The 72,089-nt window shown below is 43.8% G+C and overlaps 2 protein-coding genes across 3 annotated transcripts; one reads left to right on the top strand and one right to left on the bottom strand.

Moving 5' to 3' along the window:
* Positions 1-5,073: 5,073 nt before the first annotated feature.
* Positions 5,074-6,402, bottom strand: LOC311062906 (outer mitochondrial transmembrane helix translocase-like; the record flags this gene model as incomplete). Its single annotated transcript, XM_084082125.1, has 3 exons — positions 5,074-5,177; positions 5,409-5,646; positions 5,737-6,402. The coding sequence occupies 3 exons, from the start codon at positions 6,400-6,402 to the stop codon at positions 5,074-5,076; spliced, it is 1,008 nt and encodes a 335-aa protein (XP_083938251.1).
* Positions 6,403-10,254: 3,852 nt separating this feature from the next.
* LOC311063798 (tyrosine-protein phosphatase non-receptor type 14-like) lies at positions 10,255-59,062 on the top strand. 2 transcript variants are annotated; one of them, XM_084083399.1, is made up of 20 exons: positions 10,255-10,678; positions 24,725-25,167; positions 29,300-29,475; positions 38,117-38,214; positions 39,240-39,307; positions 40,400-40,470; positions 40,723-40,810; positions 41,362-41,450; positions 41,911-41,998; positions 42,318-42,400; positions 42,965-43,025; positions 43,902-43,980; positions 44,988-45,457; positions 45,885-47,174; positions 49,082-49,219; positions 50,231-50,449; positions 52,126-52,254; positions 52,787-53,021; positions 54,283-54,446; positions 56,833-59,062. In XM_084083399.1, exons 2-20 carry the CDS (start codon positions 24,994-24,996, stop codon positions 56,959-56,961), a joined length of 3,849 nt encoding a protein of 1,282 aa, XP_083939525.1. In that variant the 5' UTR covers positions 10,255-10,678; positions 24,725-24,993; the 3' UTR covers positions 56,962-59,062. The 2 variants fall into 2 exon arrangements, with proteins under 2 accessions (XP_083939525.1, XP_083939526.1); XM_084083400.1 differs by lacking the exon at positions 10,255-10,678 and adding an exon at positions 13,850-13,925.
* The last annotated feature ends 13,027 nt before the right edge of the window (positions 59,063-72,089 follow it).

Consider the following 72,089-nt stretch of genomic DNA (forward strand, 5'->3'; position numbering starts at 1 on the left):
AACTACCTTCTCAAATTGCTGAAAAAGGAGCAGTCCTCCAAACGAGGGGAAGAGGCCAGTGTGAAAAGGATCAAGGTCCTCCTCAAGGACAAGCAAGGGAACCACATCTCTTCCCCTCTTCTGTCGGACAACCCCTCTGAGGAGGCCAAAGTGAAAAAAAGGAAACCTCTGTTGAGAAAGGAGAGCATGGTCCTCATGGACGAGCACCACATCACTTCCCCTCATCTGTTGGACAGTCCCTCTGTGGAGGCGCAAGTGGAAAAAAAGCGTCGGGTGAAAAAGGAAAGCATTGTCCTCAAGGAAGAGCAGGAGAACTACATCACAGATGAGGGTCTGACGGACAAACCCTCTGAGGAGGGCAAAGTGAAAGACTACGAAATGGACAAGTCGTCCACCAAGATGATGCAGAAGAAAAATGATAATAAAAAGGAGAACAATGAAAAACTGAGAACGCCTAAAAAGGAGAAGAAAGAGGGAAGCGGCAAAGAGAAAAAAGCCCCCAAGCCTAAAAAAGGAAGGGTTAAAGGAGGCAAAGGGAAAAAGACCTCAGGCATGGTACGCATCACCGCCGCCGGCTCTGAGGTGGTTCCCATAGAGGAAGACGATGAACTAGACCAGGAGACCTTCAACATTTGTAAGGAGCACATGAGGCCTGTAAAGAAGGCCCTCACGCAGCTTGATAAGCCTGATGAGGAACTGTCTGACAAGAAGCAGATTCAGCACACGCGCACCTGCATGCTAAAGATAGGAGACCAAATTACGGAGTGCCTTAAAGCTTACAACGACCCAGAACATGTCAAAACATGGAGGCGGAACCTCTGGATTTTTGTGTCCAAGTTTACAGAGTTTGATGCAAGGAAGCTTCACAAGGTTTACAACAAGGTGCAGCAGAAGCGCTCACAAGAGGCAGAGAAGGTACAGAAGGAACAGAAGAAGGGCCCTAAGAGGGTAAGGCCTTTCAGACCAGAACCCTCTAGTTCCAGTCGGGACTCCAAAGGCAGCACACAGCTGTCGACCTCCCAGTCAATGGCTCACCCCTCTCAGGCTGGCTCCCATGGTCAACACAGAAAACAGTACAACCCCACCAACAAGTGGCATTTTGGGAGCGATGATGGGGGAGACCGACGGAGGGACCACAAGCACAACTACCGAAGTAACAGCAACCATACGTCGCAAGATCGTCATCATCCCTACGACCCGCATCGCTATGAGGATCACTATAGGGACCGTCGTTCCCATGGAGACTCTTACCACCGCAACAATACTTCTGCTCGATCGCGTGGATACTCTCACCGAAACTCAAGCCGTTCCCGCAACGATAGTCCTCCACCTCGATCCCATGGATACACTCACCGCAGCTCAAGCAGTCACCGCAAGGATAGTCCTCCTCCTCGATCCCATGGATACACTCACCGCAGCTCAAGCAGTCACCGCAAGGATAGTCCTCTTCCTCGATCCCATGGATACATCTCTCACCGCAGTGCAAGCAGTCAACGCAAGGATAGTCCTCCTCGATCCCATGTATACACTCACCGCAGCTCAGGCAGTAACCGCAAGGATAGTCCTCCTCGATACCATGGATACACTCACCGCAGCTCTAGCAGTTACCGCAAGGATAGTCCTCGATCCCATGAATACTCTTACCACAGCTCAAGCAGTTATCGCAACAATAGTTCCCCTCGAAAGAGGCCGTATGATCAGTATGGCAATGACCGGAACCACATGAGGCACCGACCTTATGACGAGAGGCATCCAGATGCCAAGAGAAGACGCTCTGATGAGTCCCGTCTGTCCAACAGAGACCGGCCTCCTGCTCATGACTTTAGGAGGATGCCCGAACACAGGCTGCCAGAGCACGTCACACCAGAGCATGTCACACCAGAGCACGCCACACCAGAGCACAGCAAGAAGTTATACAATGATATGAAGGGCAAGGAGGATATTGATACAGTGATGAACCCAGTGGGATCTGCACCCAATCTAAACTCAATGGAATCTACAGTATACTGTACATGAACTACAAAAGGAATCCTGTGCACTGCTGCACAGGGAACCGCAAAGGGATCCACACAGAAAAGACACATAAAACAAAGCATAAACAAAGATATTGTTTTTCTTCTCTTTTTTTTTATTTATATGTATTCTCTTAACGTTTTTCCACTTGAACAAGACCTGTCCCTGTGCCCTGCGCTGGCAGGTACTGTGACAATTGTTTCAGCTTTCTTATAACCTTTCTAATCAAGTTCAGACAGTGGAAGGATTTCCCCATAATCTTTTGCCAGGAAACCACCGTTGTCTGCACTGGATAGCCGCTGAATAATAAGCAGCTCTTACAGCAGAATAGTACAGAAGAGAGGACCTTACCGTTTAGTTAGCCTGCAGGCCTCTGAAGCATAGAAGGTGTCTTGGGAGGTTCTCATGACCTTGTGTTGTAAGTCCTTCAAAATAATGAACTTAGCTCTCTTTCTTGTTCTGCATCAGGCAGGTCTGTTTACTTTAATATTTATTGATGATGTCTTCTTGTTCTGCAGCAGGCAGGATGATTGTTTAGAGTGTATACATCTGTACTTTTAATACAAATTAATTTGAGTGAAGGATGTCTTATTGTTATGTTCTTCTTCTGCAGCCTACCTACTGTACTTCTATGGCCTGTATCTGTAACCTTAATGGCTGTGCCATCTCTGGTGCCTGAATTTCCCCAAGGGATCAATAATAATATCTATCTATCTAACCATCCTCCAGTGTTAAAATCTGACTGATTTAGAACTTTACTGAATCATAAATATTGTATTTTTCATCTGATTGCTTCAACACCTTACGGATGCACTGTAACCTGGAAGTTAGTTAGACCTTAACTGATGGGCTGTATGTGTGAACGCAAATGTCTGACGCAATAGGACCTGACATGCAAAACAGACTTGACACACACGCACACGCACATGAACACACACATGCACACACACATCTACGCACGCAGACACACACACACACACACACACACACACACACACACACACACACACACACACACACACACACACACACACACACACACACACACACACACACCAACCATATGCGTCCTCTGTGATAGCACAGAGGAAGGAGGATAGGAAGCCTCATGGACTACAACAGCAACAAATTGGGAGTTGACTTCCTTGTACAGTATGTTGCCCAGTATGCATTTTTATGTTACTTTTATTCAGGTAAAACATTGCATTCTGTATAAGATATTGAGTGCAGCTTATTGGTACATGCATACACCTGCATCAGGGCAGGGTCATCACCATGCTGTCTTGCGGTGGACATTTTGGTCAAAATTCTATTTTTGCCACAGACATACAAAATGAGTGGACAGCAATATTACCAGAAACACATAAAGAGCTAGCCCAATGACCTTATAACAGGTCTTAGTCTTGCCCATTGTCAGAGAAAACTGGATGATCTATCTATTGTTTCTTTTAATTACTTGACTCATATTTGATTAGCCCCGCCTAGTTTGATAGTTTGACCTGAGATTTGTGAGCCGAGCATGTTGCTGTGGACATGTCACATGGCGATAAGACCCTCATTGCAGTCTTTATCGTGCAGAGCTGCAACGCCTCTCGGGTTGGATCTAGTCTCGCGTGGCCAGACTGTTGCCACCCACAATTTTCAAATGTTTCCGGTCATACAGTCTGGGACTCGGAAGCTCTGATCATAATTAGAATATAAACCGGATATGAAGCCTCCTCCCCACTTCCGTTTCGTCTTTACAGTCGCGCAAATGTATCCTACAAATCATCTAAGTATATTTAGCTTTCTGCTTAGCAGAAATAGAAATAAAAATATAGCTGCAAGCAGCAATAATACAGGGCCAGTGAATGCAGAAAGAAAAAAGAAAGAAGCAATGATAAGTGATATGCACAATAAGCCATAGAAACATAGAAGTCTGAACGTGAGAGAAAGAAAACCATACAATTAACATGAGCATTTGAAACCCTCACCAACCCTAACCTCAGTAAAACTATGCCTACCCCTAACCTCAAGAAATACTATGCGTAAGCCTACGAATGCCAAATCATGATCACCTCAACACATCATCGGGGACAGGGCTCGAACCAGTGACCTCCGGACTCATAGGCTGCCTATACAGCCTACTAAACAGAGCTGTGTCACAGTGCAACTTTACAATGAAATACTGAAAAACTAGAAACGGATAATGTAAAAGAATGAATCTCACATTATTAGTAAGACCTTGCTACCTCTGTTCATCCCTTTAGTGGACCAGTGGCTAATGTAAACATGTTTTATTAACTCTAATGTGCATTAGATTTGATAGATTTCTGAGGCATTAATGATTTCATCAGTTCATGATGACAGTAAATAGTTGATTTAATTGTAGCAGATTGATCAATCACCTTTTTGTAGTTAGGCTACTGAAAAGAAACAGCACAACGTAATGCTCCTAATAAAACAGTAATTCTTCATTTACAAAAAGTGGACAGTAGTTCACTGTTTTAGAAAACGTATTTCTGTAGATATGTAAGTCTAGTCCGCTGTACCAGACATAGCCTAAAGAAGTGTGTGTGTGTGTGTGTGTGTGTGTGTGTGTGTGTGTGTGTGCGTGCGTGCGTGCGTGCGTGCGTGCGTGCGTGCGTGCGTGCGTGCGTGCGTGCGTGCGTGCGTGCGTGTGTGTGTGTGCGCCTGTGTGCCTGTCTGTCTGTCTGTCTGAACTAAACCCGCAAGTCGTTGTACTAATCATCAACACCAAATTTCTTGTAGCCTATACACCACCAGTAAGCCAATGAAGTACCTTGCAGTAACATTTTCGTGTTTTATATTTTTGGAAAATAATATTTAACATTAATTTTACAATAAAAATGGATGTCAATGGGGCTCTGATTGGGCTTGAAACCTTGCCGACATTTGGAGTCATATGTCAGTCATACGTAGATGACTTATACTTCACAGGCTGGTCACATGAAGTCCGAGATGTAAATGGGAGCCACAGCATTCTCATGTAGATCTCGAGATCCACATGATCCAATTTGTATTATTATTCTATGTTTTAATGAGATAAGATATCTTATCTCAGGTACGTGTACATATGTAGATGACTTGTTTGTTTTCTTTGATCTTCTTGATCTCTCTTGCCCCTTGGCCCCCCGCCTCCCTCTTCTTCCCTTTCTTGTTTTCTAGGGAAATAACAAAACGATAGAACTTGCACAAAAACGACTTTAACCCACTTTTTTTACTTCTGTAAACCTGTGATGTGACAATAAAGCTGATTCTGAATCTGAATGCTGTGGCTCTGTAATGAGGCTAAACTGTCTATTATAAAAGAGGGGTCTGTCTGTGAGAGTCAGTAATCTAATCTCACAAACCAACGCCACATTTTATTTCTGTTTTATTCTTCCTCATTTTACTGATGGCCTTCTGCAGGTCTGACTGTTGGATGGGACGGATAGAATCCTCTGAAGCATTTTCATTTAGGGGTTGTACAAAGTCTTGGAGACACAGCAGTGCGGCGTCGCGACATATCTCTTTGAGGTCACTTCCTGAAAATCCCTCTGTTTCCTTGGAAACATCACAGAGGTCCACAGACAAATCCACCCTTTCATTGTTCAAGATCACCTTCAGGATCTGTTCTCTCTGTTTCAGACTAGGCTGTTCTATGTGAAACCTAGTGGGCATTCTCCTCAGGATGGCTGAGTCTATATCTTGAGGACGATTAGTAGCTCCCATTATAATCACCTGATGGTTGTGGTCAGTATCCAGTCCATCCCACAGACTCATGAACTGAGCTTTGATCATTGCTGTGCACTCGTGATCTGACATGGAACGATTCCTCAAGAACGAATCTATCTCGTCTATGAAGATAATCGAGGGTTGTAGTTTAAAAGCCAATGTGAACACAGCAGCAGCCAGCTTCTCTGATTCGCCGTACCACTTGTCTGTCAACGTAGACGGCTGCAGGTTGATGAAGCGAAACCCTGCTTCCTTGGCTGTCGCTTTGGCGATGAGCGTCTTACCACAGCCAGGTGGGCCGTACAGCAACACACCTTTAGGTGGTTTTAACAACTTGGATCCTTCAAACAGGTGTTTCTTCTGAACAGGAAGGATGACTGTGCCTTTCAGCTCCGTTATGACCTCATCAAGACCAGCGATGTCATGCCACGTTGTCTGCATACTGAGAGGGTCCACCAGATGAGCTGCAATGATCGTCTCATAGTCTGACAGTTTAACTTTCTCAACCCCAATCTGACACATCAGCTTCTCTGCCTGTTTCCGAGCATCCCCTTTCTTCTTCCTGATGGGATCGATGGCGTCTTCTATCCATTTTAAGGTGAGATAGGTGAAGGCTCCAAATATGGTAAGAATGACGAGATGGCCCATGGCCTCACGTCCCAGATGTGCCATGTTGTCTCTGCCGGAAATCTCACCTCGAGTTTAACACCACCTCTATCTCCTACCACACAATGACTCGTCACGTCCGTGTTGTGTTAGTAAAGTCAGTTATGCACACAATCTGAAAAATTCAACTGGTTCAACTGGGAACTGGCCCACTACACTGGTGTCCGGTAAGAACGTAAGCAGTGATGTCTGACCCCACGCTCCAGGAATCGCTATTACACAATACCCACGTATTGTGTGTCCAGAGGATGACTAGGTGTCCGTGATACCCGATCCTACACAATGCCCAGGTTAAAGGCGTGTGAAGGCTTAGGGGTTCCCCTTGTTAACGATTAAGACTTTGGGATCCTCTAGTAAGTGATAACAACCCAGGAATGCTTACTCAGTTCTTGGCTGACACTGCCCTTCACACTGTGTGTGGATCTACTTATATGCTGACCTGCTCACGTCATTACTATGATGTCCGACGAACTACCTCAAACAACGTGATTGGCCGGAAAACCTTGAATATCCATATCTGTCTGGCCCTGGGACTGTGGAGGATGCACCTCTGCGGAGGACGCACAAAATCAAATGTGTGTTTGAGGTAGGCATCGTCTTCCCTGATTGGCCAACCCGACCCGTCGGCTTCATGGATTGGTGGAGCTTTGCATCACGTTTGTGTCGCTTACAGTTTTAACTTTAGCTGATTTGGCTGCATGCCAAAAGGCAATTCTGATCTTGTAGTCCATCATGAGCCATCCAGACCTCTCAGGTCGTCTGGGAGAGGTCAGAAGTCAGAAGTAATGAACGAAGCAGCAGTCCATTTTATGCACCACATACTGTATATGGAACAAACTCCCAGAAAACTGCACGTCTGCTACAACTCTCAATTATATTAAAAAATCAAAGCTAAATACGTTTAGTTCTGTTTGCAGCTGCCATTTACTGAGGTTTTTTTTAATTATCATAATGTATTAATAATGTCCTATTTGGACTGTAATTGTATTCTCTTTTTTCTGTTTTCATCCTATATTAAAATTGCCTAAAGGGTGGGTCGACAGTGGACGATGGACATCACAAAAGTAACATGCAGACCTGCGAGGCGCACTGTTACTCCAATCCGCACCAAACTTGGCACAAATACTGTTCAGGGGTCACCCATGACAATAGTAACACCAAGTGCCCCAGGGGCCACATTAGAGGCCCTAGGGGCCCCTGGGTGCCATGGGCTCCAATCTGCACCAAACTGGGCTCGAACACTGTTCAGAGGTCATGTGCGGCCCCCAGGGGCCATGTTAGGGCACACAGGCACACTATTGCTTCAATCTGCACTTGACACAAGCACTGTTCAGGCGTCTGCTATGACAATTGTCACAAACAAGCACGCGCACACACACGCGCGCACGCATGCACGCGCACACGCACACACAAAACATTGCAAACATGGGGCACTACAGCAGTGTTACAGCAGTGTCTAACATTTCAAATGGCCATAACTCGTGACCATTGCTCTGATTAGAGCAATATAGGAATGGATTTTAAGGCCACCACGAGGCCTGAAAATCTAGTACCGGTTTATTCAAATGTCCATTATAGTGCATGTGTTTCTTTTGAACTCTCTTAATGTGTTGTGTCTTAATGTTTAATGTATAGCACTTTTAATTGCCTTGTTTAAATGTGTTACACAAATAAATGTGCCTTGCTTTGCTTTACCTAATGTCTTTATAATGTCAGTAGTCGAGGAAGGAACCATGCAGATTGGGCTATGGCCACAAGAGGCTGCAATTTGGTCATAAATCCAAATTAGCTTGCTGGTTATTTTCCTGATTCATCCTGCAGACTGGACCAGTATGCGCTATTCTTTTAAGTGTACTCATCCCACGAGACCACCATAGATGAAAAGGTCAATATGGACAACACAGTCTTTGTTCCAAACCTCTAAAAAGATATTGTAAAATAAATGATGGATAAATAGCCTACAATGCAAGCCTCAAGCCTTGAGGTTCGTTTGATTGATATAACAATCTTAATTGTGGTATTCACACTGACCTGCTGCTATTACAACTAACATAATAAATATGACATACATGTTCAGCTTTTTTTCAGCCAGTGTGATGAATAGCTTTAGGATATATAATAAAATTGCCAATAGGTAGATATTTATTATATATTTTTTTCTTTTGCTATTTATTGCAATAATGCCGAACAGCCTAAACCCAAGAATGTTACTCCTGCATAATTATGTGATATAATAAAGATCTTGAATCTTATGCATATTTAAATCTTAAAGCATATTTAGTAAATGTTATGGGGAGGCTAAACCAAGCCTGTAGCTAGTTGTGTAAAGTAACTAAGTACATTTACTCAAGTACTATACTTAACAATTTTGAGGTATTTTTTACTTTACTGGAGTATTTCAAATGTTCTATACTTTTACTTCTACTCCACTACATCTCAAAGGCAAATATTGTACTTTAACTCCACATTATTTGAAAGGTTGTAGATTTAGATTATTATTACAAAAAATACATTAACCGCTCCGGCCTTATACATTTCAGCCATTTGAAAATCGCAGATCTACAAGCTCACAATGCGTTGCGATCTGACTCATTGTGAGCTTGTAGATCTACTATTTGCAATACATTTTATACATTTGAAAACTTGTGAAACGGGACATTCTGGATAATTAGTACTCTCACTTTTGTACTTCATAAGTACATTCTGATACCAATACTTTGTACTTTTACTCAAGTTTTTTTTTTAATTATTATTTCTAGATTGCAGTAGGCCTACTTTTACTTAAGTAAAGAATGTGAGTACTTTTTCCACCACTGCTGCCCTGTAGCTAATTCATCCATGGCCAAAAGGCAAATAGGACATAAATATCTGAGGGGACCTCCTTCTTTGTTCGCCGTTTAGTCACCTCTCTCTCTCTCCTCGTCTAAAAGCATTAAACGAGGAGCCGCCACTTCTCCCGTTAGCCCTGAATTCCTAGCAGTGTTGCCATGTCGGCTTATTATAAGCGACTTTGGGCTTCTTTTTGTGTGAAGTTGATTGTAAAAAAATGTTAGTTGCGGGTTGCAGTTTTTTGGCTTCTTTCTAAAGTGTACTTGCTTATTAAGGCTTGCCTCCATTTATTTTGTGTATTATTTAAACCAGTGGTTCTCAAATATTTTCATGAAAAGGTTTTGTGCCCTGGTCGAGCATTTGTGTTGTTAGAATGTTTCCAAAAACATACTCCAAATTCCCACATTTTATTGCAAGAGTTTGTGACGCGTTGTGAGCTTGTATATCGGCTATTTTCAAATAGCCGATGCATATAGGTTTAAAGTGCCCATGTGGTCTATTAGTTGCTTCTTTTGGGCTTGTTTTCATAGCCCTGGTTGTTTATTTCTCTCACAAAATATGGCAACACTGATTCCTAGCATTCCTCCATTCTGATGTCAGGAGAGAGAGAGAGAAGGGACACAGACGGTAACCGGAAGACTCGCCCCAAAACACGCTTGCCCCCATTTTTATTTTGCGGACCAGCGGTTCTTGTATTTCTTTTTACTGAGGATAAGGTTATGGTTAGGCCTTTTTTTTTTTTTTTTTTTTTACTGAGGTTGAGTTTAGGAATAAGGGTAGGCTTTGGCACCATTTTACCGATGTTACGTTTAGAAATAAGGTTAGGGTTTAGGCATAGTTTACTGAGGTTACGTTTAGGAATAAGGTTAGGTTTTAGGCATAGTTTACTGAGGTTACATTTAGGAATACCAGGTGGCGACCGTTCCGAAGTTGCCGGATTTGCCCCCGGGCGACTGTGTTTTGGGGCGAGCGTTTTGGTATTCACACACAGACATCTGGACCCTAGAGCCTCACTCTGCTGTACCAGAGTGGTCGACAGACACGACCAGGGGGTCGCACAGCAACATATACACACAGAGGGTCCCAAAGAATGAGCAACACGTCGTTTAAAAAAAAAAAAAAAAACTCGATCAAGTTCGGAATATTTTGCTGACTGTTTAAGGTTGTCTGTGTACGCCGATGATTTCTCCCAACAGAAAACTTAAAAAGTGGGAAAAGAAGCAGTTCTCTTTGTCAATGCTACTTTTTTTCTTAAATTCTTGATTGTCTATTTTTCGCCTAAATGACTGAAGATTGTTTTTTGACGCATGATGGAAGCGCGAAGTAAAACAGTTTGAAGGATTATCGCCGCTTTAAGGATTTTTTTGAAGTTCACCTCCGTCGAACTCTTCGTCGAAGACAGGATTTTAAAAGCGAACACCATCATAAATCGTCATGTAGCGCAGAATCAAGGGTGGGTGTGCTTTTTGTTGTTGTTTTTTCCCCCCCAGTCGATCTAAAGTCGTTTTGTGCTTTGTTTGAGCAAATATTTGGCTGTGTGTAAATAGTTTACAGCCTGATCCCCCAAAAACGTTGTTGTCGAGTGTCTGACTGCGCTGCAGTGATTGAGTCTCAGTGAGCAGCAACAGGCCATATGCTGCTTGTCCACGTAGGGCACCTTCTGCTCAGCCAGACGCCAACATTAGGGCTCTGCGGCTGGGTTGATGCGTGTTGTAGTCATAGCTAGAGACAGACAACCAAAGGAATACCCTGTTATTGTATAGTTTAGATCAGGGGTCTTCGTCGTTTTTCAGGCCAAGCCAAGGAGCCCTTAGCTGAGAGAGAGAGATGAAGCAGGGACCCCCACTACATATTGTATAACATCATGTTTTTCATAGCTTTCATAGATGGCTTTCATAGACTTGTTTTACAGCACTATCCATCGGTGTTGGATTCACGTTGATGTGTGTTTTTCAGACAGTTAACCACTTAAACCCTCAATACTTAGAAATGGTACTTGATCTGCTCTTTTTCCCCCGGCTACACCAAACCTCTTTGCCGAAGATAGCCGATCTACAAGCTCACAACACCTCGCAGCGTGAGGCGTTGTGGGCTTGTAGATCTGCTATTTTTGGCTAAAGTTCTCCTCAGAATAGGGATGCTAGGGTTCAAGTGGTTAATCTAAAAACAAGAAGTTCCTATCATACAAAGATTTGACGGACCCCCTCTAGTAACTCTGAGGACCGCCTAGTGGTCCCGGACCCCCTGTTGAAGATCCCTGGCCTAGATTAAAGGCCTACTACACTGTAAAATAAATCAATCCCATAATAAATGTCTACACGGGATTCTAACCCGAGGTCTCCCGCATATGAGACCAAATTTCTTCTTCTTGTTCTTCTTACAGAATGATGCAAATTACATTTTAGTCATTCAAATACGTTCAGGATTGTAGCTTTAACTGTGGATATATGTATATTAAGTGCTGGCCCAGACATGTAGCTGTCCAAAATGGACCCATAGAGGTCGATTTGGTTACATCTGTTATACACGCTCAATTTATACATTAATACTGAGGATTTTAGGCCTACTTTTAACATACATTAATATGTTCGCTGACTAGTCTTGTGTCAAACTTCATACTCCCTTGGTTCAGTTTTGGTGGCCTGTGTGTGTAGGGGTTTCTTAATCTAGGTACAGTTGCACATGAATGTAATTATGCTGAAAATACACATGCATAGCGTTTAAGTGAACACGCACAAGTTTCATTTAACTTGTTAAATGTGCTGGAAATGCAATGTGTTGCAAGTTGAACTCGAGGAGGACTTGGTTAGGTAGGCCAGTGGTTCTGAAAGTGGGGTCCAGGGTGCTTTGAGGGGGTTCTAAATTGACCTTTACAAGTCTGTAACTCTTGACAGTATACAAATGGAACCAAATGGACCTGTTAGGGTCCATTTTATACACTGTCAGAGTTAAGGGGTGTCCTTGAAATGTAGACGTTTGAGAACTACTAGCTCACATTACAGTAAGTAGGTGATGTTTTGCTGGCCTACAGTTGTCCACTCAGTCACCTCTGCTGTGTCTGCCACCTCAATGATGACATTAGCACATTGCTGCTGCTCTGTTTGGTCTGCTCACACACACTGTACACGATTGCATTCGTGACCGTGTGAGTGTGTGTAAATATATGTTTGGACATGCACCTATAGGATTAACACCATCATTGTAAACGGGGAGAGGATACGGTAAAGGCAAATATAGCATTGCTGCAGGAGGCGTGGGCCTTGTACACACACACACACACACACACACACACACACACACACACACACACACACACACACACACACACACACACACACACACACACACACACACACACACACACACACACACACACACACACACACACACATCTGGCTGTCTTTATAAGCTCAGAGGCATGCTGTGTAAATTATAGTGCCAGAGCAAGTGGCTGGGGAGCATACAGCAGCTTTAAAACACTGTTAAAGAAGTTGAAGGAGACGAAAAGTAAAAGCCTAATTTATGCTTCGACACAATGGTGTCGCTCGCCGGAAATGAGGGATTTTCAGCGAGCAACATGCAACAAAGCATAAATTAGGTGAAAAGAGTGGGCCTCTATGAGAAAGTCAGCAACTTGGCCGTAGTTTGCTCCCCATCACTGTAGCCTAGTTGTTCTCAGTTTCATTCCAAGGACCCCCATAACAAATGGAAACAAATGGACCTGTAAGGGACCATTTGGTTCCATTTGTATACTCATAGTTACAGACCCATAAGGGTCCATTTAGAACCCCCTCAAAGAACCCAGAGGGGTCCCTGGACCCCTCTTTGAGAACCACTGCCGTATATGGACGGTCATGTTTATCCCCATTTTATACTTTGTTGTATGATGGTGTCCCGCTGCAAAAATGGCAGCTCTACAAGCTCACAACGAGAATGGGTATTTTAGCTATTTTTGAAATGTTTTGAAACATACGATACGATGACATGCCCAGGTTGAAAGCAGAGAGGAGAGGGAATGTTATTTGGTTGTAGGATATATATTATTGTAGGAACGTTATTTGAAAAGAAAAATATGTTTTTATGTTGCTTCAATAGCCTTATCTACTTGTCTGGTGGTGGCATATCAGATTCAGCAGCATACTGAGGTTGTTTGTGACCGCTGCATATGCCCGCATATCATGAGGCAAAATGTGAAAAATTGAAACATGTAAAGTGGGAAGAGAGGCGGCAATTTTATTGTAGTCCGCTGTTGCTTGATTATAATGTTCTAACTTTTGATTACAACTTTAAGAGGAAAAGTATGGCATACCTTTCTGTAATTTTGGGCAATTGCTCCTGCCATATGACAAGGGAAGAAGAAAGAAAAATAAGCAAGTGTGTTTGTTTATTGTATACAATGAGGCTGAGACATTCATAACCCCCTTCAAAGTATATGTCTGACTCTTATGACATTCCATATAACTTCCCCAACACAAACAGGAGTGATTTGGAAGCTTAGTAACATTACCTGTAAGCAATAACGCAATCATGTGGTATTGTTGTAAAAGAATGTGTATGCAGATCATGGCTGTTTTGAGATCTTTACATTTTGTGAGCAGTGCTCTTTGTCAGTCTAGCAGACAACAACAGAGGAGAGTGAGCATGTCCCAACCTGCCCCGCTCTCCCACACTCTACCCCAGGCTCCTACCAGGTGCTATAGGTGAGCTGTCGATCAATCCTCAGCCCGCCCTCGCAGCAGGTCAGCCCCCTCCATTTGCTCACCCCAACAACAACACACAGGCACACTGCTATGCTCACGTGTGGCTACCCCCCCCCCCCCCCCTACACACACACACACACACACACACACACACACACACACACACACACAGGTGAACGGGTGATGTTTGCTGAAAATGTGGTTTTGAAGAAGGCTATACTGAGCAAAGCAATACGACAGAATGGTAGTGTGCCATATATTCCCTTCAATAACGTGGGTGGGTTATGAATGCATCACCGTAACATTGTATTCATGTTCGTGGAAGAACATCACATGGATAACAGACACTCTACACCCAAGCGAGTTGCCTCAGAAGCCACTTACTTTCTCTCTGCCGTGATTAAAATGTGTGAATTTACAGTATGTCTACACTTCACAGAAAAAAAATAATCTGGGGAGGGGAGGGAGATGCAGCCTGCCCTAAATGACAGCCAAACCAAATGCGTTGCTCCCGTGATTGTTCCATAAAAGCCAGTGCTTATTGAAGTCACTGTGTTACTGCCTGAGGGTTCAGCATTAGAAAGCAGAGTCAGTGGCTTTTGGTGGCTGAGGGTAAGTAGTATTATTGCGTGCGTGTGTGTGTGTGTGTGTGTGTGTGTGTGTGTGTGTGTGTGTGCACACGCACACGCGCGTGTGTGTGTTTGTGTGATGTGGTTCCGGGAGGGGGATGGGGGGCGGGGGTATGGAAAATGTGAAGCACAGCACACAGTGGGTTTTTTCTCTTGCTGTAACAGAACTGGTGGCCGTGGGCTGCCTGTCCCAGGGGCTCTGCTGTTGTTGAGGTGGAGCGACTCCACTATCAACCTCACCACCGATGTTTATTCACCCATTCTCTCCATCCGCCCCTCGTTCTCATCATCCCCTGCTCCCCTCCCTCTTTCCCCTGTCCAACTGTACCAACATGATAAGAGCCTGAGAGAGAACCAGCGGTGTCAACATCCCTTCTTCCCCGCAGGTCTCTCGACTTCTATCTATCTTTGCTTATCTTGCTCGTTATTTTCCCATTCTGTTGCCCAGTGTGGGAAGGTGGAGGTTTACCCCCCCTGTATTGCCTCACACATACACATGGTCTTGTCCTGCACACACACAAACAGTGGTGGACAGTAACGATTCAACTAAGTATTACTTGAGTGCTGTACTTTACCTTTTTGTTTTTGTATCTGTACTTGAGTATCCGTATTTTTGGATACTTTCACTCCACAACATTTCGAAGACAAATATTGTACTTTTGACTTTACATTTCTAGGAAGGGAAAAAGTACATTATTAATTTACCAATTAACCCCTATTTCAAATCAAAATATAAGTTGTTGTTTATTTAAAGCGCCTCGGTACTTTAACTCAAGTACACATTTGTCTGCAACTTCTACTTGTAGTAATATTTGACCGGGAGTATCTATGCTTTGACTCAAGACCTGGGGTTGAGTAGATGTACTCTGTCCACCTCTGCAGACCTCTGCACACACAAACATACACATAATGCTGTTACCTTCTCCCCCTGCTTGTGGGTAAGTTCTATACTCCCTCTCCATGACATCAAGCTTCTGTTTCCTGTGCCACAGGATGAGCCGACAGAATCACATCTTTTCCAGTTTGGAAAATGGGTCTCTGGCCTGTGTCACTGGATGTGCTCGTCTCTCCGCGTTAAAGCGACAGTGTTTAGATATCCATGCCAGCCAGGCTGGAATGTTGGCATCCGTGTGTCCCATAATAACTGTCAATACAGCACAAGCTCTACACATAATAAAAAACACAGTCCTGGGTTGGTCCTCTCTCAGGTAAGGTCACACAACTTGCTATATTAACCATTACGCGGAATTTGTCGCTCCTCACATACTGATATAGCATGGCGAGTGTGTAACACCATCCCAAGGTGAATGCCAAGAATCGTTTGTAAACATAGTCTGGACTCGTGTACTTCAGCGACGTGCGTGTACTTCAGCGACGAGTGATAAAAGTACCAAGAGGATTAATTATATTACTGTGAAATCCTGAGTGTACAAATTGTGTGTACAAATGGTTCTATTTGTTCATTTTCAGAGTTAAATGAACTGTGAACACAGAGCTACAGCTAGTGGCTGTAATGTATTGGTACATTAACTTGCTTTTGCAGGGGTGAGTGGGGTAAATTGAGGTGTTGAACAGATGAGGAACTCCGATCCTGCACAGTAAAATGCTCAGTGTTGTTGGGACCCCCCCCCCCCCCCTCCCCTCTGCTCACACACAGAGCATTACCTCTACTCTGTGTGTGAATGCTCTGCATGGGTGTCTGTCAGGGTGTCTGTCCTCTCCCTGACCACAGAAGGAATGTGTGTGTGTGTGTGTGTGTGTGTGTGTGTGTGTGTGTGTGTGTGTGTGTGTGTGTGTGTGTGTGTGTGTGTGTGTGTGTGTGTGTGTGTGTGTGTGTGTGTGTGTGTGTGTGTGTGTGTGTGTGTGTGTGTGTGTGTGTGAGAGAGGGAATGAAGAGTGATGCAAAGTCAACATGCTTGTTAAGGCACACTCGCTGTCTGGTTTGATTGACTGGTTGAATACTTTAATAACAGTTTGTAAAACGTACAGTGGTACAGTTATACAATAATGGTAAAAGAAAGGATAACACAAAAGCCAATGGGGGATTGTTTGTTTCCATTGTGGTCCTATGTATTCAATTCATCAAGACCTATAAATACATAGCCTACAATACTATACAAGAAATCATCAATACTAGGTAAAAGTATATTTACAGAAAAACTGCATGTGTCATTTCTGGTGGCACCTGGCTCTAGTCTCTGTTTGCAGCTGTGTGTGTGTGTGTGTGTGTGTGTGTGTGTGTGTGTGTGTGTGTGTGTGTGTGTGTGTGTGTGTGTGTGTGTGTGTGTGTGTGTGTGTGTGTGTGTGTGTGTGTGTGTGTGTGTGTGTGTGTGTGTGTGTGTGTGTGTGTGTGTGTGTGTGTGTGTGTGTGTGTGTGTGTGTGTGTGTGTGTGTGTGTGTGTGTGCGTGCGTGCGTGCGTGTGTTCTGTTCATTGCTTTGAATTGAAGTAAAGACTCAGGCTATCCTTTTTGAAGAATGCAACACCAGTAATGCTCTGGATGTGTCTATGCACACACACACACACACACACACACACACACACACACACACACACACACACACACACACACACACACACACACACACACACACACACACACACACACAGAGAGTCTTTGAGTCAGACAGAAACACACATGTCAAGAGTGTCAGGTAACAAAGGGGGTACTGATGGAGTGTTGTCCAAAGTGCCAACCAACCCCTAAAGGCAGCATGACAGAGCGCTGTGTTTGCGCACGTGTGCCTGTGTACATGGATGCATACGTGCCGTGCACGCAAGGCAAGCATAGTTATGTGCGAGCTTATCGCGTCTACCCACATTAGAACAAAGCCTATTTTTGTTTTGGTCAAGTAACCATATACATTCTTTGGAATGTCCTATTTCCAAGTCCCATGAAACCTACACAGTAAAATCCTCAGTGTTAATTTAACGCTGAGAGAGTACTAATGGAACTCTTGGAGTTGCAAATGGGTAAATGAACACTGGGGATGAGCTAAACACAGTTTAGCCAATCATGTCCAACTAATGCTGTGTGTCTTCCAGATTGAGAGAGAGCTGATCTGAGAGCGCCTACTATTCTGGGCATGTCATAATAGACAAATATTCAGTGAGCTTGTAGACAATTTTCGGCAAATAGATTTTTGGTAGAGGGGGAAAAACAGACAGTATAGACCCCTGTGCGACCCCGGCCAACAAAGTATATTATATAGGGTTTAAGTGGTTAAGGAGACTAAAATCTTACCTCATAATCAGTGCTGCTGCTTTGACAGGCTGTGTCAGTATGGCCTCATAGACTGCTCTCTGGAGTCACATCAAGGCCTCATTTCCTCCAAACAGTCTCACTGCTACTGAGCCGTCTGCTTCCATGATAAACCAATGAGACAAACGAGGAGCTTGTGTACATTCACCACTAGCCCTCTATACTTAGTAAAACGGGCCTGAGTTGCAACTGCACTTGGTACACTCTTTTTTTCCCCTCTACACCAAATGTCTTTGCCAAAAATTGCTAATGTACAAGCTCACAATGCGTCGCAATACAACGCGTCGCTACATGTGAGCTTGTAGATCTGCTATTTTTGGCGTGTCAGATGGTAAAAAAAAGAAAGAAAAGTATTTGCTAATTCCCGGTGTTTGTTTGAACGTGCTTGGAGTAGCCAATGTTGTGGGCAATATTTGCAAATATTTTATGAGCCAGGGCTGGTGAGGAATGTTGACCATGTGGTAAAAAGAGGACACTAGAGGAAGAACAGCTACGGGCTGTAAAGCACTTAACCCGTTTGTTTTGCTACAGCGCTCATGTGTAACGAGAGAGAGGGACGAGGGGGCAGGAGGATGGGGTGGTGTGTGTGTCTGTGGGGTGGGGAGACGGGGGGGGGGGGGGGGTGGTTAGAGAGAGAGAAAGACAAGCAACAGAGATCAGATTGATTGAGTTACACACGCTACACTTGCGTCCTCAGCTCTCGGTGGCCTGCGTCTAATGGTTTTAACAGTAGGTGACAAAGTGCTGTTTTGTTACCGCTATTGTGTGGCTGTGAATGGAGCGAAGCAATAGGACTGCTTGGGGAGAACACACACGTAGGCATGCATGCACACACACACACCACCTATTCAGCAACTCTTCTTTGGATGGGCTTGTGTTGGCGTTTTGTGGACTGCTTGTGTTTTCACGTCTATGGAGTATGGCGATGCACAGTGAAGTCAATGTTAATTTAACTCTCTGAGAGTGTCTCTGGAGGGGCTCTGTCAGTCAGTGCAGTGGGTATGTTCTGTAACACTAGCTGGTAGTACTGTTTGTCACAGCATGTTTTGGTTTTGTAAATGTCAATGATAAAGATGACCCTGTATTGATTATCCCCACCTGAGGAAGCAGTGAGGTGAAAACATCACCCTCTCGGGTGCGGGGAAAGGGAACCTTGTAGCTGCACTGGTCTCTACTAGCTACATCTTTTGTCAACTGTTAACTTGTTCGGGTTAGGGTTAACAGGGGTTTGAAACAACCCTGCAAAAAGAAAAAGAAGAAATGATGACGCAGTCATATTAATACCAGGTTGCTCTCTCCAGCGTCCCCTCACGGAACCAAATGGACCCGTGGTCCTGTACCCTTCCGCTCGCGGAGTAACAAATCGCTGTTGGAGGCGGCGCTGTGTGTGTGTGTATGAGGAGTCAAGTCAATGGTTTGTTTGGCGGCGACGACCACACTTTTTTTTTATATAGTTTGTTTGGTGGCGACGACCACACTTTTTCTTTTGTTCTGGGCTATGATCCCATAGCATGGGAGGACGCCCGTCGTTCAGAGTATGGGGAAGTCTCTGGGAAGTCTCCCCATTGGCTTAAAGGATTGAAGGACAGCCAATGATGAAAAGGTCGCTAGAAAGTGTTAAGAAAGTGTTGAGTAGTTGATCAGTCTCTTCCTAGACCAGGCTGCAAGCAACCTGGTAAAAAAAAGACTTCAACACCAAATTGGCATTCAGCTATAAATTACAACGAAAGATGAGTAGAGGCATGTGTCAGCAGCATCCTTTGTCTAGCTGAGGTTTGGTGACTTGCAAACGCCACGAGAGAACTCGATAAGCCAACAAAAAGTACAGGCTTGAGAGGGAGGGGAGAAAAAAAAAAGCGTCTTTCTCTTTCCTTCAGACCCTGGCACCTCGCCACAGTGAGACACCCGCAGCTGTCCGCCATCCACTGGACCACGGCCAGGGTGGAGGGGGTGAGAATGGCTTCACGTATAGGCCCAGCCTGCTGCATTGAAAATGAAAAACAAATGCCTTCCCATCCCTCCAGTCGCTCGTCCTCCTTTCCCCCCCCCCCCCTCCCTCTCTCTTCCCTCACGCCACAAAATTACAATGTGCAACTTTGTAAATGTATACGCTGTTTTTGCGCGCTGGAAATAAACACGCCAGCTGGGGTGAGCGTTTGCGGCAGCATACTGTAGAAACAGTCTTCCTGCTGGCAGTGGTGGAATGTAACTAAGTACATTTACTTAAGTACTGTACATTGTTAGATACTTTATACTTCTGCACTATATCTCAGAGATAAATATTGTACTTTTTACTCCACTACAATTATTTGTAGTGGACTTTAGTTACAAGTTACTTTGCATATTTAGATTATTATTACAAAATATAGTTACCACTTAAGTCCTATTTTATACTTCGGCTATTTGAAAATAGCCGATTTACAAGCCCACAACGCGTTGCGGGCTGGTAGCTACTACTGTAGCACTACTACTGAGTACTGTGGCACTTTGAGATTTGTTTCAAATGTAAGTGCAAAATAAAATGTTTGACACATTTTGATATACTTTTCATTTTGGTACTGTAAATATAATTTGGTGCCAATACATTTGTACTTTTGCTCAATTTTGAATACAGGCCTTTTACTTGAAACGGAGTATTTTGTGGTATTGCTGCTTTTACTTAAGTAAAAAATAAAATCTGAGTACTTCTTCCACCCCAGAGAAGGTTTGGTCCCAACCTATTGTCTGTCTGTCTGGGTTTCACCCAACCACACACTCCGCACCACACCGCTGATTGCTAGTTTAGAGTTGCACTAACTGCTGTCTGGTCCCTTGGCTAACCTCTGTAGAACTTGGTGGGTGTGTTGGTTGTGTAGTGTTGTGCTCTTGTTAGTGTGTGTGTGTGTGTGTGTGTGTGTGTGTGTGTGTGTGTGTGTGTGTGTGTGTGTGTGTGTGTGTGTGTGTGTGTGTGTGTGTGTGTGTGTGTGTGTGTGTGTTCGTGTGTTGTGTGTGCGGTGTGCTCTGTTCATGCATGTCTATGTTTGTACACCACACGGTGAAAGTATGCATCTTTATGTGTGCCTTTCAGTGTGTTTGTGTGTGTGTTTGTCTGTCTCTGTGTATTTGTTGACAGTGATTTAGCACATGTGTGCGTGAGAACACTTTCTGGGGTGCCCCCCACCCCCACCCCTATTTCTTTCTTTACCGTCGGTTCCATGATGTCACTTCCCCAGTAAGAGCCTGGGCAGAAAGGGGCGGGGCAAAGCCCCCTTGGATCAGCGTCGGGTGACGGCTGCTCAAAAAGTCGTCCAATCACAAAACAAAGATTTACTCACCCATCTCACCCATAGCAATTAATGATTCACCTTCAGCGGCTTTATTGTGTGTGTGTGTGTGTGTGTGTGTGTGTGTGTGTGTGTGTGTGTGTGTGTGTGTGTGTGTGTGTGTGTGTGTGTGTGTGTGTGTGTGTGTGTGTGTGTGTGTGTGTGTGTGTGTGTGTGTGTGTGTGTGTGTGTGTGTGTGTGTGTGTGTGTGTGTGTGCCCAACAGAAAACACATGACTAAGATGATGCTATAGTGATTTCTCAGAGGGATTCAGGAGCATGGAATGTACTACTGGGTTGGTTCTCACACACACAGTAGTAGTGCAAGCAGGCTTTTTAGTTTGAAATATCTTACACTGTATAATCCTGAGTGTTTATTTAACCCGACCTGAGGCCGATTCTACTAATACCTTCTAAGAGTTCTCACACTTTCAAGATTTTTTCAAAAATGTTAAAAAATAGCAGATTTACAAGCTTCGGGCCATAATGCAAGCTTGCACATCTGCTATTTTTGAAAAGCCAACACTAAAATCTAAACTGATACAGATGCAAGTTTCCCGGTTTTAATGGGTTAACTCTGAGAATGTAGCTGTAAGGGTCTGTTTGGTTCCATTTTGTGAACTTTCTTAAATTATACACTTGAACCCCATCCCAATCGGGGCAGGTCAAAATAGGCACACGTTTGGCGAACAGGCAAACATCTGCCGAAAATAGTCATAGATCGGCTATATACGGGGATGAGATTTGGTGTGGAGGGGAAAAAAGGAGGGGCCAAGTATAGACCCCTGGTCCACAAAGTATAGTGAGGATTTTACTGTGTGCTAAAGTAACGCTATGGTCGTTAGACAGACGTTTGCTGCTGCTCTCCCTTGTTCATTGAAGAGGCTTTCTCCTCTGTCTCTCTCTCTCTTTCTCTCTCTCTCTCTCTCTTTCTCACTAACACACTCTCTCAGACACACACATACACACAGGCAGGCACGCACGCATGCACACGCACACGCACACGCTCTCTCCTTGTGGTACATACTTGTGTCAGGTGTGCTCTGTTTTTCCAGTTGGGGTAGAGAGGAATCTGGGCTCAGGTCCAAGGTGACTATCAGCAGCACCCTGCCAGAGCCCTGGACAAGAAGAAACACATCCCTCCTTCTCTTCTCTTCTCCCCTCCTCTCCGTCCTCTCTCTCTCTCTCTCTCTCTCCTTTTTCTCCACACCCCCTTCCGTGCCCTCCTCTCCTCTGCTTGTCATACTGTTTTTCTCTCTTTTAAGTGCCATGTGTTCCAGTCTCTCTCTCTCTCTCTCTATCTCTCTATCTCTCTCTCTCTTTTCATACTACCCACACACATTTTCTCGATACTTTTGTAACACATTGATTCTCCATATTCTTCATTTCCTATTTTCCCTGCACTTCTCATTTAGCCTCTCTCTGTCTCTCTGTGTCTCTCTCTCTCTCTCTCTCTCTCTCTCTCTCTCTCTCTCTCTCTCTCTGTCTCTCTGTGTCTCTCTCTCTCTCTCTCTCTCTCTCTCTCTCTCTCTCTCTCTCTCTCTCTCTCTCTCTCGCCCTGAACTTTCTCCTTCATCTTTTGTTTAGGGTTGCAGCTTGAGGGTTTGCCAGTTCTGTCAATGAGCTCCGTTTTAGTATGGAGGAGAGGTTGTTGTTATCCCCCTGCTGAGGAGGCGGGAAGCATTTGGACTGGTGTTTTTGGTCTGTTTCCTGCCTAACAAAGCTGGAAGAGGCCACAAACATAACACCACCTTTCTACCATGCTAATTAATTCAATAACGACGTGATGTTAAGAGCAGTCACGCTGGAATGGGGCAATATATCACTCTGTTTAAAGCTATTATTTAGGTGTAATATATATATTAGGTAATATTTATAGCTGTATAGGTGACTGACAGCCAGATATTTCTTTGGTGTGTGTTAGTCCATTTATGGATATGCATACATAGGTGTGTGTGTGTGTGTGTGTGTGTGTGTGTGTGTGTGTGTGTGTGTGTGTGTGTGTGTGTGTGTGTGTGTGTGTGTGTGTGTGTGTGTGTGTGTGTGTGTGTGTGCGTGCGTGCGTGCGTGCGTGCGTGCGTGTGTGTGTGGGGGGTGCACCACTTCAAAGCCATTCTGTTCATCAGACTTCTGTAGACTACATGAAAGCTTGAAGCTGATGGTTAACCCAGGTATGGCATTCAAATGACTCCCCCAAAGACTCATACTTCAAACCACTGTGTGTGTGTGTGAGTGTGCTTTTGTGCATGCTTGCGTGTGTGTGTGTAGCAGAGTAGTCCTGTCTGAAGCCAGAAGCACCCTTGGCCGGGGGGGAGATAGGTCTTTAGTTTCTCTGTGTTTGAATCCAGGTGGTTACAGCATATGTGCACGCACGTCGTATACGGGGTGGTTACAGCATATGTGCACGTCGTATACAGTGTCTGTTTGAATGACTATGTGTTTTGCCTTTCAATAGATGTATCTCTTTCCATGTTGTGGAGTTACAATGTTAATAGTGGCCAACAAGTAAACTCTTGAAAGCGTCGCTTCAATGTGCGTTCATGTTAAGCATGTCGTGCACGTGTGTGTGTGTGTCACATTATCTGACTGCACTACTACTGTTTAAGTCCTTTTATATCTATGTATTTATGTGGACATGAACAACACATTATTTAAAAAAAAGTGATCTCACATATGGCTACACTGTACAATGTCTGGCGCTGTGGTCTTGTCGGGACATAGAGAGGGAGAGGGGAGATAAAAAGGGAAGGAAAGGCCTCCCACACAGGCAGATATGAGACTTTAGAAGCTCCATTAGCTCCTCAAAGCCAGCTGCTGGGCTCAAATGAATGTCTGCATTCTGCTGTTTGATGTCCAGTCATCCATGGCCTTACATCCCTGCCCCTGTCTCCTGCAGCTCCCCTGGCCCGACACTGGGCCACATACGGCTGGAGGGAGCACAGCTGCTAAAGCTATACAGTCTAGTATAGAGTCCGACCGATATTGATCTATATACTGTATATATCGGCCATTACTTGACTTTTTTGATGACATCCTTGTCAGCCGTTATGTAACCCTATAGAAACACTATCAAAAATAACCCATCTATATTTAGATCTGCTATTTTTTTGAAAGTTTCTGAAAATGTTAATACATTCATTTAAAATAGATTAGAAGATTTTGCAGTTTTGTTCAAAACTTCAGTAATCAGTGGCTAGGACTCTAGCATCGGTTGTATTCGGTCAGCCTCTAATCTTGTAGCTATCTGCTACTTGGCGTCTAATGCTCCTGCTTAAAATTCTAGTATTGTTAATAGTAATAGTAGCTAACGTTGCCATTGGTACTGGTGGTTCTGCAAGCTTGGTGTTCATTTTCTTGTTTCAGTTTTGGCTTAGACTTTGTTGCGGAGGAGGGGGCATGGGGAGTTCATATAAGAGGCCTGTGTTGATTTAAGCGCCATGTTGCCGTGTTGCAGAAAGATGGTTTGATGTGCAGGAACTTCTATTTATTTGTAACTCTGAGAGTTACATTTTTTTCTAAATGGTCACTCAGGATTGCAGACATGACATTTTCACAGGTTGCTGTGCCATGTCAACTGATCTATCTCTTTCACATCTGTCTCCCTGCAGCATCCGCTGATCCTCCCTTCCTCCTGGGCCGTTCATCCTCCTCTCCAGACATCTTCGGGAATGGGCCAGCGCCTCCCCGGTGTGCATTTCTCCACCCGGTGGTGTGGCTGGCGCCATGTGAGGGTGAGGAGGGCAGCAGCCTGGTCCTAACACCCACGGCCCCCCACCCTCTCTCTCTCTCTCTCTCTCTCTCTCTTGCTTTCTCTTGTGTGACTTTTGACCTTTGACCCAGCCGCAAACCCGGCCGCGAACCCCCCTCCCGCTGAGCCATGCCTTTCCGGCTGAAGCTACGGCGCACGAGGCGCTACAATGTCCTCAGCAAGAACTACTTTGTGACGCGGATTCGTCTGTTGGACAACAACGTGATCGAGTGTACTCTGTCAGTGGAGAGTACGGGACAGGAATGTCTGGAGGCGGTCGCACAGAGGCTGGAGCTACGGGAGGTGAGAAGAACCCATTCACACACACACACACACACACACACACACACACACACACACACACACACACACACACACACACACACACACACACACACACACACACAGCATAGTCACACATGAATTTTGACGTTTGGGAGGCCGTGTGTGTGTGTGTGTGTGTGTGTGTGTGTGTGTGTGTGTGCTAGTGCCACGCGTCTCCCTCCAGACCATGTGTGTGTGTCCGTGCCCTCTGCTCTCTGTCCCCTGCAGGGCTCTTGTCTGTCTCTAACGAAGCGTGGCGTCCCCCTGTCCTCTTTTCACTGGTGGAGAAAGAGATACTGCTCATCCGCCTCTCCCACTGTCCCTCCGACACCCCGACCCCCCGCCCGCCCTCCACATTCTCCCTTCGTGTATGGCCCGCCCCATCTTTCAATCTGTTTATGTCACTCCTGTTGAGGAAAGATCCACTTTGTTTACCCGCTGGTGTCAGATCAGAGTCGTTTAACCATTTATACTTCGTCACATGACGAATAGTGAATATAGGTGTTCTACAAGCTTTTAGATCTGCTATTTTCACTATTTAAAAACATTTTTGAATGTTTTGGTAAAAAGAAATCCCTTTTCATTTTTAACTACACCACCAGCCACTGAGCCACCAGCCTACTGGGGAACGATGCAAGTTCGGAATGCATCCCCACCTGGTTACACAATACCTGCTGTACCCATTGTCAGAGTCTGTCTATCTGTGTCCCTTTTATGCCCATATATGGAGTTCTGTGTCAGGCATGCCCAAATATGGAGTCCAGGACAGGCGATTTGCGGATTTTTGGGCTACGCAGTCCTCACACCTACATCGCACCACTGATCTGACCAATATGTCTGAGTCATAGTGTCGGGGGTTTTGTCTGAGTACCCGTCTGTCTGTGTCCCTTTTTTGCCCATATATTGAAATGTCTTTTTCTGTCTGTCTACCTGTGTCCCTTTTATACCCGTCCCATATATGGAGATGTCTGTAAGTCCGTGTCCCTTTTATGCTCATACATGGGGATCCCTGATTTCATCAGTATATGCTCATATATTGGAATGTCCATATATGGGCATATTGGTTGGAGATCCGCCGATCCGAACGATTTCCCACTCCGCACATCACTCCTTCGGGTCTGAAATTGATTGGTCAGGCGGTTCTCGAGATATGCTGGTGACACACATTTATAGATGGATGTTTGAAAGGGGTCAATCTGAAGAAAAAAAAACACTCAGCGAAAATAGCAGATATACAAGCTCAGCTTGTTGCATTGCAACGCGGTGCGATCTTGTAGAACGGCTATTTTCAGTGAGGAGAGCTTTGATTTAGAGGGGAAAAAAGCACAAGACCAAGTGGGGGGACCCCGGTGATAATAGCAGATCTACAACGAAATATAGAGTATATACAGTACCGGTATATGAAATATTCAAGAATGAATTTTTCTATATATCAACAAATCGATTAACCACTTGAGCCTTACTTTATATTTCGGTGACGTGCAAAAATAGTGAAAATAGTAAAAATTCACAACACATTGCATTGCATTGCGATGCGTTTTGAGCGTTTGAGCACCTATAATGACATGGCCAAAATAGGGATCAATTATTATTGTTTTGCCAGTGAAAACTATTGCATTATCAATTATTTTGTATACACCCCTACTGACAACCTTTAAGACACTTTTCTGTTTCTCACATTTTGTGCAACCACCATCCTTCACTGTGTTTCCTTCCCAATATGTTCTTTGTGTGGCCAGCTTGTGCACAGGATCAAAGGGAGGCATTGGACTGTATTTGGGCTGTATTTGCATGTTTTACGCGTGTGCTCGTTCAAGTGCTTGTCTTCACCCTCTACAGGTTGTAAAACAGTAGAGAGAGGGGGCGGTGGAGTTGTCCATGCTCGCAGTGTGTTGTGATATTTGCCAGGTGTCAGTGATACTCATAAATTATAGGGAGCGCGCCCCAGACACCCCCGCTTCTGCCTCTGTCTGCCCCGTTACATGCACACTGTGTCCGGACTGTTTGTGTACATGTGTGTGTTTGTGAGATCTTTTAAATTATAATGTCTTTAGTCAGATAAACAGTTCCTATTATGTCTGGCCCAAAATAGGGACGCCAGATTGGAAGTGTCTAAACTTTAGACACTTCCAATCTGGCGTCCCTATTTTGGGCCAGACATAATAGGATTTGTTTTTGTTTTCAACATTCTTTAAACTTTCGAATTTATAAAACAGGGCTTTAGTAGTTAGAAAGCTGGAATAGTGAAGGGGAGACCCCAGGGTGGCAAAGACTAGTTAAAGTCAACGTCACACAGTTGCACACCCAGGCCCTGAATCACCTGCCTGCTTACTCACCTCAAACCACATTTAACCCAAATTGTGACGATAAATACAGCAGATTAAGCGTTTTAGTTTCAGTGAGTCAGTTGACGTTTGCTGCTTTTGAACGAGTGACTAGTGACTAATGTGAGAGGAGGAGTCATTCACTTAAAGCACAGTTGCTGAGCTACACCACAAGGTCAGAATGAGTTGATGACTTGATGCAGATGAGATAAAATGACACTTCTTTACCCTGGCTGTGGGTCATTTCTGTGGTATTTGGTCTGGTTTAGTTCTGTCTAATAGATTTCCCCAGTTGCTGTCAGACATTTGATCAGATTTGAAGGAGAAATATTTGCTTGCTGAGTGTTTTGTCTGGTATCCTAATCTCTCCTCTGATCTCTCCTCTCCTCCGCTTGTTTGTCTTTGTCTCTCCTTTTCTCTGTCTTCCCATTTTTTACTTGTCTCACCATTTCCCCCATAATCATTCTTTGCCTCTCCCTTTCCTGCCCAATCTCTTGCCTCGATCTCTCTTTCTCCCACTCATTCCTTCTTCTCCATCTCTCACCGTATGTATCCCTCTTCTTTGTCTCTTCATCCTCCCTTCGTCCGCTTCCATTTCCTCCTCTCCTGCCTCCCCTTATCCTAACCTTTTTTCAACCACTCCTTTCCAAGGTCATTATAGTTTTTTTTATTTTTATGTATTTCATTTTGACTTTTTGTTTTTAATTTCAGTTTAGTTTTTCATTTGTTTTTAAAGCAGGTTTACTTGTTTTGTTTAGTTTTTGAAAAGGCATGTTTTAGTTTAGTTTGTATTAGTTTTAGTTGTAGCTAGTTTTTTCTTGTAATATGGTGTAATCAGGTTTAGATTCAAACCGGTCCAAAAAGTAGTGAAAATAGACGATCTATAAGCTCTCAACGGGTCGATGCGTTCTCTATTCTTTAAGGAAAATATTGGAAAATTTCATATCCACCCAATATACTAGGCTCATGTATGAAATATTGACAGACTAAGGACATGGGCCTCATTCACTAACGTAAATAACGTGTATATACTGGTCGTAAATGTTTGTTAATAAATGTATATTATTGGGAGTCAGTTCTGACGTGCGATTCATGAAAGGGGGTGCAGAGCCATGATTTGTACAGATCACAGGTGTATCTCATTTTCGTTGGAAAGTCAGAGGTGCGCTCCCGTGGAGATAATTTGCATTGTTCCACGCCCCATTTAAGACCATAAAAGGCAACCGGAAACATCCAACGTCACACGAAAACGCCTTCAAAATGGACTGATCTACAAGCTTGCTGCTGAACGTTAATAAAGTATGCTATTATAATAGCCTACTCTCACGTGTAATGAAAATATGAAGAACCACTGCATTAGGATTGTGTATACACACACTTTCATTTACAAATAGTTTAAAATTTGAACATACATGAATGTAGCTATAATTATAACCCTTGGAGATCAAAGAGAACGACCGAAGGAAAAAAATAACATTTTATTAGGGACCCATGAAAACATTTGAAGGACCACCTGTGGGTCCGGGACTCATTACATTGAAAACCTAGCAACATCACTGCACTTTCTCTATGATTGTAGTTAGTTTTACAAACACAACCCCATTCAGTTAATTATCTAGTTTTGTCTTTTTTTTTGCAAAGGCTCGTTTTTTCTTTTATAAAACGTTATGTTAATTATTTTGTTTATTATTACATTATTATTTATATTAGTTTTAGTTAACTTTAATAACCCTACTCCATTCCTTTGTTCTCTCACCCCCTCTCCTCCCTCCTCCCGGGGGGTCCAGACCCACTACTTCGGCCTCTGGTTCCAGGGAAAGACCCAGACTCCGGCCCAGCGCTGGGTGGAACTGGAGAAGCCCTTGAAGAAACAGCTGGATAAGTTTGGCAACGAGCCGCTGCTCTTCTTTGGCGTGATGTTCTACGTGCCCAATGTGTCCCGGCTGGAGCAAGAAGCCACCAGGTACTGTACATGTTTTAACCATGGGAGACATTGATCAATTGTGCTTTGATTGGCTTGGTGGAATGTTGCATTCCACCAAGCCATGCATTGTACACCATATATTTTTATGGTTAACTGGTTCTCTGATATCAGCCCTGCGATGAGTTTGACCTGGTCATGCACACTCACGTATGCCACACATTTGTACGTGTGTGTGCGTGCATGCATGTTTTTGTCTGTGTGAGTGTGAGAAAGAGCAGAGAGAGTGAGCGTGTTGGCTAGCTGTGAAAAGGGCATCCAGGGGTCAGTGTGTAGATAGGGCAGCAGTGTCTGCCATCTCAGATTCCCTCACACACACACACACACACACACACACACACACACACACACACACACACACACACACACACACACATGCCGTATTCCCGCCGTGAGTCTGCTAGCACTAAGCTGGTGAATTTGCTGCTGCTGCTTGACTGGATGTGGGAAAGGTCATTTGCAGGTCAGAGCTTGACGTTTGACTCAGGGCATTAAAGTGTGTGTGTGTGTGTGTGTGTGTGTGTGTGTGTGTGTGTGTGTGTAAAAACCTGTAGAATTGAATGTGCTGTCCAGGGGGTAATTGCCCAACACTGTGGGGTTCGATTCCTCCACGGTACCTCTGACTCGGTCGGCTGCTCCAACCAACACAGTTGGCCGTGTTGGTGTGTGTGGGAAGCCGGCAGGGGAGGAGGGTATTCTCTGTCACTGCACTAGCGTCTCCTAGTCCAGTGTTTCTCAAAGTGGGATCTGGGGACCCCCAGGGGTCCTTGAGTGAGTCCAGGGGGTCCCCAGCTAAATGATTGGTAACTCTGAGAGTGTACAAATGTACGATGTCTGATGACATCTACATTCAGCCAATGGGCTAAAGCTGGGTGGAAACTATTCTTAATTTAGAAAATAAATAACAGCATCACAGAACCAATGCAAAGACTGAAGGGTGTTCCTTAAATGGGGATGTAGTAGTAGGATTAGTTGTCAAAGCCGTGTCCTTTGTATGTGTTGTGCCAGTGGCAGTCAAAGTGGAGTCCGACCGTTGACAGCCAAGGGTCCTTGAAGGTTTTCCAGGTCTGTAAATCTGAGATTGTGCAAATGGCTGAATCTGCTCAATCTGTGTTTGATGTCCGTGCATTTGCGTGTGTGTGTGTGTGTGTGTGTGTGTGTGTGTGTGTGTGTGTGTGTGTGTGTGTGTGTGTGTGTGTGTGTGTGTGTGTGTGTGTGTGTGTGTGTGTGTGTGTGTGTGTGTGTGTGTGTGTGTGTGTGTGTGTGTGTGTGTGTGTGTGTGTGTGTGTACGTACAGTAGGTTCATTAGACACAGGCCATGGTCTGCTCTGGGAGATAGGTCAGTATTCCAGGAATCCCCTGCGGGCTTTTACACTGTGTGTGTGTGTGTGTGTGTGTGTACAGGGTTAGGGGGTTATGGCGGGGCCTTAGGAGCAAGTTCAGGGAACAATAGCCCTCATTTCTAACCTCTCTCTCTCTCTCTCTCTCTGCATGTATCTCTCTGACGTTCTTTCTCTGTTCCTCTCTCTCTTTCTAACCCCCCATCACATTTGCAATGTGCACGATTCTCTCAGGTCTGTCCTTTTATATCTCTCCATCCCTCTAGCCCTGTAATTCTCTCTCCATTTTCTCTCTCTCTCTCTCTTCTCTCTCTCTCTCTCTCTCTCTCTCTCTCTCTCTCTCTCTCTCTCTCTCTCTCTCTCTCTCCCCCTCCCTACCTCTCGCTCTGGAATGTTCCAGTGTAGGACAGTGGTTCCTAAACCTCTCCCTGGGACCCAAACTAGTGAAAATCTACATTCTACAAGCTCACACTGCGTCGCTTCTTTTACGTTTTTTTTTTAAATGTATGGAATGTCTTACATTTTTTGAAAATGTATGAAATTATTTTAAAATATGTTTTATACACATGTTTTTTTTTAAACATTTCTGATTTTCATATATTTATATATATATATATTTAAATATTAATCGTCGCAAGATATTTACTTGCAACCCATAACAATGGGTCCGCAACCCCAAAATGGGTCCCGACCCACTGTTTGGGAAACACTCTGGAACACTCTGGAATGTTGGCACAGTCTTCCAGTGTAGGAGGAGGTGGACCGCACATTCCTCTCAGAAGAAGTGCTAAAGGGGAGGGGGATGTCTGGCACACACACACACACACACACACACACACACACACACACACACACACACACACACACACACACACACACACACACACACACACACACACACACACACACACACACACACACACACACACACACACTCACCCTGTGCCCCCCAAGAATCTACCCAGAAGCCAGCTGCAGCTCTGTCAGAGGCGTTAGTCACAATGCACTACATTGTAAGACATACACACACAGCCCCAGAGGCAGACGTTTTGTAAAGCCCCCCCCCCCCCCCACACAACCCATTCATTTTTCAAATACATCAATAACAAATAAAGAAATAAAATGAAATTATGCTACAATCCATAATCCTTTCATGTCCTACCGAGGAATCAAAACTTTTACTGTAGTGTTATTCTGGAGAGTTTGCAAGGAATTTAACTTTGTTGTCAATTAGTATCAGTCCTACCCGACAACAGTAGGGAGACCACCTCCAATCACTGCAGCTGTGTTATAAGGAGAGTTGAGTATTGCTGGAAGTATTAACATGCTCTACCATACGGGTTGGTTAAAATAACATTTTAGTCACTTAAAGAAAAGGTTATTTAAAATGCCGTCTCTCACTTTCTTTCACCAAAGCTTTTTACACTGTCACCAAGAAAAAGAAAAGTAAAAGGCCTCTTCATTTTAAATGACCTGTCCGTGTCTCAACACCTATCTGTGAAACAGTTTGAGAAGGAAAATGTTACGAGTCTCTGACACTTACTGTTTTGTTTCTAATTTACTGAGGTCAGTAAAATCCACAGTGTTCATTTATCCATTTGTAAGTCCGAGAGTGTACAAATGTAGCCAAATGGACCCCTATGGACCCATTTGTTTGCATTTGCACACTCAGAGTTAAATTAACACTCAGGAGTTTGCTGTGCAGCGATCCGCATCTTTAGTGTCACAGTGTCTCCCATAGCAATGGCCTGTGTGTCATCCCTGTGCCAGCACACCTGGCCTGGGAGGCATTGGGGGGTGGGGGGTATATCTCCTTCTCCACTCTGTTAATCTAAGCAAGACGGAGAAAGTAATGTGTTTTATACTGTGGTCAGAATGAGGGCTTTGAAGTTTAGTGTTTGAATGACTTGTGACCTGACACCAGATCTCTCTCTCTCTCTCTCTCTCTCTCTCTCTCTCTCTCTCTCTCTCTCTCTCTCGCTCTCTCTCTCTCTCGCTCTCTCTGTGTGTTCATTCATCTTTCCCTCAATCCTTTTCTTCTTCCCCTCCTACTATGCAGCCGTGAAAATGACCAGGGTTAGTGGAGGGGGCAGGCAGTCCAGGTCCTGCAGGGTCACCATAGTGATTGGAGTGTGCTAGTTTGTGCAGGGTGTTACTTTCATGTTGTGTGTGTGTGTGTGCACGTGTGTGTTCATCAGTCAGAAGCAAGTGTTTTGTATACTACAGTAAGCGGAAATTACCTCTTGGATGGTAAACCCAGGTGACATGTAAAACCTCATGTAAAACCCCCAGAATAGGGATGCTTTGGTTCAATTATCACCCTGTGAGGGTTAATCTTCATCCATACTCCAAGCCTGAAAACACATGTCACATGACCATTCATGTACACTGGGCATGCTCAGGCTTATCACATTTAGACATTTGACAGCCATTTGACAAAAAACGCCATGAAACAGTGCTTGTAGTCACACAATGCCTGCACATTCAAAGAATGTTTCCCCTTTCTGCGGTCACAATAGTTTTTGTCTGTGCATGCATGCATGTGTCTGGCACATGATGGGTAACATAGTTAGGCTGCTGCTTTCAGGTATAGGAATAAACAGGAATGTGTAATATATTTGATTAGATTTTCTTAGTGTGTACAGGAACGTTTTGCCCGCAGTGTCCAAACATCAAACCTTCCCCACAGTGCGTTAGGATGAACAGAGTGCAGGCATGGTTTTACTATCCTCATGAGGACAATTGGTCCCTACAACAATAGCAAAACATGGTATGTATGTATGTAGACATACTGTACGTACGTATGTACTCATACTTACTGACACACAGACAGACAGACAGACAGACAGACAGACACTCGCACGCACGCATGGAGACACACACACACACACACACACACACACACACACACACACACACACACACACACACACACACACACACACACACACACACACACACACACACACACACACACACAGATGTACTCGTTCCACCCCTTGCTGATTCAACAACTTTGTTGTAGTGAAACCCCCAACCTCCCACACAGCCGTCTGGACCCATCTGGGGCTGAGGGGGTGGACAGGGGTCATACCACTGGGGGAGTACACACACACACACGCACACACGCACACACGCAAACACGCACACACATACACACACAGACTTGTTGTCTTAGCCATTTGGACATCTGGTAGCCTGTCTTGAACAGGGCCTGAACATGCGTGGGCATATAAAGGGGGTCTTTGTGCGAGTCATGTGGGGCCATTTGGAATGCCAGTGATGTCAGCCCAGGGTACAGTCTCTGTCTGCCACACAGTGCAATCCTCAGTTGGGAACTTGCGGGTCCGTTTGGGTGCCTTTTTTTACACAGAGTTAAATGAACACTGAGGATTTTACAAGGCGTGATACAAGTCAAAGATGAAGTCGTCTGGTCTGAGAGGATGTCTGTTGTTGTAGCTCACCTGTTATTACAGCGCCATGATGTCACTCACATGACATCCTCGCCAGGTGTGTAGCACATAGGGTTGGGTCATTAACCGAAATTATATCAAATATATAATATATATATACACATACATAATATATATACACATACATAATATATACATATATATATACACATACATATATACACAAAGAATTGCCATAAGGAGGACCGGCTGGCGGACAACGTCATCACGCTTATGTCACTATGACTCAGCCAAAGCATCTATGCCCAAATATGGAGTGTATTGTCTAACCTAAATGTGTCGTCATGGCATCAGGCGCAAACAAACTAGTCAGCTCCATAAATGCGCACAAAAGGGGGCAGGCCCATATATGGGCATATACTGATGACATCAGCGATCTCCATATATGGGCGTTAAAGGGATAAGGACGCGGATCGTGGTGCGACGTAGGTGTGAGGGCCGCGTAGCGTCACAAACTTTAGATGGAGGAGGACGAGGAGGAGGAGGAGGAGGGGCGGCTTTTGTTGTTTCCCCCCCACATAGCAACCAGGAAGCTACGCTAGGGGAACGCTGAGCACGCGTTCACACGCACACGTGATAATAGTTATTGTCCATGACGGAGGCGCGCCGACTCAGCAGAGCTTGAGGCCGCCAGGTGCAAGTGCCTGCGCCGACCGGCCGATGGTCTGCTAGTCGAATCAGCGCCGTCCGAGTTGTAAACCGATAGGGAGAGAATAGATCTCTTCATGGGTTACTATCCACGACTCACATGTGTGCGTGTGTGCATGTGTGCATGCGTGCGTGCACGTGTGTGGTGGGGGGCTCTAGTCTAGTGTGGCTTGCATTGCCCTCTAGTGTTGGTTCTACAGAATTGCCTGGGGGGGGGGGGAAACGACCGCTTCTTTTTCAATTTCCCTGGTTTTCCAATTACCCTGTAACTTATATATTTATATGGATACGGTATATATATATATATATATATATATATATATATATATATATATATATATATATATATATATATATATTCATATTCATATTCACATTCACAACTATTTCAGGGTTACTTGGCTCCTCCCTCCAGACCGCATCAAGCTCCTCCCCCTCCCTACAGTGGCGGTGACTGGGGTTGGCAAATTACAGGGTTGCCACGGGAACGGAATGGCGGCTCAGCCAACCAGTGTAATGACAGGGTGAGGGAGGAGGGCGGGGTCAGATTATAGGCCCAGAACACGCACGAAGTGAAGCTCAAAAAAGAACTAGAGAGAGAGAGAGAGAGAGAGAGAGAGAGAGAGAAAGCAGGAGAGGGAGGGAGAGGGAAAGATAGAGAAAGAGGGAAAGACTAAAGAGGGAGAGAGAGAGAGTGAGAGGGGGAGGGAACGATAGAGAAAGAGGAGAGGAACAAGGGAGTGAGGCAGTGAGATGTTAGAAATATGTTAGAAGGTGAAACAAACAGCAAAATCCTGAGTGTCAAAGTCCGACATCCAACATTAAGTACTGAACTTGACTGATGAAGACAGATGATTGAAAAGGATGGAGGCGCGTGATGCAATTGCACAATGTACAAAATCCCCAGTGTTTATTCATTCATTTGTAACTCTGATAGTGTGAAAAGAAAAGTGAACTAAATCACTATTCACTACTTACCTGCATATGCATGTATCCACATTTAATGCGAGCTTTCGGTCATGATGACTGTGAAGAAGTGTACAGAGTGAGAACAAGGAGTGTGCGGTTGCTGTTTTGTTTTCTGTTAACTCTGATAGTGTATAAATGTAACCAGGTGGATACTTTGGATCCATTTGGTTACATTTATACATCAGAGTTAACCCATTGAAACTGGGAAATGAATTATCTGTATCATTTTAGATATAGCACGCTTTGGCATATAGCATACTTTGGCTATTCAAAAATAGCGCTGTGAGCTTGTAGATTTGCTATTTTTTAAGAATCGTGAACATTTGTGCAAATCTTTGAATATATGTATTTTTTTAAGCAAATGTTTTTTACTCAAATATTTGCTTCTGGGGGTTCTTGGAGCAAAATATTTTCAGATGGGGGTCTGCGGCCAAATACCTATCAATTTGGGGGTCCTTGACATGAAAAGGTTTGAGCACCACTTATATAGCAACATAAGTATTTTCAGAAAACAGTTAGAATTGGCCTCAGGTCTTAATGGGTTAAATTGACTCTGAGTATTTTACAGTGTAGCTTCAGTCTCCTTTCTGTCTTTCTTTGCGTTTCTATGACTCTCTTTTCCATGACCACTTCTCCCTGTTTGGTTCCTGGTGCCAGGTATTGGGTCAGGTCCCTCCAGTTCATTCAGTTTAAAATGTCAAGTGAAATTTCTGTTCGGTAATGAATGGAAAATCATTCATTCCGAGAGATATATGGACCTTTTTAAGAGGGGTTTCTCTGCATTGGAGGAAAGTGTGTGTGTGTGTGTGTGTGTGTGTGTGTGTGTGTGTGTGTGTGTGTGTGTGTGTGTGTGTGTGTGTGTGTGTGTGTGTGTGTGTGTGTGTGTGTGTGTGTGTGTGTGTGTGTGTGTGTGTGTGTGTGTGTGTGACGAGCAGTACTATGCTGTGTATAGAAGGAGTGACTAAGCATGGATAACTTGGTGGTTTCCACATAGCAGTTTGTGCACTTTGGCATGGACTGTCTTGATGTATGCTTCCACTCCGAATTCTTCCCGTGTGTGTGTGTGTGTCAGGAAAGGTGTCTCACAGCCCACATTGGAAAGACTCGCTCTGTGGTCGCCATGGCAACAAACAGGAAACGGCGTGCGCGTTTTATGCAGCTGAGCCCGGTCGCCCCGACAGCTCTGGCTCTCTTTTCACTCTTTTTTCACTCTTGTTCTCTCTCTCTCTCTCTCTCTCTCTCTCTCTCTCTCTCTCTCTCCTTCTGTGTGGCCTCTCTGTGGCGAAATCATTCCTCAAAAGAAAAACACCAAAATTGGACCAAAGCTAAAAGTGGACAAAAGCAACTCAAACTTTCTGAACAAATGTTGTATATTTCAGCCACTTGGGTTTGGGGACTGTGAACCACACTCTGTGAAGGTCGCCCTCTGAGCGGCGTCATATCAACTTAACACTGGTGGTAACACAGCCCAAAACGACCACACTGCCGATCCCCAGCTAGCCTCACATTAGCAATATGCAATTATGCTGCTATACCCAGCGCTATTGTTTGTTTAGCTTGTGTTAGGCATACCTTGGAATGTGTTAGCCAATATCTAGTCCATGTAAACGTGAGCTTCAAATCCAATCCCACGCAATAAAATCCGGGCGGGAGTGTTTATTTAACACTCCTGGATTTGGCTGTTGCCGGCCAGTAGCTAAATTTATTGCAGCGCTGAAAAATGTCACTATTCAGTCCCTATTGGAACACATTAGATTTTCCTCTCCTCAAGTCGAAGATGAGTCAGTGGTATTGTAGCCGGGGATGATTCACTCATTCCTGATTTTGTAACAAGGTTCTGTGGCATTGTTTTTACTGGAACTGCTGTCGCCAGTGCTGTCTTCTTGCCCAAACCAAAAGCAGACCAACATGGCTGTCATATTTAATTGCTGCAATGTCTAAATCGCTGTGGACCTGTGTGTGTGTGTGTGTGTGTGTGTGTGTGTGTGTGTGTGTGTGTGTGTGTGTCTGTGTGTGTGTGTGTGTGTGTGTGTGTGTGTGTGTGTGTGTGTGTGTGTGTGTGTGTGTGTGTGTGTGTGTTTGTGTGTGTGTGTGTGTTAAACACTGGACTTCTTACATTTCTGGATAAATCTGTTGAATACAAGCTGTCAATGTGCATTGATATGACTGACTTCTGTTTGTCTTTCTGTCTAGGTATCAGTATTACCTGCAGGTGAAGAAGGAGGTGTTGGATGGACGTCTCCACTGCACAGTAGAGCAGGGAATCAGACTAGCTGGCCTAGCAGTACAAGGTAGAACACACACACACACACGCACGCGCGCGCGCGCACACACACACACACACACACACACACACACACACACACACACACACACACACACACACACACACACACACACACACACACACACACACACACACACACACACACACACACACACACACACACACACACACACACACACACACACACACACACACACGTTAACTACCTTGGGAATATACTGAGATAGAGAGAGACACACACACACACATAGCCCTTCCTCAGGTCATCTTAACTTCACTACCTAATATGGCTGCATACCATTGGAAGAGGCCTAGTCCACTTGAGTTCCTATGGTATCACGATCCTTTAAAACACACACACACACACACACACACACACACACACACACACACACACACATACACACACACACACACACTCTCACACGCTCACTCCACCTCCACAGTCTTGTCTGGGGGAATGTAAACAGACTGTTAGCTTATCACTTAGCTCCAAGGTTAGCCTTAGCAGCAGCAGGAAGGGCCTTATCAGTAGGGAAGCTTGGATTCTCCACTGCACCAACAGACGGCACAACGACACTTAACAGTGCACTCACAGGCCCTATCTGCAGGTCTGGGCAGATGCCATTTACTGAAATATACTGTACTTAATGGGATTTGAAAACATCAGTCATCTCCAAACTTATTAATGATTTTGTACCCTAGCACTTTAACCCTGACGTCCCTATTTTGGGTATGTCAGTATAAGTGAAACTACTTTAAGAAATAGCAGATCTGCAAGCTCACAACATGACACATGTGACACATTGTGAGGTTGTAGATATAGATGAAAAAATATAGATGATCTTTTTATTTATTTTTAATGTTAATCGTGTGTGTGTGTGTGTGTGTGTGTGTGTGTGTGTGTGTGTGTGTGTGTGTGTGTGTGTGTGTGTGTGTGTGTGTGTGTGTGTGTGTGTGTGTGTGTGTGTGTGTGTGTGTGTGTGTGTGTGTGTGTGTGTGTGTGTGTGTGTCCTCGTGTCCTCCCAGCTGACTTTGGAGACTTTACACAGTTCCTGTCTCAGGACTTCCTCAGGGAGTACGTGCTCTTCCCAGTGGTGAGTCCCCATACTTGCTCTTCTGTGTGTGTGTGTGCGTGTGCATATAGCCTAAAGGCACACATTCCGGTGTTACTTCTGTACCTCCCTCCCTCCATGTTCCACCTGCATACCAGAGAGAGAGAGAGAGAGAATAATAAGAGCACTGATAGTGAGAGATGCATTGCACACTAGATGTTAAATATTGATTTTTGTTTTACAGTAAGCTAAATATTGTAATGGACATTTACAGTAAGCAGATGACTGATGCTAGTTACAAGAAAACTGCGATAAAACAAACTGAAAATGTTTGGGGGTTTGTCTTGCATTATTTACCTGCCTACCTTTACTTGAATTACTAATATCTATTGTTTACATTGGTAGTTGTTGGGTTTGCGTTTATACCGCCGGAGTTGAACCCAGACTGCTAACTACAGTATAACTACAGTGTGTAGTGTGTAGAGGAGAGGAGACGATAGGAAAGGACAGGACAGGACAGGACAGGACAGGAGAAGACAATACAGGACAATACAGGACAATACAGGACAGGACAGGACAGGACAGGACAGGAGAAGAGAATACTGGAGAGGACAGGACAGGGGAAGAGAGGGTAGCAGAGACATTGAAAGTGCTTGAATGTCTTAGGCTAATTCACAGCCAATCTTTCTCCATCTCTCTGTTAAAAGTGATGGAGTGTTTTAATGGAGGGCTACAGTGAGTGGGTGTTGCTGAGGGAGTGTCACCTGATACAACTTTCTCTGCCCACAGAGATGTAACTTTCACTCTCTCACCTTGTCACCCCTCCCCTCTCACCCCTCTCTCCTCTTTTTACCTCCATCTGGCCTCATTGTTCTCCATGTAACCCCTGCCTCCTCCCACACACACACACGCACACACACACACACACACACACACACACACACACACACACACACACACACACACACACACACACACACACACACACTTCTAATTCATTCCTTTTTTCCCTCTATTCTTTGTCGTACTTCTCCCAATTCCTCTCTTTCTCTGCTCTCCTCTCTTCCCCTTCACCGCATTCGCCATTTTTCTTTTTTTTCCCTTCCTGACACCATCTTCTGGCCATCATCGCAGAACTGGCAGCATGGAGATGAGGTGTTGGAGGAATGGACTCAGAAGGTGGCTGAGGAACACAAGAGTCACTGGTAGGCCTCCCGATTTAGTGTTCGCCTATGTGAGTGTTTGTACGAATGTGTGTGTGTGTGTGTGTGATGATTCTTAAGGAAAATATACAGTATACTTCAAATGATTGTATCATACAACATTTCCCATCAACTCATTTTGTTTTTACGACGATGTATAAATGAGCCTTTAGTGGCTGTCATGTCAAAAGCAAATGTACCCATGGGGTCAATAAGGTGAATGTTGAGTCTTGAATCTCTGTCTGTGGTTTCTAGTCGAATGCAGACTGCTGAAGCGGAGCTGTTTTACATCAAGGAGGTGGAGAAATTGGATGGCTTTGGCCAGGAGAGCTTTGCTGCTAAGGTAGAACCATCACACATAGATACATAGTACGTAGTATAACCCCCAACAAAAAATGCGAATTGTGTTGTTTTGCATACATAATGGTTTATTTTCAGACTTCAACTACAATGCATTATGTGCACATCCCGCCCTATGCTCAACATGGCTTAAAAAAAATCTTAAAAAGAAAATAAAACAGTTGTATTGTTTTGCCCATGTGGTGGCCAGCGATCTCTTTTCGTTCTTTGCTTGTCTAATGTGTTCGCTCATCACTGGGTCGAGCTTGTCAAGCAGGTCTACCAGAGTGAGAAAGTTCCCATTATTTGGTTCTTAGGGTGGAATTATGGCCACGGAAAGCAAAGTTTCAGTCTGCAAGGTGACAGACTATGGCAATTAACCATCCAGTCATTCCAGTGTTTTTCTTCCCCCTACATTCGCATTTCTCGGAAAGTGCTGTCAATGGCGTTGTGTGTTCTCAAGCGGGTTAGCTGGGGATTGCCAAATAGGGTACAGACCACATCCAGACGTACCTTAGTATGAACTGAAGTATGTGTTGGTACCTCTCCACACAGGACAACTACACCAATGACATCTTCATTGGCGTGTCGTTCATCGGAGTGTTTGTCAAACACCGGAATGGCAGGTCCATAATGCTCCACAGGTAAGTCCTTGTACCAACTTCACCCCTTTCCTTGAGAGATGAGCTCATTTTCTATTAGAATCCTGAGAGTTCACTCAGAGAGGGCCCATTTTTACACTCAGGATTTTGCAATGCACAGGTTCATAAATATCTTTTAAAGCCATATTTAATCATTTCATGTTTTTTATTGTATTTTTTATAATAATGAATGCTATTGGTTGTCCTTTAACATTTGGTCATCCTTTAACTACTTAAGCCTTATTTTATACTTTGTCGCGAGACAAGTAGCGAGCTCACAACAAGCTCACAAGCTTGTGAGCTTGTAGATATGCTATTTTTGAAGAATTTTAAAGATTTCCACCTCTAGGGATGCCAGGTTTAAAGTGGTTAAGTCTGTCTGTGGGTTTTATAAATATAATTGAACTAATGAAAAAGCATTTTTAAAAGGATCTTATGAATACATTGTGTGTGTGTGTTACAGATGGAAGGACATTGGTACCATAGCACACAACAAGTCAGCCATCACAGTGGAGATAACCAGTAAAGACGACACTATCATCTTTCACACGGTAAATGTTGTGTCTGTCCGTGGTCTACCGCCAGGGCCACGGAGCTTGCTCACACACACACACACACACACACACACACACACACACACACACACACACACACACACACACACACACACACACACACACACACACACACACACACACAAGGACACGTTGCACAAGGTTATCTTGTGGGAAGTATAAAATGGAATTTAAACAAAGACAGAGACATTGGCAAACATTTGTGCACACAGACAAACACGTGAGCACATTATATCCTCATGGTCTATAAATATATTATTTTCGAAATATCAATGTTTTTCCTCTTCGTCTTCAGGAGGATATGGAAATGTCCAAGTACATCGCTCGTCTCTTCACGGCCAGACACAAGTTCTACAAACAGAACAAGATCTGTGCAGAGTGAGTGTCATAGATAAAGTCACTGAGCTTACGTCCAGGGTTCGGTTTGATGGGGGGGATGAGGGGGGGGGGGGGAATCCATGCCTCTGTTTTTGATATCCCCTATCTGGTAATTCATTTTTTGCACCGGTGGGGATCTGTTTTATATCCCTGCTTCTGGTCAGACTGGATTAAAGGCATGCATTCCTTTTTGGAAGTCTGATATGTTTGATATTTATGTTTCATATAATCAAAATTTTGCAATCGTCAAAACGTTATTTTTTTTTACTTATTTGTTTCAAATTAAACAATTGCAAAAATGGCAGATCTGCAAGCTCACAACGTGTTACATTCACTATTTGTCATACGAGTAAGTATGAATGAATGAATGGTGAAGTTAATATCTCCCCTCTATTTTTGTTTACAAATCAAACCCTTCTAGTAGAGATACTAATCTTTCATTTATGTACTGATACCGTTCTTGACATGAACCGTTTTCTGTTTCTGATGTTTGTTTGTTTGTTTGTGAATCGCTATGCCTCCGGTGGTCATGATTGGTCACTTTGTGTGTCTGTTTCTTGCTAGGCCCGCCCACTCACCTGCACCAATCAGGCGGCGACCCACCTGGACCCCCCGCCTCTCTCTGGTACTGTCAGTCTTTCTGAATGATTAGCTGTCTTTTTTGTGTGGCATAACATTGTTGTGCCCTCCCCTCTACAAAACCTTTAAATTATTCACACTGACCTTCATGAACCAGACCAGAAGGCCAAGGACAGAGGGTCAAGTCCGGAGGGTAAACAAGAATTGCTGTGGTCAGGGCCTTAACCCCGTTTGCCCGCTCAGGGCGACTCTTTATTGTGTCTCAGAGTCATGGGTTTAGCGCCCGTGGGTGGTGGTGTGGGTGTTGCTGGAAAGTGTAAGGGTGTTGTATGCTTTGACTTCCGGTGTGACAATGAAGGCCATGATTTGTGCGTCTCGCTCCCCACTGGCTAGACAATGGCAAGGCTAAATGTGGCACAATGGCTCTTCAGTCACCCTGGGCAAGCGCTTAGAGGTCTCTCTGGAGAACCACAGCCCTTAGTGGTCGAGACGCCACAATGACCCCACATTATGGCTGGACAGTTACCATTCACCCTCTGGCTAGATGACTGCAGAGAGAATATACACAACAGCTAAAATTCAAAAGGGGGTTGTTTTTATTTCAGTTTACTGTGTAATTGTACACAGTCCATGTTGCCAGTGAAAAATGTATCCAAATGGCACTAAATCACACAGAAACACAAGTGATAACATTTGAATAAAATATAATTAATTGCTCATCTTGTGAGACTAATTATAATGTAACACACACAGTGTTTCTTGCCACACAATCAATACACTTGGTAGACATTGAAGGCAGCGAAATTATTTCACACAAAAATAGACAAAGCAAAAGATGGGTCATGTAATATTCATTATATAACTTATACATACATAACGTAAATATATGTGTCTTCAACTCTGTGTACGTCCCTTCATTCAGCCACGGCCCCAATCCTGTAACTTTGCGTCCCTACATTCCCAGTATGGAGAGCATTACCAGGACACACAGAGCTCTCAAGGTATGTCACACACACGCACAGAGAGAGAGACACACACACACACACACACACACACACACACACACACACACACACACACACACACACACACACACACACACACACACACACACACACACACACACACACACACACACACACACACACACACACACACACACACACACACACACACACACACACACACACACTAATACTATTTACAAATAATACTAATAATAAGTCCTTTGTATTACTATTCTTGTGAGGACATCAACATTTTAGAGTTATGATTTAATGAATGGCATTTGCGCCATTTTTAACCCAAAACCTAAAGGCGAAAATAGCCCTGAATATTTTCGGAATTGTAAGTATAACTTACATATATATGTCTCAAATCCTGCTGTACTTGTGGGGACATAACATTACACACACAAGTGTAGTAATACAAGTACCCCCCGCCCCAGCCCCCCTACACACACACACACACACACAAGTTTCAACCCTTCCCCCTCGCTGCTTTCAACCACAACTTGATTGAGCCAAGAGGTCGCTGTAGTAGCAGTTTGAGATAATTGAATAGACCTAATTTTGTATTTCCCATCAGGAAAGTGACTCACACAGCCTATTTGTGTTTTAACGATTTCCCAGCCATTCTGAGAGCATCAGACTGTGCCTCCAGTCTTTCATTCATTTTCGTTCACACACTCACTCTGCCTTATAATCCAGAGGGCCTCAGTCGTGACGGCTTGACACTAAAAAACAGCGAGGGAAAAAAACATTCTGGGTGTGCTACTCTGCGTGGGTGTGAGATCATTGTGGAGTGTGACATCAATCATCATACTTCGTTTGTGTGTCCCAAGCGTGTGCTAGCGTGTGTGGGTTTGAGATAATTTCACATGAGAGACTGCTATTCCTGTAATCTAATAGAGAGGGGGAAAAACATGCATACCACTGCGTTTTCCTGTTGCTGTGCACGGAACCCGACCGCATAGTTCCCATTTCTCTCTCCCTCCCTCCTCCTGCAGACAGCATCTTCCACGATGACCCGTACTACAAGTCGGAGACCAGCCTGGACCGCTGCCCGGTGGACTTCGGTTTCCGTAATGGTACCGTGCCCAACGGCAGCATGTACAGCAGTCCCAGCCTGAGCTCCCTCAACCATTCCCAGACCTTTGTCCAGCCCTCGCCCATCTCCTCCAACCTCAGCATCCCGGGCAGCGAGCTGATGCGCCCCGACTACATCCCCAGCCACCGCCACAGCGCCATCATTGCCCCGTCCTACCGGCCCACGCCCGAGTACGACGCCGTCATGAGGCAGAAGCGCCGTATGTTGCCCACCCACCACGACCTCCACAGCCAATCGCTGCGCAGTCTGAACATCAGCAACGCCTACGCTTACCGCCAGCCCGAGGCCCTGGTGTACAGTCAGCCCGAGATGAGGGAGAGGGGCCCTTATCATGGACTGGGGCCCAGCCCAGGACCCTACACACCGCAGGTATGGGTGGACCTGGCCTCAAGTACACTCACCGTATTGTGTGGTTTTCAAACGTTTTCACGTCAAGGGTCCTCAACATTTTTAATGTATTTTTGCCAGGGACCCCCATACAAGATTTGTTTTGTTAAAATCTTTCAAAAATATTCAAAAAAATGACAATTTCTTTCAAGATTTTGTGAAAATAGCAGATCGTGATGACGATGTGAGTTTGTAGATCAGCTATAACAGCTGGCTTATATAGGGTTAAAGTGGTTAAAACTGATTTGTATGCTATATTAACTAATTTAGCTGGGGACCCGGACCCCACTTTGAGAATCCCTGGTGTGGTACTGGGTGAATTACATATATATATATATCTGTCGGCCATTGTTGACTGTTTTTTTTTGCATTTGCATCAGTTTTGTTGTCATTCTGTTTGGCCCCGCAGATCAGCTACAGTAAGCCAGTGTCTCATGGCCCCCATCAGGGTGGTCCAGCCTGCAGCCAGGGCCCCTGCCAGTCAGCCTGTGGTAATGGAGGCGGAGGTGCCGGAGGTGTGGGAAGCTCTATCTCCCACACCGTCAGCACACCTGAGCTGGCCAACACCAAACAGCAGGGGGCCAACACGGGATGCTACGCCGCCACGGCCAACATGCTGAGGAACCACATGTCTCGGCCGCCCCCGCCTTACCCATCTGGCTCCTTCCGCCCGGCCACCAGCACGCCAGACCTGGCCAGCCACCGGCACCGTTGCATCGGGGGCAGCAGCCCCGAGCTGGTCACCCGCATGGTGCAGCTGTCGGTCAAGACTTTCCAGCCGGATAGTTCGGCTGTGGTGCACCAATCACTGCAGGAGGTCAGTGAGCCGCTGACATCGGCGGCTAAGCACCGCTCCACCCTGGGCAAGAGACACAGCATGGAGGTTATCATGCGAGGAGGAGGAGGAATGGAGGGCCTGGTGATGAAGGGGATGAACGCCCCCCTCCATCGGAGGAATACTCTGAGGGAGCAGGCGATGCCCCCCCAGCCCCAGGCCATTCCTCAACCTCCGCCCCAGCCTCCACCTCAGCAGCCCAAGGAGCTGCCCATGCAGATGCCTGTGCAGAAAGCCCCCGAGGCCCCCGTGCCGCCAGCTGGGCCGGTCGCTTACCAGCATCAGAAGACTCTCTCTAATGCCACCATGCTCATTCACAGCAGCGAGAGCGAGGAGGAGGAGGAGGAGGAGGAAGAGGAGAGGCCCGAGTTAGACGTTCAGATACCGGGCCTCAACGAGGACGTCAGCATCAGCGCTCAGCTCCAGGCCGCTCTGGCCAAGCTGCCCAACAAGCCTCCTCCGGAGTATCCTGGCCCCCCCAGGCCTTCTGGCAACGCCCCCCTCCGCACCCACAACCACAATCACAGTCACCACCACGCTAACCACACTCAAGGACCACAGAACAATCAGGGACCAATGGACCCGACTCAAGCCCAGGCCAGAATGCTCAAAGCCGGGCAGGGCCAAGGCAGCGGCGGAGGGGGACCTGTGAGTGGCTGTGGAGGTGGGGGTGGTGGGGGTGGTGGAACATTGACCCGAGGGGACCAGGCTGGGATGAACGGGGCCATTCTGGGACCGTCCATCTCAGAACCCGACCTCACCAGTGTGAAGGAGAGGGTGAGGAAAGAACCGGTGAAAGAGAGACCGGTTTCAGAGATGTTCTCCCTGGAAGACAGCATAGTGGAGAGGGAAATTGCTCAGAGGGTAAGACTAACTTATACTCGCATTCAAGTTTCTCAACTATGACAAACGTGACTCATGGCTTGATTCTTGATTTTGTTTTTAATCAATGTATGTATACACTTTGTGTAAGTTAATTATTATGTGCTTTTTGGGAAATACTGTATGAACTATGAATCTTATCAACTTCGGGATGCTTCACCTTCACCTTTTCTCCACCTTATCTCTATATATTGTTCCTCATAAATGCTCACTAGAAGATGGTACCATTTCTGTCCCAGAGGTGGGGTGTGGATGGTACAGTCCTATAGTGAGTGTTAGTGAGGACCCATATAGGATGCACATGTCAACATAAACATCATACTTATAGCCTTTTTTAGTTTACACTATAGTTGCAAATGTTAAAACTTTGCCTTTCACAGTAAACAAACAACCGAGCTGTTGTAACATTGAATGTTGCAGCTTGGTATTTTGTTTCACAACTCTTGATTAGCACTTTGTGCAGCTCGGTGCCCTGTTTGACACAGTACCAGTATGTGGGTCTGTAGTTGAAATGCATAAATCGCAGCACTTACTTACGATAACCCCCTTTAATTCAAGCTCACTGATTTTGTGTGTGTGTGTGTGTGTGTGCGTGTGCGTGTGTGTGTGTGTCACAGTGCATATGTGCATCAGTGTTTGAGATTGTGTGTGTGTTGGAGAGAGCATGCCATCATGGTTTCCGTGTATGAGTGAACAAAGTTAACATACTCCAGATTTCACTGTCTTTTCACTTAACTACACAGTAAAATCCTCAGTGTTAATGTGTCTCAGAGAATGTAAAAGAAATCTTTAAACGGACCATTTAGGTCACTTCTTTACACTCTCAGAGTTAAATGAACACCAAGGATTTTACTGTGTACAGACAGCTATAAACCTTCCATCCAAGGTCAGCCTCCACCCTAAACCAACTGGTTTAGTCTCAAACCCAGCAGGTGCCCATGATGACCCCCACCCCCTAAAAGAAAACCTGTTGTTTGGGCTGTCCCAGAAGGAGTGGAGCTGGATGGTGCGGGTGTAGGGGTTAAGGTGTTAAGGTTGGGACCCAGAGCTTTAGCACCAACAGAGATTAGGGAGAGGTAATCCTCAGAGGGGGGGGGTGGACCACGCAATGTGGGTCAGAGTTTGTCTGGCATACAAGAGAGAGACAGTAAGATAGACTGCATGGGAGAGACCAGGGCAACGTATAGTTACTTCTCTCAAACAGCGACATAAGTGTCAAAGAGTTACACTTGAGCAAGTGATGGACTGAAAGAAAGCAAACGCCAAAAAAGGGATGAGAGGAGAAAACGAAGTGAAGGAGAAGTGAGGGAGGCAGATAGGAGAGACAGGAGAGATGGATAGTAGCATGGAATGTTATACAGGTTGCAAGATTTGGTCCACGGTGCAACGGCACAGTTCACTGAGTTAATCAGTAAGCTTGGGCAACACAGACCACTATAACAAGTCTTTGGACAACACTCTAGTCTAAGGCAAACTTTTTCATGTCAAGGACCTCCAAAATGATATGTATTTGGCTGCGGACCCCCCTATCTCAAAAATATTTTGGGGACCCCCCCCCACCCCTGGGGGGGGGGCGAACGGTTTGAGAACCAATGGCTTAAGGGATTGATACCACAATTCCACAAATTCTGCCTCAAAGGAATCCAATCCAAACATGCGCGCACGTGCGAGCACGCAAGCAGGCACTCACTTAACACTCGTGCACACATGGATATATGCACGCACACACAAAATTCTCCCCACCCACAAACCCCAGCACACACCAATAATCGCATACAGACACACACCAGGCCAGGGGCGCAGGCGCACACCCCCGGGCAGCTCAGTAAGTTGTTGCTCTGCCTCTGGTACCTGTAACCATGACAGCGGATCTGTCCTCTCTCTTGAAGACGCTGGAGAGACAGAAGATGTCGGTGGACTCCATGAAGAGGCCGTTGATGATGGCTGCCCTCAACGGCCTGTATGTGGCCCGCATGCCTGTCCCTGAGAGTGCTGCGGAGGAAGGCGCCAAGGCCACCGACGAGCGGGTAAGTTTATGGGTCCACCCTGGTAGCTAGTGCAGCCTCCAGATGTATTTGACAATGGTCATTTCATGTATAGTATGTACCTTTTAACAGTTGACTTGTAGATGTAAAAGATTTTTTTTCTCTCCCACTGTGGCACGATATGGACAGATATGATTGAATAGTTTCCTTTTTAAAATACTTTATTTTATGTTAGAAACTAGTGGGGCAGAAGTCTCACTGGTTAACATTAACAATTAACAACATTAACAATGTTAACCAGGCTAATTGGCTGAAATGTCTGAACTGTACCACTGCCTTTATTTGACAAATAAGAAAAGCAAAGCTTGAGGATGATAACGAACACATTCCACCGGCAATGTACTGTCTGTCTGAGGCCTTTTCAGCCAAGCCTTTGTCCAGACTGTTGCTAGGCTAACAGGGGCAAGCCCTAAGTGGGCTGTGGAACGCGTGTCATGGTGGTGCTTATCACCTCTGGGCCCGATGGTATGTTAAGAATGTGACCCGAGAGAGAGAGAGAGAGAGAGAGAGCTAGGCAGAAAGAGAGAGAGAGACTCCCCTGTGCTGGATAACCCTCTCAGTCATGACTAGCCTAACAAACACATACCAGTGAGGTATGGTACCACTGCATCATTTCCTATTGTAGTCACATTGACACATTATACACGGGCAGAGTACTTGGGAGCTGGCATCAAAGCCCGAAGTCAGATGAGTGATGGCTGGCGTGATGGAATGTGATGCAGCGCTCTATTGTAAACAGATTTGTAGCATTTTCTCGGTGTGAAGCGTCTCTCAGGTATAGAGGAATGCAAATGAATAAGAGCTCCTCTAGGCATTGAATGCTAGACCTCTCAGCGATGTGTCACTTTGGAATTCAGAGTGGAGTAATGTTTCTCTGTTTTTCTCCTTCTCCCTCTTCCCTCTCTCTCCATTTCTCTCTCTCTCTCTCTCTCTCTCTCTCTCTCTCTCTCTCTCTCTCTCCCCCTCCCTCCCTCTCTCCCTCCCCCTCCACAGTGTAAGACGTTGGAGCTGAAGCTTGAGGAGGAGCGGGTCTTCACAGAGTACGAACAGGTGCCCAAGAAGAGGGCCGACGGCACGCTCACTACGGCAACGCTGGCCGACAACGGCGAGCGCAACCGTTTCCGCGACGTCGTCCCATACGAGGAGAACCGGGTGGAGCTTGTGCCAAACAAGGAGAACAACACGGGATACATCAACGCCTCACACATCAAGGTGGGCCTGGGGACAGAGGTCAACCGTTTCTGGATCAGGGCCTGAAAAATGTGTTCGCAGCCCACCCATCTGACCATTTAACACGGGAGCTGTGTCAAGTGGTCAGGTGGGTGGGCCGCGTGCATTTTCAGAGGGGGCGGTGGTGTCATAAACCCCTCAGCTACACCGAAAGGTGTAGCTAGAAGCAAGATAATTTTGTTTGGTTTTGGGCCTGGAATATTTGATGTCATGTGTTCATTAAAGGTGAATAAATATCCTCCAAAACAGATTGCAGTATTGTTAAGTCAGATCAAATTTGTATACTATTCTGCTTGTAACAATATGCAGTTTGCATACTGTAATTAGCTCCCTGGTGTTTTTTAAGTTGAGGCCATTTTTAAGAAGGGAAGGTCATAAGGAAAGGATGAAAGGCAGCCATTGAAGGCTGTTTGGGCCTTTAAGCTCACAGAGCTGGTGGAATTCCCTAGGAATGCAGTCCAAACTCCAAACCCTCTTAAGTCAACCTGAGCTGATCCCCCCACAAATCTGTTCATTCTCAGCTTTTAACTATTAAGCACTTTGTTTGTTTGTGGTTATCTGTGTGTGTGTGTGTGTGTGTGTGTGTGTGTGTGTGTGTGTGTGTGTGTGTGTGTGTGTGTGTGTGTGTGTGTGTGTGTGTGTGTGTGTGTGTGCGCGCGCGCGCATGCGTATGCATGTGCCCTTACTCATGTGTAAGTGTGTGTGTGTGTGTGTGTGTGATTGTGCAGCGTGTACTTGCACAGAGGCAATGCTGAATCATGACCTACCACCATGTTAATGACATTAACCATGGTGTCTCTATTTTGGGCATGTCATCAAAGACAGGGGGAATATTCAAAAGGTTTTTCGAAATGTTTCTAGTGTTTTCTCAACTTTTCAAAAATAGCAGATTTACAAACTCACAACATGTCACATCACAACGCTTTGTGAGCTTGTACATTGCCTATTTTTTGAATAGCCGAGGTATAAAATAGGGCTTAAGTGGTTAACCCTCTTAGCCCCCCCCCCGTCATCTGAGGTGACTGCTGCAGGACAAAAGAGCTTGTTTATTTCCTATCCACCTCCTAATACAGTGTTTACAGTCACGAGGTGACCCGCAAAATCAGCTGAAACATGCTCGTTACATAATGGCATTCCACCGTCTCATTATGGGCGAAGTGAGGTGCACACGCGGGCAGGGTTTCTTTCGTACTGCGTGTGGGCCTGCGGTTCTTGCTGAAGGAAAGCTGGAGAGTGGAGAGAGAAGGGCGTCATGATAAGGGAGGATAGTTGCTGCTATGAATGGAAAACATAGATATTAATACTGCCCTCTAGTGGTGGATACATGTATTGTCGTTTTGGCTGAATGTATATTTCTGATCATTTAAACGTGTGGGTGTTTGGTTTTATGGATGTAATGTTAGGTTTGTTTTTTAGGTTTGCTTACCAGTGAGCGATTATTTCCCTGTTTGCGTGTAGGCAGATTCTTGTTTGAACTGCAGACTGCAATGTAATTTGCTCCTATTTTATTCTAAAACACTTTGTAACACTGTGTGTGTGTGTGTGTGTGTGTGTGTGTGTGTGTGTGTGTGTGTGTGTGTGTGTGTGTGTGTGTGTGTGTGTGTGTGTGTGTGTGTGTGTGTGTGTGTGTGTGTGTGCGTGTGTGCGTGCGTTCCCAGGTGACAATCAGTGGTGAGGAGTGGCACTACATCGCCACCCAGGGCCCGCTGGCCAACACCTGCGCAGACTTCTGGCAGATGGTGTGGGAACAGGGGGTCAACGTCATCGCCATGGTTACAGCCGAGGAGGTACAGCTGAGCGTGCCACACACACACACACACACACACACACACACACACACACACACACACACACACACACACACACACACACACACACACACACACATGCACAAGCATGGACACAGACATGGCTATTTTTCACTGGACAACAGCTGTTGTATGTCTAGGCTGTGTGAATAATAGGATGACAGATATTGTGTGTGTGTGTGTTTGTGTGTGTGTTTCTGTTTGACTGTGAGTTTCTGTCCCATCGTGTGTGTGTGTGTGTGTGTGTGTGTGTGTGTGTGTGTGTGTGTGTGTGTGTGTGTGTGTGTGTGTGTGTGTGTGTGTGTGTGTGTGTGTGTGTGTGTGTGTGTGTGTGTGTGTGTGTGTGTGTGTGTGTGTCTCTCAATGTCTATTAAAATGTATTTTTGTATACACACTGTATGTGGCTGTAGGAAACAGTTCAGTCCATATCTTAACTTCATGTTTGTTCTCTCCTCCATCCATCCACCCATCCATCAATCCATCCATCCATCCTCATCCGTCAACCATGCAGGAGGGCGGCAGGTCAAAGAGCCACCGCTACTGGCCCAAGCTGGGCTCCAAGCACAACTCGGCCACTCATGGCAAGTTTAAGGTCACCTCCAAGTTCCGCACCGACTCGGGCTGCTACGCGACCACAGGGCTGAAGGTCAAACACCTCCTGTCGGGTCAGGAGAGGACCGTCTGGCACCTGCAGTACACCGACTGGCCCGAGCATGGCTGCCCCGAATACGTCCAGGGATTCCTCTGTGAGTAGGGTTGACCCCTGGCGTTCACCTCTTAGAGGCCACCTCCATTAGTTAATGTGGTACATTAGTTAGTCTGTTGGTCGGTGCTTTAGTGCAGTGCTTCTCAAACTGGGGTCCGGGGACCCCCAGGGTTACTTGAGGGGGTTCCAGAGGGTCCCCAGAAAAATGAGCGACAGTTTAAACACTTTAAAACACTATTTTATTTTTCAGCTATTTTTGAATAATGTTGACAAATCTTGACATGTCTCCTGTGGATATCCCTGGCACTACATCTTTTCAAAAGGGTGTCAGCAGCCAAAATCAATTTGATGGTCCTTGACTTGAAATGATTTGAGAACCACTGCTATAGTGATACGCACTAATGCAGAAAAACATTGTGTTTCGAGGTTGGCAAGAAGAAAAGCATGTTCTGCAACGGCAACCACTGCCAAAAACAGTTGTTGAGTAACAATAGTGCCTCTGTTAACTTAAAGTTCTGTTTTTTGTTGGGTTAATGTCTTTTTGAAGCTCACATGTGAACATTCTGGTAGTTTCCATGTAACCACTCGCTGGATCCAGGTTTGACACAGAACACAACTTGGACTGGGTGTGACATGCCGAATGCCAATCAGAGCCTCATTAAAGACATGCACTGGTCAATGAGGAAGTGACTGGCTCCTTTGTTTTTGCCGTGGTGCGTTTGGTGTTTGCCCCATCTTTTTGGATGTTATCAAATTCTAGGGGATGTAGGGATGATTATTATTACTATTGATTATTACATTAATGATTGTGATCACAGGAGCACTCCACATTAGCTATTCATAGATCCTGGCATACTGAATACTGAAAAAAAATAGAGATACTCTGAAGTGCCTGTAGGGACGTTTTTATGGGGAGAAAGGGGATTTCATCCTTAAAATATTTAAGGATTTCAACCACACATGGGGACATAGGGAACGGGTCTTTAAAGGGCATCATTGCAACTATCACAATCTATTCACTCGTCATGATGAGTAGAACAGGGTTTTTTTTACGTGTTCTTTCCATTAAGGCATATAGTGTGAGTGATGGAAAGCCGGGGAAATGACCAAAGTGACGTCACTTAGGGTAATCTTGCTCGCTCACTCGCATGCCACAATATACTCCACACGATGAGTAAACAGATTCTGATGTGTCAAATCAGCACAGCACATTCAGCCAATGGCCTCTTCATCGTTCAGAACTATAGCGTTCTCATCTACTGTCTCCCTTCTTCTCCTCTTCTTCTCCTCCGCTGCCTTAGCCTACCTAGAAGAGATCCAGTCGGTGAGAAGGCACACCAACTCCATGCTGGACACCTCCAAGAGCCTCAACCCTCCTGTGGTGGTCCACTGTAGTGCCGGGGTGGGCCGCACCGGAGTGGTGATCCTCACCGAGCTCATGATCAGCTGCCTGGAGCACAATGAGGTCAGTGGAGAGACCACCTCAGCTGATCTTTTTAGCGGTGCCAACCGCTCTACACTTGACTTTGTCCGTATGTCCGTCCGTATCAGCACGGGATGAGCACGGCAAAGATGCAACACATACACACACACGCACACACACATTGCCTATGCCATCTCTCCTCCCATTGCCCACACGTGCTGAAGTTATCAGGGACCCCCCGCGTATGCTCTGTCCCAGGGACCCCCCGCGTATGTTCTGTCCCTCCGCCCGTTTAGGGCACGGGATTTAAAACAGCTACAACTCCACTTTGAAGCCTGACACCAAGTCCAAATTTGGTATGTGGACTTACACCACCAATAGGGACGAGCATGAATTGATGAAGTTATCAAAGAGGGGTCCAGGGACCCCCAGCGCCCGTATGAGCACGGGATGAGCACGGGATTTTAAACAGCTATAACTCCAGTTTGCAGCATGCCACCAAGTCCACATTTGGTATGTGGACTTAGACCACCAATAGGGACCAGCATGAATTGCTGAAGCCCCGCCCCCTCTGTCTTCCCATTGGCTGGCCTTCAAACAGCCATAACTCAAGTTCGCAGCATGCTACGGAGTCCAAATTTTGTACATGGACTAAAACCAGCAATAGGGACGAACTGTAATTACTTAAGCCCCGCCCCCTCTGTCTGCCCATTGGCTGGGCTTTAAACAGCCATCATTCCAGTTTGCAGCATGCTAACAAGTACAAATTTGGTAAGTGGACTCAGACCACCAATAGGGACGAACTGACATGAGTTAAGCCCCGCCCCAAAGGCACCGCTTCCTTCACACAGGGTGTGATTTTTTTTTAACCCATAGAGACACACGGGCGGAAACGGAAGGCCTACAAATTCACGCCCACTTTTGAGACAGCGCTGCTACTCGGGGTCCGTTAGAAAGATGAACTGCAGCTCTCAATGCAATCTTTATGAGAGGCATTGTAAAATACCGTCATTTCATTGGTTAACTACTGAGGCTGTAGCGACTTTTTTGGTGTTCTAATAAAGTGTCCCATTTGTTTGATTTGTCCTTTTTAATGTCCCATATCTGTCATCTCGATATACTACCCACAATATACTATAATATACTCCATCAGTATGTCAAAACCGCTAGCATCGGAGATCTAGACTTTAAGTGGTCGCATGGTATATACGTCACGGACGCATCCCTTGAGGTTTTCAATACCCAGAAAACTGGTGAAAGTGGACGTTTTCAATATGTTTTGGTCATTATCTCTGGAACAGAAGGTCCAATCTGCTCAGTTCAAAGCTTGTTGGGTGCGTGACTTTGAGGACATTAAGCACGCAATGACACACTTTCGGGTTATTTTTTTTTTTTTAGGGGAGGCGAGATCTTAGTTGGGCAGGCGACCGCCTGTCCTGCCTCTACAGTGTGGGTACACCACTGGTCGGCGCTCGGAGCTCGTAAAGACAGTGATGTCACTGAAATGCGACAACTTGTCTGTCTGCCGTCTACCCTCTGCTGTGTTAACATTATGGGTAACTCGTTAAAGTGGCAAATTAAATGTGAAACAAATCAACTATTAAGAAAACAAGAAGATATGTTTACAAAGACACTCCATACATTTGGAAACATGTTTTTATTTAAATCAATATCGTCTCCAGTTAATGCAGGATGATTTTAAAAGTAGGCTAATTCTCATATCTTCTCATAGGGAATGCATTGAGAGCTGCAGTTCGTCGTTCTAACGGACCTCGAGTAGCGGCGCTATCTCAAAAGTGGGCGTGAATTTGTAGGCCTTCCGTTTCCGCCCGTGTGTCTCTATGAAGACCGGGAACGCATCTGTGTAGCCACTTTAAGCATTATCTTGTACTTTGGCTATTCAAAAATAGCAGATCTACAAGCTCATAGAGCTCTATGAGCTTGTAGATCTGCTATTTTTGAAAAATCTCGAACATTTGTGCAAATATTTGCATATATATTTTTAAAGGGGACATTTGTAACTCAAATCTTTGCTTCTGGGGGGGGTCCCTGGAACAACATATTTTGAGATGGGGGTCCGCGGCCAAATACATATAATTTTGGTGGTTCTTGACATGAAACAGTTTAAGAACCACTGATATAGCAACATCTGAAAAAAACACAACATGATTCTACAAAAAACATGATGTAGAATCAGAACCTCAGGCCATAATGGGTTAAAGTGTTAACAATTCTGTAGATAGTTTTAACTCCTTCTTCACTTCTCTTCTAAATGATATAACCCCCTCCCCCTTTTTTTTATTGTATTATTATCATGTATATTATTATTTTTATTGTTATGTATTTTGCGGATCAAGTCCCATCAACATTTCGCTGCTTGTACTTGTATAAGTGACAAATACAAATCTTGATTGTTTGTCTCCATCAGGGGGTGGAGGTTCCCACCATGTTGTCGGGGCTGAGGCAACAGAGGATGCTTATGGTGCAGACCATCTCCCAGTACAAGTTTGTCTACCAGGTCCTCATCCAGTTCCTCAAGAACTCCCGCCTCATCTGAACTGAAGGTGCCTCCCTGTCCCGTCACCACTGATCTGACAATTTCCCCTTGGATTTTAACTCCTTCTAAAAAAACACACACAATTCCTTATGTGTCCATTGTTGAAAGGCATTTGTAGCAAATATTGAATACAAATTCAATGGAAAAGAAAATTAGGTTGAGTGTAAGCCTGTACAGACATTAACATGACTTTATCCAGACTAGTGAACGCTTATGATCACATTCTTTCTCTTTATTTTTATGTTGGCATTAGCCTGTCAAGCCAGAGCATTCCTGACCAATGAGGAAACCGAATGATTGTTGAAACGGTACAAAATACGCTAACGGCTAGCAAATGCATTTTTTTTCTCAAATATCTTTTCCCCCCTTTTGAGATATTTGGATGGTAAGTTCTTGTTCCCTATCACTTCAAAATGAAGACAACCATATCAGCTGAACAACGATGTTAGGATGAACCACTGCTGCATAGAACATTTCTCAAGAATGATGAACTTTGGAATTAACATTTCACTATTGAAAGCCTTTATTAAAATGCCAATATGCTGCAGTGAACACTAGATGGCGGCAGTGTTATTAAAATGATTTTCTATTTCACTATGAAAGAGTTTGCCAAACAAAAAGTATATAATACCGTTCTTAAAAAAGAATCCATGATATTTAACTGATTAATACAGCAAATATTTGCCTCGACATTTAAATATAGAGTTTTGCTTTGAAAGGAAAAACACCTTTTTGTTTGTTATTTATTTGAGTCATTAACATTGTAATTTCTAAAGGAGTGCATCTTTTCTTTTATTACCAGAGCAAATGAGCTTTGAGTAACATTAAGTCTTGATTGCCCAATCAAGTATTTTTTTATAGCTAATACTCCCCCCACACAGTCTATTTGTGAGAAAAATAGAATTGAACAGATTCTAGCTTCTTAATACATTCCTGTTGCCCAGTGCAGTAAATACACTCTATTTTTATACAGGATCTCTGACCCTCCATGACAGTGATGTTAACATGGAAGGCATCACTGTAATTGTGCCTTACCGATCGATGAAACATAGCATGAAGCCTCCTTGCTGATGTCCTTAAAGTGGGATTAGTATTAATAAAGTTAAGACTCGACATGTTTTCGAAATGTTTTGCTAAACTAACTTCCAATGGGCAAATCCCATAATTGGCATTTTAACAGTGGGATTTTGGCTATGAAAGATTTTAAGTTAACATGTGATGTAGTAATACTTGCCTATGGGCACGGCCACACCGCACTTTTATTTTACCTCTGGGGTGGAATCTGCCAATGCTTTGTCAATGCAAATGCATGGAGTCATGGTCTTGCGGATTTTTTCCAATAAATAAGAAAATTAAAGTGCGGTGTGGTCGTGCCCTTACTGTCCAATGGCTGTATTTGGAAGAAGAATACTACTATAATACTAAGATTTTTTGGCATTTTCTTACCAATGACACAGTTTGTAGGCATTCATGTGATCCATGTCTCTGCACCTCAAAGTCAGCCATTTTCAATAATCCTCTGATTCAAACATACTAGATCATAGTATTATCATGCACCTAAATCTGTCTACAAAATGTCTGCATTCTGTAGACTTAAATTTTGTATGTATGTTTAATCTCTCTCTCTTTTTTTTTTTTTTTTTTTTTTACTTCTCTGAATTGTAATGCAAAGCCAGCCATGTCCAAAGTAACATACATGTACATAATGGGCATGCCAGAAAGAAATGTGTACGAATGTTTTATTTTTTTGACTTGGTACCCGTAAAATACCGCAAGATAATAAACTATGCATGCTTTTTTTTATATTCCTGTATATATATATATCTATTCTCAGATAAGTATAAGCTTTACCCTCTCTCGACATACTGTATTAAGTGTTCTGTTGCACTTCTGTTCTGTTTGTGACAGTATTTTCTCACATTCCACTGGTATTTTTTTAGCCCCTCCCACTTTTTGGCATAAATCATGAATACCGTTCAAAGTGTGTTGTGTACAGATGTTTTGTATATGCTTTTTCAGTGCAAGCCTTTTTTCTCTCTCCCCCAGACATGTATGAAGCTATCGTACTTGCTCATTATGCAATAAAGCCTTATTTTCTCTATAGGCGGCTAGGATTTTTATTTTCTTTGGGGGGGTCTTGTGTGATTGTGTGATTGTCTGATAAGGCTAAGTAATTACCTTTTATTAAAATGCCAATATGCTGCAGTGAACACTAGATGGCAGACCAAAACTATATCAGGTTTAATCAACCATAACTATAATACACACTTTATGTTTAATCAAGTACATTTGCTGTTATTGTCGTTTGGATCCTAGATTAAGATACTTGGTGGTTATAAAGTTTTCAACTACTTTCTCAAACAGTGTTGCATTATGACCACAGTTCCTCTTTGATTAGCTGAATTAAGTTGGAGAAAATACCACTATACTCATGGCATGCAGCATATCAAATCAATTATCAATTATGAGCCCAATACTATTCTAGTGACGCAGGCATAACAAATTAAGTAAACTGAATCCAACCACTTCCATTTTATGCATTTATTGAGTGGAAGTTGAACCTGTCTGCTTGTCATGCGGCTGCTCTCTGTCCATTGTGCTATGGCTGCCCCTTCAAACAATACAATGGTTCTCAAAGAAAACTAAAAACTTTTTGTAATTTTTCCCCCAAAAAATGTCAATATGTCTTTAAACATAGCATGACATATTTTAATAGCTTAGTATTGAATGCACAATTGATTGATTGATGTACTTTATTTAGTAAGAGATGAGAACAGTACATGACAGTAAATAACAGTACATGGAAGTACAAATTCACAATACAAGGTCTACTAATCTGGAAGACTCATTAAGCACTAAGCTTGTTTAATTAAGATGAGATCCCCATGCACACAAATCATGATGACATTTAAGAGACAGACAGATACTATACACGCTACTATACAGAATGTCATCTCGTCCCAAAAACACACTGCCCCATTTTTTTCGCGGTGCGAGGCCGCCGGTTTAGACCCGGGGCAGGGTGTTTTAGGACGACAGCTAGCGATTCAGGGGTGGAGCCAGGCTAACGCACCGGAAAGGACTCAAAAAACAACACATTCAGCAAAAAAACGGAAAAAAAACAAGACTCTCCCCACCAAAATCGGCAAGACACACCATCTCACGTTTAGTTCCCGTATCTGCATAGTCTCGCGTAGCTTTCTGCGTGAAGTGGGTGGACGCCTTTTTAGGAGACCGGAAGCAGGTTGGGGTGTTGGGGTGAGATGGTGTGTCTTGCCAATTTTGGTGGGGAGAGTCTTGTTTTTTTTCCATTTTTTTTCTGAATCTGCTTGATGACTAGTATTAAAATTATATTGTCTTTTTAAGTCCAATGTATTTGTATTTAAGTTCATAAGGTTAACATAAGTATAACTAAATGCATTTCAAATTAAATACAAATGTTACTTTTCAGGATCCCAATTCAAAAATAGCGAAGAAAAATCAGAATTCCAATATAAAAAATAGCAAAAATAGCCGATCTACAAGCTCAAAACGCGTTGCAACTTTTGTGTGACATAGAATGGCATAGTGAGTGTGGAAATATAGTGTCCCTCTCCATTATCAGAGTTGCCCACCCCTGAGCTAGAGATATGTTGCTTCTCAAACCAGAGGTTAGGGGTTCAAACCCAAACTCAAAATATTGAGCCTAGCTCACCCCCATTCTCTCACTGAATGCCAGGCTGCCCAAACACACAACTCACCTGACATAAACTAAAGGTGATGAGGGGACACACAGCAGGAGCTAATCAATCAATTAGGACGTGGGACATCGAAACAAAGCGTGGGAAGAACCAAACAAAAATAAGATCAACAAGCAAAATATACCTACACTATAGGTGTTTTTTCATGTTTGTAGCTGGCTGTGATCTTTCACTGAGGAGCATGCAGGGCAATGCTCAAATACACACAACAGTTCTATAGTGGTAAAAAAAACAGTCAGACCTCTGTACCCTGCACGGTTTAACTGCTTCAGTAAATCTGAGACTCCTTGGACCATGTCATTCACTCATCTCTCCATTTATTACAGTTTGTAAAAGTGACAGTTTCATGCTCATTGTCTGATGTGACTTTAAGGTTGACATGTAAATCAGTGTGAATGCTAATGTGCACTTCATTGTCATCATCAATGTATGATTATTTGACATGTTGTGAGCTTGTCGATCGGCTATTTTCAGTCAAAACTTTCCTAATAATAACACAAAACAGAAAATATACTAGTATTGAGCCCTGAGGCTCACCGGTTACCCATATGGGGTTAAGTTAGTTTAATCAAATAATTTAAACGTTCTTTGTTTGTGTGAGTTTCCTCATTTTGTTACAAACTCAGCCGTTTGCAACACTCTTGGTTGGTTGTTGCAATAAATACATTACATTTAAGTGGTTGAATTTATGTAATTTGTTATCCCTGAGTCACTAGAATACCTCAAAACGAAGTATGGAGCTCGGCCTATAATTGATCATTGATTTGATTGATATGCTGCATGCCTTGAGTGCGAAGTGGTATTTTCTTAAACTTAATTCAGTTAATCAAAGAGGATCTGTGTTCATAATACAGCACTGTTTGAGGAACTATAGTTGAAGACATATTTTTTAATGTCCAGTCCAAAGTGAGAACAATGTAGCCTACTTGATTTAACACCAAAACTGCTATAGTTTTGATCATCTGAAACTAAGGAATTTATAAATGACAAAAAGGGTGTGAATTTTTATGACATTACGAAACATCTCTCTGTTTCCTTTCAATGAAAGTGTAAATCTGGGTTCAGACTCAGCCAGAGTAAACGTTTTCTGGTGGTTTTAAACAACCTAAATCTCAGTCGTGTCATAATGAACCCTTTCCCTGATCATCAGAGGGTGTATCTAGTAGATCCAGTCATTCTGTCAGGGGTAGAGGTGTTTGCTGTGGATTTTCATCTTTTGACCTGTCATCTCTTTCTTTAACTTTAAGTATAACCTCAAAATCCTAATTAATGTGAAAGGCCTGGTGGTGCAAGAGTAAAGCATAGGCTTCACAAGCGGATGGTTGTGGGTTTGAATCTTGGTCAGGGAAGATCTCAATTTTCGGTCTTTTTAAGGCGAGAACCATGGATGAAGCCCGCCTCCCTCCTCACGCCCTCTTTTAGCTCCGGTAGGAGAGGGAGGAGCATGGAGGGAGCCTACCTCCAGGGGGAGGAGCTTAATAAATTTACATATTAATTAAAGATTTTTATTTTAGTATTTTTTGTGATTTTATGGCCACTGTTTTTTTTCACATGAGACATTTTTTTATTGTTTTTTTTTAATCACCAGTTTGTATTGACCACAGCTCCATTGGTTTTTTGTTGTATTACCCTTTTAGTTTTTATTTAGTAGTTGTTTTGAGTGAGCTTTGAACCTCGAACCTTTAGTTTGTGAACCTTTGATTTATCTTTTAAGCCACGCTGGCATGGAAGGTACAATTGGGAACGTCATCCTTAACCCGCCTTTTAGAATTTAAGATGGACAGTGAAAATGTTCTTCAGGAGCCTTGAACTCCAAACCTTCTACTTTCAGACCCTGTGTTTAACTCTTAAGCCACGCTGGCATGGAAGGTACAATTGGGAACGTCATCCTTCACCCGCCTTTTAGAATTTAGATGGCCAGTGAAAATGTTCTTCAGGAGCCTTGAACCCCAAACCTTCTGCTTTCAGACCCTGTGTTTAGCTCTTGAGCCACACAGATATGGATAATGCAAAAGAGAACGTAATACTTAAACCACCTTTCAGAAGTTAGATGGACAGTAAAAATGTGCTCCAGGAGTTTCGAACCTTAAACCTTCGGTTTATAAACCCCAGAGTTTTCTCTTGAGCCATGGTGGCATGAACCATGCAACTGGAGTGAAGCCGGTGTGTTGTTTGTTTGGTAACGTGCAACATGTGGGCCAGTGTTGCCAAGTATCGGGAGAGAAACAAGCGAACCGACTTCCAAAAACAAGCCAAAAACAAACCAAATTTTGTCCAAAGGTTAGGGTAAATAAGCAGCTTTGGCAACACTACACTAGGTGTCACTGACGGCCGGGATTTCTGACTAATAACATTATAGTTGATGCACACTTTTTAAACATTTTTGGCTTGCTTAAGTGACTTGAAAGTGACTTGAAGGTGACTTGAAAAGACTTGAATTTTCAAGTCACGAGGGCTCAAGTCAAGTCAAGTCTCAAGTCTTTAGCGTTCAAGTCAAGTCAAGTCTCAAGTCTTTGGCATTCAAGTCCCAAGCAAGTCCAAGTCTATTTTTGATTTGGTCAAGCAAGTCTAAAGTCATCAAAATCGGGACTTCAAGTCAAGTCGAGTCTCGAGTCCAAGTCCCCACCCAAAGGTTAGGGTAAATAAGCAGCTTTGGCAACACTACACTAGGTGTCACTGACGGCCGGGATTTCTGACTAATAACATTATAGTTGATGCACACTTTTTAAACATTTTTGGCTTGCTTAAGTGACTTGAAAGTGACTTGAAGGTGACTTGAAAAGACTTGAATTTTCAAGTCACGAGGGCTCAAGTCAAGTCAAGTCTCAAGTCTTTAGCGTTCAAGTCAAGTCAAGTCTCAAGTCTTTGGCATTCAAGTCCCAAGCAAGTCCAAGTCTATTTTTGATTTGGTCAAGCAAGTCTAAAGTCATCAAAATCGGGACTTCAAGTCAAGTCGAGTCTCGAGTCCAAGTCCCCACCTCTGGTATTTTCTTAAACTTAATTCAGTTAATCATAGAGGATCTGTGGTCATAATACAGCACTGTTTGAGGAACTATAGTTGAAAACTTAAGACATATTTTTTAATGTCCAGTCCAAAGTGAGAACAATGTAGCCTACTTGATTTAACACCAAAACTGCTATAGTTTTGATCATCTGAAACTAAGGAATTTATAAATGACAAAAAGGGTATGAATTTTTATGACATTACGAAACATCTCTCTGTTTCCTTTCAATGAAAGTGTAAATCTGGGTTCAGACTCAGCCAGAGTAAACGTTTTCTAACAGATGGTTTTAAACAACCTAAATCTCAGTCGTGTCATAATGAACCCTTTCCCTGATCATCAGAGGGTGTATCTAGTATATCCAGTCATTCTGTCAGGGGTAGAGGTGTTTGCTGTGGATTTTCATCTTTTGACCTGTCATCTCTTTCTTTAACTTTAAGTATAACCTCAAAATCCTGATTAATGTGAAAGGCCTGGTAGTGCAAGAGTAAAGCATAGGCTTCGCAAGCGGATGGTCGTGGGTTTGAATCTTGGTCAGGGAAGATCTCAATTTTCGGTCTTTTTAAGGCGAGAACCATGGATGAAGCCCGCCTCCCTCCTCACGCCCTCTTTTAGCTCCGGTAGGAGAGGGAGGAGCATGGACAGAGCCTACCTCCAGGGGGAGGAGCTTAATAAATGTACATATTAATTAAAGATTTTTATTTTAGTATTTTTTGTGATTTTATGGCCACTGTTTTTTTTCACATGAGACATTTTTTTATTGTTTTTTTTTATCACCAGTTTGTATTGACCACAGCTCCATTGTTTTTTTGTTGTATTACCCTTTTAGTTTTTATTTAGTAGTTGTTTTGAGTGAGCTTTGAACCTCGAACCTTTAGTTTGTGAACCTTTGATTTATCTTTTAAGCCACGCTGGCATGGAAGGTATAATTGGGAACGTCATCCTTAACCCGCCTTTTAGAATTTAAGATGGACAGTGAAAATGTTCTTCAGGAGCCTTGAACCCCAAACCTTCTACTTTCAGACCCTGTGTTTAACTCTTAAGCCACGCTGGCATGGAAGGTACAATTGGGAACGTCATCCTTAACCCGCCTTTTAGAATTTAGATGGACAGTGAAAATGTTCTTCAGGAGCCTTGAACCCCGAACCTTCTACTTTCAGACCCTGTGTTTAACTCTTAAGCCACGCTGGCATGGAAGGTACAATTGGGAACGTCATCCTTAACCCGCCTTTTAGAATTTAGATGGACAGTGAAAATGTTCTTCAGGAGCCTTGAACCCCAAACCTTCAACTTTCAGACCATGTGTTTATCTCTTGAGCCACGCTGGCATGGAAGTTACAATTGGGAACGTCATCCTTAACCCGCCTTTTAGAATTTAGATGGACAGTGAAAATGTTCTTCAGGAGCCTTGAACCCCAAACCTTCTACTTTCAGACCCTGTGTTTAACTCTTAAGCCACGCTGGCATGGAAGGTACAATTGGGAACGTCATCCTTAACCCGCCTTTTAGAATTTAGATGGCCAGTGAAAATGTTCTTCAGGAGCCTTGAACCCCAAACCTTCTACTTTCAGACCCTGTGTTTAACTCTTAAGCCACGCTGGCATGGAAGGTACAATTGGGAACGTCATCCTTAACCCGCCTTTTAGAATTTAGATGGACAGTGAAAATGTTCTTCAGGAGCCTTGAACCCCAAACCTTCTGCTTTCAGACCCTGTGTTTAGCTCTTAAGCCACGCTGGCATGGAAGGTACAATTGGGAACGTCATCCTTAACCCGCCTTTTAGAATTTAGATGGCCAGTGAAAATGTTCTTCAGGAGCCTTGAACCCCAAACCTTCTACTTTCAGACCCTGTGTTTAACTCTTAAGCCACGCTGGCATGGAAGGTACAATTGGGAACGTCATCCTTAACCCGCCTTTTAGAATTTAGATGGACAGTGAAAATGTTCTTCAGGAGCCTTGAACCCCAAACCTTCTGCTTTCAGACCCTGTGTTTAGCTCTTGAGCCACACAGATATGGATAATGCAAAAGAGAACGTAATACTTAAACCACCTTTCAGAAGTTAGATGGACAGTGAAAATGTGCTCCAGGAGTTTCGAACCTTAAACCTTCGGTTTATAAACCCCAGAGTTTTCTCTTGAGCCATGGTGGCATGAACCATGCAACTGAGAACATAATACTTAAACCACCTTTTCAGGATTGAGATGGACAATGAAAATGTTCTTTAGGAGCTTTGAACCTTAAACTCTTTGGTTCATAAACAGTGACACATCTCTTGAGCCACAGAGACATGAAACATTCAGATGAGAAGGAAATATTTATACTTTTAGTATTTAGATGCACAGTGTATTTCTACATTAACTTCACCACTTAAACCCTCTATTCTTAGTAAAGTTGCAACTTTACTTTCCCGCTTGCCTTGTTACCATCTACACCAAATCTTTTCACAAAGAATTGTCAATCTACAAGCTCACTACACGTCGACACATTGTGCTCTGGACTTAGTAAATTTATTTTTTCACCATTGGGTCACTACCGAAACGAAACCGAAACGAAAGTTAAATCCGAAAAAATCACTAAGTGTGGAGGCCAAAATCGTCCCCCCGAAAACCTGTCAGGAGTACGTTTCAGGCAATTTAAAGTTGATTGGTAGTGACTTTTTTTTTGGTCCCTAACATTCATCGAGCTCTGGACTTAGTAATTTTTTTTTTCGTTTAAACAAAGTTAAATCTGAAAAAATCACTAAGTGTGGAGGCCCAAAAAAAAATGTGTTCCCCCAAAAACCTGTTAGGAGTACGTTTCAGGCAATTTAAAGTTGATTGGTAGTGACTTTTTTTTTGGTCCCTAACATTCATCGAGCTCTGGACTTAGTAATCTTTTTTCCGTTTCGGTACTACCGAAACGAAAAAAAAATTGTTCCCCCAAAAACCTGTTAGGAGTACGTTTCAGGCAATTTAAAGTTGATTGGTAGTGACTTTTTTTTGGTCCCTAACATTCATCGAGCTCTGGACTTGGTAATTTTTTTTCCGTTTCGGTAGTGACACAATGGTGTCACTACCGAAACGGAAAAAAAAATGTTCCCCCAAAAACCTGTTAGGAGTACGTTTCAGGCAATTTAAAGTTGATTGGTAGTGACTTTTTCTATGGTCCCTAACATTCATCAAGCTCTGGACTTAGTATTTTTTTTTCCGTTTCGGAAACGAAAAAAAATTTGTTCCCCCAAAAACATGTCAGGAGTACGTTTCAGGCAATTTAAAGTTGATTGGTAGTGACTTTTTTTTTGGTCCCTAACATTCATCGAGCTCTGGACTTAGTCATTTTTTTTCCGTTTCGGTAGTGACACAATGGTGTCACTACCGAAACGAAAAAAAAAATGTTCCCCCAAAAACCTGTTAGGAGTACGTTTCAGGCAATTTAAAGTTGATTGGTAGTGACTTTTTTTTTGGTCCCTAACATTCATCGAGCTCTGGACTTGGTAATTTTTTTTCCGTTTCGGTAGTAACACAATGGTGTCACTACCGAAACGGAAAAAAAAATGTTCCCCCAAAAACCTGTTAGGAGTACGTTTCAGGCAATTTAAAGTTGATTGGTAGTGACTTTTTTTTTGGTCCCTAACATTCATCGAGCTCTGGACTTAGTAATTTTTTTTCCGTTTCGGTAGTGACACAATGGTGTCACTACCGAAACGGAAAAAAAAATGTTCCCCCAAAAACCTGTTAGGAGTACGTTTCAGGCAATTTAAAGTTGATTGGTAGCGACTTTTTTTTTGGTCCCTAACATTCATCGAGCTCTGGACTTAGTAATTTTTTTTCCGTTTCGGTAGTGACACAATGGTGTCACTACCGAAACGAAAAAAAAAAGTTCCCCCAAAAACCTGTTAGGAGTACGTTTCAGGCAATTTAAAGTTGATTGGTAGTGACTTTTTTTTTGGTCCTTAACATTCATCGAGCTCTGGACTTAGTAAATTTATTTTTTCACCATTGGGTCACTACCGAAACGAAACCGAAACGAAAGTTAAATCCGAAAAAATCACTAAGTGTGGAGGCCAAAATCGTCCCCACGAAAACCTGTTAGGAGTACGTTTCAGGCAATTTAGAGTTATTATTATTATTCAAATGTTTTTATTGAATTTTTAAGACGCACAAACACAACATTTAACAAACAACAAGACACTACAGACACTAGTACACAATAACAAAGGAAAACAGGTACACAAATCAACCAATAATTAATTGACCGAGAATGCAGACATTTTAGTGCAATACATTTCCCTCAGAAACGGTATTGAAACCACACAAATTACAGCCCAGAAAAAAAGAAAAGAAAAAGAAAGAAAAAGAAAGAGAGGGGGAAGGGAAGGAAAAAAGGGGGAGGGGAGGCGAATGGCTATACTGCAATGGCTATATTACTACAGTGGAATACACCTCCGCAAAATATGACAGGAACGGTTGCCAGACTCTAGTATACTTCTGAGTGGAGCTTCTGATCGTATATTTATCCTGTTCAAGTTTTAGATGCGACATAACATCCGCCACCCAGTGTTTGTGGGATGGCGGAGCCGCTTTTTTCCAACTAAACAATATCAGTCTTCTAGCAGTAAGTAAAGAGGAGAAGGCTACAGCTTCAGCTTGGTGAGACGCTATCGGTGTTCCCTGTGGGAGAACACCAAACAATGCAGTCACTGGGTTGGGGTCTATAGTTGTCCTACACAAATATGAAAAGGTACTAAATACCTCCGTCCAGAATGTAGTCAGTCTAGGGCACGACCAAAACATGTGGCTAAGTGTAGCTGGGTCCTGATTGCACCTAACACAAGCTGGGTCTAAATTGGGATAGAAAGTAGCCAATCTACTTGGAGATAGATGCAACCTGTGTAAAACCTTGAATTGAATCAACCCATGCAATTTAGAGTTGATTGGTAGTACTTTGTAGTGACACTTTTTTTGGTCCCTAACATTCATCGAGCTCTGGACTTAGTAAATTTATTTTTTCGTAAAAAGCGACAGCACGGTTCAGCCAGAACTGCGAAAAGTGGCAGAAGAAGAAAATACTGCCAATAATAAAACAGGTCCAGAGCTGAGCTCTGGCCCCGTAATAAAACAGGTCCAGAGCTCAGCTCTGGCCCCGTAACAAGCAAAATATACCTACACCAGGGGTCTTCAACAGGGGGTCCGGGACCCCTAGGGGGTCCTCAGAGTTACTACAGGGGGTCTGCCAAAACTTTGTGTGCTATGATTATTATTTTTTTACATTAACCACTTGAACCCTAGCATCCCTTTTCTGAGGAGAACTTTAGCCAAAAATAGCAGATCTACAAAAATAGCAGATCTACAAGCTCACAAGTGAGCTTGTAGATCGGCTATTTTTGGCAAAGATGTAGAGGTGTAGAGGGTAAAAAGAGCAGACTAAGTAAACAAAAAAGTTTAATCTGAAACACAATTTTATACAATTATAGAGGGGGTCCCTGCAGGGCCGGATCTAGGCATAGGCAAGGGGGGGCAATGCCCCCCCAAATGCCCTGACTGCCCCCCCCAAAAAAAAGAAAAAAAAAAAAAAAAAAAAATCTTTTTATTTAAAAAAAAAAAAAAAAATTGGGGGGGGGGCTTGTGAAAGTTACATTTATGTCATGTGTGATATGAAATGTGAGTTTACCATAATCAAAGTAATCCTTAATCATATTCCATCATGTATCATTGCACAATTCAAATAATCCTCTGCCCTGAGGCTGATTTTCCATGGGCAGTGTTGCCAGATATTGTGAGAGAAAGAAGCCTAGGAAAACAAGCCCAAAAGAAGCAAAGTAGGCCACATGAGTATGCATCAAGCTCACAGTCACATCGCGACGCGTTGTGGATCTGCTAATTTCAAAAACTCTTGCAATAAAATGTGGAATATTTGTGTTTTTGGGAACACAAATGCTCTCTGTGGCACCACAGCCACACAAAACATTTTCATGAAAATATTTCAGAACCAATAATTATTAAAACATTTGGAAGCAAGCCTAAATAAGAATCTACACATTAGATTCTAAAGTGTACTTCTAAAGTTTAGAAACAAGCCCAAAAAAACGCAAACACCAATTTTTACAAGCAACTTTACAGAAAAAGAAATCCCAAAGTCGCTTATAATAAGCTGACATGGCAACACTGGCCGTGGGGCGTGTTTACATAGGGAGGAGGAACGGCAGCACCCACTCCACTCTAGTCAGTCGCTTGTTGACACAGCTGAATACATTTTTCGTCATTTTTCGTCACCAGCATTTTTCGTCATTTTTCGTCACCAGCATTTTTTCGTCACCAGCATTTTTCGTCATTTTTCGTCACCAGCATTTTTTCGTCACCAGCCTTTTTTCGTCGAAAAAATGCTGGTGACGAAAAATGACGAAAAATGCTGGTGACGGAAAAATGCTGGTGACGAAAAATGACGAAAAATGCTGGTGACGAAAAATGACGAAAAATGCTGGTGACGAAAACATGCTGGTGACGGAAAATGACAAAAAATGCTGGTGACGAAAAAATGCTGGTGACGAAAAAATGCTGGTGACGAAAAATGACGAAAAATGCTGGTGATGAAAAAATGCTGGTGACGAAAAATGACGAAAAATGCTGGTGACGAAAAAATGCTGGTGACGAAAAATGACGAAAAAATGCTGGTGACGAAAAATGACGAAAAATGCTGGTGACTAAAAAATGCTGGTGACGAAAAAATGCTGGTGATGAAAAATGACGAAAAATGCTGGTGACGAAAAAATGCTGGTGACGAAAAATGACGAAAAATGCTGGTGACGAAAAATGACGAAAAATGCTGGTGACGAAAAAATGCTGGTGACGAAAAATGACGAAAAATGCTGGTGACGAAAAATGACGAAAAATGCTGGTGACGAAAAAATGCTGGTGACGAAAAATGACGAAAAATGCTGGTGACGAAAAAATGCTGGTGACGAAAAATGACGAAAAATGCTGGTGACGAAAAAGTGCTGGTGACGAAAAATGACGAAAAATGCTGGTGACGAAAAAAGGCTGGTGACGAAAAAATGCTGGTGACGAAAAATGACGAAAAATGCTGGTGACGAAAAAATGCTGGTGACGAAAAATGACGAAAAATGCTGGTGACGAAAAAATGCTGGTGACGAAAAATGCTGGTGACGAAAAATGCTGGTGACGAAAAAATGCTGGTGACGAAAAAATGCTGGTGACGAAAAATGACGAAAAATGCTGGTGACGAAAAATGACGAAAAAATGCTGGTGACGAAAAATGACGAAAAATGCTGGTGACGAAAACATGCTGGTGACGAAAAATGACGAAAAATAATGGTGACGAAAAAATGCTGGTGACGAAAAATGACGAAAAATGCTGGTGACGAAAAAAGGCTGGTGACGAAAAAATGCTGGTGACGAAAAATGACGAAAAATGCTGGTGACGAAAAAATGCTGGTGACGAAAAATGGCGAAAAATGCTGGTGACGAAAAAATGCTGGTGACGAAAAATGACGAAAAATGCTGGTGACGAAAAATTACGAAAAATGCTGGTGACGAAAAATGACGAAAAATGCTGGTGACGAAAAAATGCTGGTAACGGAAAATGACCAAAAATGCTGGTGACGAAAAAATGACGAAAAATGCTGGTGACGAAAAATTACGAAAAATGCTGGTGACGAAAAATGACGAAAAATGCTGGTGACGAAAAAATGCTGGTAACGGAAAATGACCAAAAATGCTGGTGACGAAAAAATGACGAAAAATGCTGGTGACGAAAAATGACGAAAAATGCTGGTGACGAAAACATGCTGGTGACGGAAAATGACGAAAAATGCTGGTGACGAAAAAATGCTGGTGACAAAAAATGACAAAAAATGCTGGTGATGAAAAAATGCTGGTGACGAAAAATGACGAAAAATGCTGGTGACGAAAAAATGCTGGTGACGAAAAATGACGAAAAATGCTGGTGACGAAAAAATGCTGGTGACGAAAAATGACGGAAAATGCTGGTGACGAAAAAAATGCTGGTGACGAAAAAATGCTGGTGATGAAAAATGACGAAAAATGCTGGTGACGAAAAATGACGAAAAATGCTGGTGACGAAAAATGACGAAAAATGCTGGTGACGAAAAAATGCTGGTGACGAAAAATGACGAAAAATGCTGGTGACGAAAAAATGCTGGTGACGAAAAATGACGGAAAATGCTGGTGACGAAAAAAATGCTGGTGACGAAAAAATGCTGGTGATGAAAAATGACGAAAAATGCTGGTGACGAAAAATGACGAAAAATGCTGGTGACGAAAAATGACGAAAAATGCTGGTGACGAAAAAATGCTGGTGACGAAAAATGACGAAAAACGCTGGTGACGAAAAAATGCTGGTGACGAAAAATGACGAAAAATGCTGGTG

Source organism: Gymnoscopelus microlampas (assembly GCF_963454915.1).
Source record: "Gymnoscopelus microlampas genome assembly, chromosome: 16".
NCBI lineage: Eukaryota > Metazoa > Chordata > Actinopteri > Myctophiformes > Myctophidae > Gymnoscopelus > Gymnoscopelus microlampas.

Excerpts from the sequence above, each read along its gene's own strand:
- LOC311063798 (XM_084083399.1), top strand. The coding sequence starts at position 24,994 with ATGCCTTTCCGGCTGAAGCTACGGCGCACGAGGCGCTACAATGTCCTC. Across the intron at positions 41,999-42,317 it reads ACACTATCATCTTTCACACG|GAGGATATGGAAATGTCCAA; the intron begins GTAAATGTTGTG and ends CTTCGTCTTCAG. Across the intron at positions 50,450-52,125 it reads TCAACGCCTCACACATCAAG|GTGACAATCAGTGGTGAGGA; the intron begins GTGGGCCTGGGG and ends GTGCGTTCCCAG.